At 40.9% G+C, this 65126-nt stretch overlaps 3 protein-coding genes across 18 annotated transcripts in view; 1 reads left to right on the top strand and 2 right to left on the bottom strand.

Moving 5' to 3' along the window:
- Window positions 1–5967: 5967 nt before the first annotated feature.
- Window positions 5968–43391, bottom strand: slmapa (sarcolemma associated protein a). Of its 14 annotated transcripts, none has more exons than XM_028447947.1 (26): window positions 41935–43389; window positions 35251–35398; window positions 31895–31967; window positions 28936–28972; window positions 27932–27994; window positions 27756–27851; window positions 26339–26410; window positions 26128–26268; window positions 24613–24750; window positions 24213–24381; window positions 22883–22933; window positions 20625–20774; window positions 18139–18204; window positions 16137–16196; window positions 14809–14883; window positions 14628–14708; window positions 14502–14561; window positions 13590–13712; window positions 13303–13377; window positions 12974–13074; window positions 12585–12789; window positions 12301–12418; window positions 11928–12099; window positions 11696–11830; window positions 10220–10307; window positions 5968–6968 (listed from the first exon to the last, which is right to left on the bottom strand). In XM_028447947.1, the coding sequence occupies exons 1-25, from the start codon at window positions 42130–42132 to the stop codon at window positions 10224–10226; spliced, it is 2691 nt and encodes an 896-aa protein (XP_028303748.1). In that variant the 5' UTR covers window positions 42133–43389; the 3' UTR covers window positions 5968–6968; window positions 10220–10223. The 14 variants fall into 14 exon arrangements, with proteins under 14 accessions (XP_028303748.1, XP_028303743.1, XP_028303747.1 ...); XM_028447942.1 differs by lacking the exon at window positions 10220–10307 and having other exon boundaries at window positions 13590–13715; window positions 41935–42330; window positions 42449–43389; XM_028447946.1 differs by having other exon boundaries at window positions 13590–13715; window positions 41935–43387.
- A 695-nt stretch (window positions 43392–44086) lies between these two features.
- Window positions 44087–54914, top strand: dennd6a (DENN/MADD domain containing 6A). 2 transcript variants are annotated; one of them, XM_028447970.1, is made up of 19 exons: window positions 44090–44678; window positions 45573–45611; window positions 45939–45981; window positions 46491–46603; window positions 46896–46976; window positions 47663–47768; window positions 47874–47953; window positions 49866–49925; window positions 50015–50070; window positions 50143–50265; window positions 51307–51402; window positions 51483–51577; window positions 51653–51718; window positions 52231–52295; window positions 52887–52976; window positions 53147–53310; window positions 53382–53484; window positions 53570–53644; window positions 53759–54914. In XM_028447970.1, exons 1-19 carry the CDS (start codon window positions 44445–44447, stop codon window positions 53888–53890), a joined length of 1821 nt encoding a protein of 606 aa, XP_028303771.1. In that variant the 5' UTR covers window positions 44090–44444; the 3' UTR covers window positions 53891–54914. The 2 variants fall into 2 exon arrangements, with proteins under 2 accessions (XP_028303770.1, XP_028303771.1); XM_028447969.1 differs by having other exon boundaries at window positions 44087–44678; window positions 47663–47953.
- A 2693-nt stretch (window positions 54915–57607) lies between these two features.
- The window catches only part of appl1 (adaptor protein, phosphotyrosine interaction, PH domain and leucine zipper containing 1), a 13973-nt gene continuing 6454 nt past the window's right edge, over window positions 57608–65126 (bottom strand). For both annotated transcript variants that reach the window (XM_028447961.1, XM_028447962.1), the window contains exons 15-22: window positions 62405–62584; window positions 62222–62274; window positions 61974–62148; window positions 60028–60064; window positions 59810–59950; window positions 59226–59276; window positions 59061–59150; window positions 57608–58989 (exon numbers count right to left, since the gene is read on the bottom strand). In XM_028447961.1, the coding sequence (XP_028303762.1) occupies window positions 58840–58989; window positions 59061–59150; window positions 59226–59276; window positions 59810–59950; window positions 60028–60064; window positions 61974–62148; window positions 62222–62274; window positions 62405–62584 (877 nt within the window). In that variant the 3' untranslated portion in view covers window positions 57608–58839. The remainder of the gene's footprint in view (window positions 58990–59060; window positions 59151–59225; window positions 59277–59809; window positions 59951–60027; window positions 60065–61973; window positions 62149–62221; window positions 62275–62404; window positions 62585–65126) is intronic.

Raw genomic sequence — 65126 nt, 5'->3', positions numbered from 1 at the left:
TCATTACAGTTGTAAACTTAAATAGTCTTGTAATCACCACGACAACGTAACAAAATTCTGCCAAACAGAATTAAAAACTAAAGTGCAGGAAAAATAAGAACAAATATGTGTTTAAACAAATCACACATTTTTTAGGTCAAACCAAGTCCCAATAAACACAAAATAAACAAGTTTTTGTTCTTATTAAACCTTGAGAAGGAAACCAAACTTTTTGAACACGAATAAAAACATATTATATTCAGTCAATAACTGCAACACAATAAACTTATTGATCACATCACAGTGAAATGATTTCCCCTGTATTTCATGTGGGTGGTCTGGGAAGCACATTTGGGGAGGAGGTCATCCTAATCAGGACCAGTCAGAGTCCAGAAGCTTCATTAGAAGATAGCACCAGACACATCAACCTATCAGAAGCCTCGGCACACAGTAAACAGCTGGTTTCCTAGGAAACTCAAAGTGTGGTGTTATCAGTTTATTCTCTTCTTCCTCAGCCAGTAAGGTAGATATTAGGGCTGCACATCTCCCTGTGATCAACGATTCAATATACATCTAGATACACACGCTACGATTTGATTCAATCACGAAATCATTTTATTACTGACCAATTCTATACAAAATGATTCCATACAGTGTAGGAACTATAAAATGTGTTTCTACGGTAAATATTTGTTATAGATATTTTATAAAATAAAGAAGCCAATTCTAAAGTGACAGAAAATCCACGTCAATGTATTTATTTTTAGACATGGACAAAAAAAAGAAGCAACATTTCAATGTAAACTAGTTACACACCTATAAACAAACCATATAACAATAACTGTACAATGATCACCCCTAGTGGTCATTATCTTAACATCTTAACAATGCTCAACACAAAGTGACACAAACATTTTTTTAGAGAAAATGATTACATTACATATTTATATGTATAAAATAAATTAAACTGCTGTTTTTTGACCTGGGAAAAGTGAATCTGGTCCAAAGTACAAAGTCGACTGCCCTACATTTATATTCTCACATTACAGTTAAATTAACAATCATTATAGTTTTTACCTCACACACATTAATGTGGTTCACTTACAGTTTTAGATTATTTATTTAGAAGGGGGGGGGGGGGGGGGGGGGGTCTCCTTTGGTAAAAGATGCATCAGCGTTTCCTAGGCTAAAGGAGGGAACAGAGGATAGGAAAGGAGATAGGAGGGATCAGAGGATAGGAAAGGAGATAGGAGGGATCAGAGGATAGGAAAGGAGATAGGAGGGATCAGAGGATAGGAAAGGAGATAGGAGGGATCAGAGGATAGGAAAGGAGATAGGAGGGATCAGAGGATAGGAAAGGAGATAGGAGGGATCAGAGGATAGGAAAGGAGATAGGAGGGAACAGTGGATAGGAAAGGAGATAGGAGGGAACAGTGGATAGGAAAGGAGATAGGAGGGAACAGTGGATAGGAAAGGAGATAGGAGAGACTATTTGGATGCAGCTTCAGCGTTCGAGTTGTTTTTATAGTAAGTGGAGCTTAGAGACACTAACGTGTGTGATGCCGCCGACCGATTCCAAGTCTCGCGATACCAATCAATGCCTCTACAACCAAATAATCTAAGTATTTATGGCTAATTCCTATTGATTGAGGAGGTTGCTATCGATGCTGTCGTATCTCTCACTTGTTGAACCAGATATCCGGTTGTATCGGTTTATCGTTCATAACCTTAGTGGATAGCATGCATCAGGAAGTGGTTGAGCCATAGTTGTAAAATACGGGGGGATTGGGGGGTTACAGCCACCCCCCATTCTCAAACCTAGTTAATTTAACTCCTCCAATATTTTTAACATAAATTCCAAAACCTTTCATTTAAAATGTCCTACCTTGATGTGATATATTTTACAAAAAGACTTTGACATCTACAAGTGCCAGCTGGTCGCTACCAGGGACCCCGGCACCCCCTCAGAGCTGAAGGTCAATCTGGCCGATGTGCTGGCAGGATGTGACTGGAGACCCTCAGAGGTGGAGAGGCTGAGACTGGACCACCTCATTGTCCGGGAGCATTCACAGGCAGGACAGTGGGGGGGGGGGGGGGGGGGCAGTTAAAAAGTCAGCTCCTCAGGGTGGGGGTACCAGGTGAACATGATGCTTAGTAACCTGTTGGCCAAATGGTTCCCCAGCCTGCACCAGGGCAGTGGGATGTACGCCCCTGGGCAATTTGAAGGGGGGTGCCATCCCCGTGCCACTACATGACAGCACGAGTGACGGACCCCCCCCTCACTCTCTGCTCCACCAGTTAAGGTGTGGCCAGACCACAGGCCCCAGGGACGTGCCTGGGCGGTTGCTGGTGCCACGCCCCCAGCCACAGACCGACAACCAATTGCACTCATGCACCCCAACGATGACCTCATTTCTCTCCATGACCTCATCACGTTACAAGATCAGAGCCTTGATGTAATTAACATACTTCATTCAAGATCAAAGTACGTAAGTGACAACACCGCATTCTGAAAAGAACAACAACAACAACAACAACAAGTTCATTAAACTGGACAGACTTTAGGGAATGGATGAGAAAACAGGAAAAGAGTTTGTAGAGTGGGAGAAAGAAGACGTAAGTGATGATGATGATGATGATGATGATGATGATGATGATGATGAAGGTGATGAAGGTGAATGGCAGTTAGTCCAGAGGAAGAAACGTGTAAAGAAAGTAAATAAAAGAGGGAACGTTGCAGGGGAACGTAGAGGAGAATTAAAGGTATTTATTAAATATGAGGAACAAGGAGTTCCGTTCAGCGACTGTAATCCCACAATGCTCAACAACTTCATCAGTCGACACATAGGAGAGGTAAAAACCATCAAGATACTCAGGAATGGATCGTTACTGATTGTTTGTAAGGATAGAACGCAACAAGATAAAGCAATCGAGATCCATAAAATTGATGGAAGGAAAGTCCAATGTTCCCCGGTTGGAAATCTGCTCAAAGGAGTTATTACTGGGATCCCAGTGGGAATGTCTGATGACGATGTGAAGGACAATATAAGAAATTCAAATGTGAGTACGGTCAGACGTCTGACGGAAAGAAGGAATGGGATTACAAGCGATAGTCTCTCTGTGTTGGTTCTCTTTGATGTTGAAATACTCCCAGAGATGATTTCCATTGGCCCCACTTGCTATGAGGTCATACTTTACATCCCCCCGCCCTTCAGATGTTTCAACTGTCAGAGGTTTGGACACGTGGCAGATGTGTGCAAGGACAAACAAAGGTGTGCCAGATGTGGTGGAGAACATAACTATGGAGAATGTGACAAGGGGAGCAAACCCAAGTGTTGTAACTGTGGAGGAGGACATAGTGCAGCGTACGCTGGATGTGAGGTCAGACAGAAAGCAGCAGAAGTTCAGAGAGTACGGGTCACTCACAGACTGAGCTATGAAGATGCTCTCATTCAGGTTTCAAGAAACAACCCAGAACAATCAAAAAGACCAATGCTGCAGAACGAGAAGAAGAAGAAGGAAGAACATAAAAGCTGAAATGAAAGCTTCAAAATATTTGTAAAAGAGTGGATCTGGGAAACGTCTGTGGTCCTTCTACCAGTCTGTGGTCCATCTACCAGTCTGTGGTCCATCTACCAGTCTGTGGTCCATCTACCAGTCTGTGGTCCTTCTACCAGTCTGTGGTCCATCTACCAGTCTGTGGTCCATCTACCAGTCTGTGGTCCTTCTACCAGTCTGTGGTCCTTCTACCAGTCTGTGGTCCTTCTACTAGTCTGTGGTCCATCTACCAGTCTGTGGTCCTTCTACCAGTCTGTGGTCCTTCTACTAGTCTGTGGTCCTTCTACCAGTCTGTGGTCCATCTACCAGTCTGTGGTCCTTCTACCAGTCTGTGGTCCTTCTACCAGTCTGTGGTCCTTCTACCAGTCTGTGGTCCATCTACCAGTCTGTGGTCCTTCTACCAGTCTGTGGTCCTTCTACCAGTCTGTGGTCCTTCTACCAGTCTGTGGTCCTTCTACCAGTCTGTGGTCCTTCTACCAGTCTGTGGTCCATCTACCAGTCTGTGGTCCTTCTACCAGTCTGTGGTCCTTCTACCAGTCTGTGGTCCATCTACCAGTCTGTGGTCCATCTACCAGTCTGTGGTCCTTCTACCAGTCTGTGGTCCATCTACCAGTCTGTGGTCCATCTACCAGTCTGTGGTCCTTCTACCAGTCTGTGGTCCTTCTACCAGTCTGTGGTCCTTCTACCAGTCTGTGGTCCTTCTACCAGTCTGTGGTCCATCTACCAGTCTGTGGTCCATCTACAGTCTGAATGTTTTGTTGTGGAAAAATCACACATTCTATTCTTTTTTGTTTGATCTAATTAGAGAAATGTTGAGGACATTTCTACTCAGAAATAGAAACTTTACATCCAAACTGTTCAGTTGATCCCAGTGTTTATTAAAATGGAAGCACATGGAGTGAGTTAAACATACAAAAGAGGAAATATGAAAACATGAAAATGACATTAATGATGTCGTGGTGAATAACGTGGGATTTAGTGATAAAGTAGATCAGGGTTCTCTCCGGGAACTCCGGCTTTGTCCTGTATTCCCAAACAAGACTCAACTATAGAACTCACTCACACATGCTGTCCCCCTTTTTATGAGAAAAAGACTAAAGTATCACATATTGTGCATCTGTTTGTTAATAAATGAGCCTGTGTGGCATTTTGCATCACCACATGTTTGTCAGAGTTGTCTTTTTGGTCAGATTTAATTTGAATTAACATGATATATTTACAGCATACATCAGCATTTTGAGAAAAAACATAGTTTTGGTCCATATCGTCCAGCCCTGAGCTCAACCATAATTAACTACCACATTATCCACTTTGGATCTGCTCATATGTCCAAACCATGTAGTCTGAGATCATCCTCCTCAACCTTCATCTCTGACCCATTAATGGAGACGCCGCATCGTTACTCATTAATTATTCATGCTAACATCATTAACCATTGTTAAAATAAATAAGTTTGACTTATTTATACTTTTAAACTGGAAATTAAAATATCTATAAACCAATGGTTAGAATTACTCACAGACTGAAATCTGGAGAAATTAACTCCATAAAGAAGAATATTCCATTATTTAAGAAAAGCTGGTCTTTTTAATAAACCTCTGACAATGATTCCTATAAAGATGCAACAACCAATCTATGAAAATCAATTATTAAAAGCATTGGCAAACAATTTCATGATCGATTTGTTGAGTCGTGATTTATGTTGTCGTTTGATTCACCTACAGATTAGTGTGAACACGAGACACTTTCAGGTTAATCAGGGTTTAAATGTGCTTTATAGATAAACTACAGTATGTTTATGATTCACCCATTATTTTATTGACTGATTATGAAAATAATGGATTGTTGCTGCTCTATATTTCTACACTTACTAAAGGTGAATATGAACTGAAACGTGTTTTATGTCTTTTCATATATAAATGTAATATCCTTTTTGTACAGGTTGACTTTCACTCCCGTTTCTCATCAAGCATTTTGGTCTTTTTTAAATTTGCCAACAAACTATTTTTCTCACTATTTGCAGAATTTACTTTGAGATACAAACCATGTGTGTTGTCCTGTTTGTTTAGTCCTTTAATTATTGTTTGTGAAATAAATTAAAATAACCAATGAGTCAGCACTTATTCATCACTGTGAAGATTTCCAACGCTCGTGTGTGTGTGTGTGTCACTGTACACACCTTAGAAAAATGATAGTGACAAAAAGAAATCAAACAAAAGGAGCATTTAAATAAAACACACAACTATGACAGAATACACAAAGTCACAACAGAAAACACACTAAACAACAAAATACACAAAAACTAAAGGACACAAAACGGCAACAAATTGAGCCAAAAAACCTAAAAATAACAAAAATAAACACGTTGACACACACGTGGTTGTGTTGGCGTGTTTTGTCGCACACTTTGTAACAAATACTCTGACAACGTTGGACTAACAACAGTTTTTAATCCCACACACGTTTCAACACATTCTCAACTCTGAACCAAAATAAGATGATCACACATTTACAGTCTGTAGTGTCTTTACATGGCTGTGTGTCACACACACACACACACAAACACACATTTATCACAGGATGAACATGTGACGTTCCTTAAATGGATGTTTCAAGCCGTCGTCCCAAAGCCACAGACGGAGTCTGTGCGTGTATAAGTGTGTGTGTGTGTGTGTGTGCGTGTATAAGTGTGTGTGTGTGTGTGTGCGTGTATAAGTGTGTGTGTGCGCGCGTACAGACAGTGGTGTGTGTTGGTTTTTATGTGCCCCTCAAACCAAAAAAAAAGGTGAATAAAAACTAGTTTTCTTGTGTTTTTCACCCTCACAGAAGGAAAACATCTCAACAGAAACTGAGCCACACCGGGTCAGTCCTGATTGGTCGGTTTCCGACCAATCAGGAGGAGGACAGTTAAAGTGGTGTAACTTGTTAAACTGGTTTAACTAGTTACACCGGTTTAACTTGCAAACCAGATTTAACTTGTTAAACATGTTTAACTTGTAAAACAGGTGTAGCTCGCTAAAGCGGTGTAACTGGTTAAACTGGTTTATCTAGTTACACTGGTTGAACAGATGTTTAACCAGTTACACATGTAACTAATTAAACTGGTGTTAATAGTTAAACTAGTTAAACACTGGTGTGGCTCCCCTAGAAAAGAAAAACCAAACCCGTCAGAGACAAAAAACCCAAAGAATGAAGAACAGAGTGTGAGAACCAACAGAACCAGCAGAACCAGCAGAACCAGCAGAACCAGAGCCACCTGAGCTCCTTATAATCCCTCTACAGTTATATACACACTATGTACAACAGAGCAGTGTGTGTGTGTGTGTGTGTGTGTGTCAGGCTGAGCTGCTCTTGGAGAAGTTTGGATAAAGCACGACGGCCGTCACGGCAACCATCACAGCTACCAGAGGCATCCACGGACTCCACCCACCCTGTAAACACACACACACACACACACACGCACAGGTTAAACGTATAAACCTGCAGGAAACAGTTTTAAGAAGTGAGAACATGCAAACCTCCAACGTCTGAACACACCTGAAATCATCATCACTCTTTATCATCCGTTTTATTTATCTACTAATTTAATTCATTTACCATTTTTATTAATGTAAAGATATTACAAACAAATATAAGATATCACAACAACTTTATTTTGAAAAAGATTTATATTAAACTGAATTTAGGAACAAAAGGAGGAAAGATTCAAAGGAAAGTAAAGAAACCACTCATTTAACTTTTACTAATATATATATATATATATATGTTTTCACTGGCAGTTTTATGTAAAACTAAAGTCAAATCAAATGATTTTTCAGTGATTCTGAAGATGTAAAGGTGATGTTTTAAGAAGCAAACAGAGAAAAACCGACAGACAGTGAAGGCACCACGGGGTGGAGAACACGCAGAGACCAAACAACAACAAACACACGTCAGGAGAACCTCATCAGTTCCTTTCAAACTAAAACTAACAAACCAAAATAAAACATTAAATATGAAATGAGTTTGAAACATCAAATACTAAAGGAGCAACATTTACCATCTTTAAAACATCATAAATATATAAATGTATACACAGCTGTTTATTTGATATATTTCAGGTTTTATTTATTTGTCTTCATGTCTTGGTTCAAGTTTAAACGTTTCATGATTTGATTTAAATTTACATTTAAATTTTTATTCCTGATAAAAATCAAGAACTGTTTTCATTTGAAAACTGAATGTATAGATCTATTTCTATAGAATGTGATATTTCTATTCTTGCTTTAATTTTAAAACATTAACAGACATTTTAGTTTCATTTAGTTTAAGTTTCTTTACATCAAATGTTCTGTAAATAAAATAATAATGTATTATTTCCAGTATATGTCTATAGAGCAGTGGTTCTAGGACTGTTTAAAGGTTCTCTGTCTTTAGAGGGTATAGTGTGATGAACTAAGAACGAGGTTCTTCACACAATGAATAAAAGATGGAGGAAAAAGCAGAACAAAGAACACGAGCAGTGACAGGAACTCAGGTGAAGAACCAGACCCTGGAGATGAAACCCAGCGTTCAGACCCACAAAGCTGACCTCAGTTTGTTCTCAACAGTGATTGGTCAGAAATCTGGGGTGGGTGTGGCCAATCAGCATCCTGTGTGTGTGTGTGTGTGTTGTATTCTGTCCAATCACAGCAATGATCTGACTCAGAGTGTAACACTACAGTCACTACCACTCTATGGACAGGTGTAGTGACACAGACTGTAACCAGACTAAATGGTGGTCTGTTATACACGCTGCACACGTGTACACGCTGCACGCGTAAGTGCCTAATATTTTATTTCTAAGTGTTTACATGTCACGTAGACGGTGCTACATAGTGAAGGTCACCTGATCACTATAGGTTCACTCACTACACAGATGTGTCTACGTGTGACTGATATATTTATGTTTGTTAGATGTACATCCAGGTGTGGTGTAGGTGTGTATACACTTTGTGTATATACATTAAAGTGTGTGCAGACATTTTAACACATCTACAAACACACATGCAGACATGACTTGTGCATTGTGCCCGTCTATCTATTCTAAGTCTATAGGAAATGTAGATCAGACGTACAGATGTGCAGGGTACGTGTTCGTTTACGCGTTTGATTGACACAAATGCGTGTGTATGTGTGTGTTTATGTGTTGTGCGTGTGTGTATGTGTGTGTGTACGGTGTTGTCCTGACGCACTGATGAAGCAGCTGCTGATGTTACGGTTCTACTGGTGATCATGTTATCCTGTGACTGATTCTGTTGTAACAACCGTTTTCATCTCAAGTGAGTCTGTTGTGATGTCTACACAACATCAAAGCAGGGGTTCTCAACCTTAAGGTCAAGACTCTATTTAGGGTCACGAGACACTGGGAGGGGTCACCAGATGCCTTCAAGAAACTAAGAATATTTTATGGACTATTTATACCATTTTTCTGCATCTGCACCAAACTCACCATATTTGAATCACTTTTTCTTGCCGTATTTTTGCTCCTTTTAATGTATTTTTGCTACATTTCTCCTATTTCTGACACTTCTACATCACATTTTAATGACTTTTCTACACATTTTGTCCACTTTCCAGACATGTTCAGCACTTATTAACACTTTCTACCACTTTTACACCTATTGTCACATGTATTGACCCATTGTCACTTTTAACCACATTTCATGATTATTTTTGCCAATTTAACCACATTCAAAATTTTTAAATTATATCATCCCCCCGCCCCCGCAATATTGACACTTTAAACTAGGGATGTAACGATTATTCATAAGGCAGTTAAAAATCGATTCATAGGTATCATGGGTCACATCGACACTCTGAAAATTGAATCAGTACTTTTTTTAAATAAATATATTTATCCTTCTCTTGTCCAGAAGTGTTGGAGGCGGGCGGAATCTGCTACTACTTTCTTTGTGGCTGCCTTCTACTCTTAAACATGTTAATAAATGATTCCTTACCTCTTTAGCAAGAAAAGAATATCTGTAATATTACGTGAATATATGTAAAAGTCACGTTTTTCTATTAGCTCTGTCTGCTAGCATAGCATCTCTTCTTCACTGCAAGATATCTGCATGTCAACCGACCCCTGGATTACCAGCGCCCTCTGCTGGTCCAAACAAATATCTGACATAAATACAGTGCAATGACTGTTTTTTTAGTCCAATTGTTAAGGCACAAAATACATTTTCAGTTGCACTTTTAAAAATGACTATTATGTAGTTTTGCATTGTTTACTATAGAACCAGAATTTAAATTAATAGGCTTCTTCTTAATTTGTATTATTCCTTTATTTATTTCATTCAAGATTTATTTTTAGTTAAATTGCATTGTTTTGAATAGTTTATCAAGGGATTCTTTTGACAATTAAAAATAAAAGGAAAAATACAGTATTTTCATTTGTCAGCAGTCCTATTTTGTAAAATAAACCGTGAGAGAATCGTATCGTGAACCCAGTATCGTGAATCGTATCGGTAGTTGAGTGAATCGTTACATCCCTAGTTTGAACCCTTTTTACCACTTTTTCTCTATATTTTTGGCCACTCTAATTTGCAACTTTTATCACGTCTATATGTCCGTCAATGTGTCTGTCGTGTGTTTGTGTTTGTGCTGAGGTCAGATTTGCGTCCCTGAACATGGGGGAGGGGGAGGGGGTGGTCAGTACCTTTCTACCACAGCTGGCCCAAACACCAGCAGAGCAGAGCCAGGAGGAGGCCCGTGAATAAGGCTGGGACGGGCTGCAGGATGGACGGCTAGAGGGAGGGGGAGGTGTTGGGGAGGGGGGGACAATCAAAGAAAAATAATCAGCAGCAAATCAAAGGATGGAGCAGCTAACATACACACACACACACAAAATACACACAGGACGACAACTACAACACAAACACAAACATCAGGGACAGGCACTGGAATAAAGCTCCTTCAAAATAAAAGCATCATAACAAAGACTGAACTTTAAAGTCTGTAGCAGTGAGGCTGGAAGGTCACATGACCAGAGAGTGTCTGTGTGTGTATATTTGTAACTGTGTGTGTGTGTCTCTTCATGTGTGTATCTGTATATCTGACAGTGTGTGTGTGTGTGTATATATCTGACAGTGTGTGTGTATCTGTATATCTGACAGTGTGTGTGTATATATCTGACAGTGTGTGTGTGTATATCTGACAGTGTGTGTGTGTATCTGTATATGTGTGTGTGTATCTGTATATCTGACAGTGTGTGTGTATCTGTATGTGTGTATATATCTGACAGTGTGTGTGTATCTGTATGTGTGTATATATCTGACAGTGTGTATGTATCTGTATATGTGTGTGTGTGTGTGTGTGTATATATCTGACAGTGTGTGTGTATCTGTATATGTGTGTGTGTGTGTATATATCTGACAGTGTGTGTGTATCTGTATATGTGTGTGTGTATATATCTGACAGTGTGTGTGTATCTGTATATGTGTGTGTGTGTGTATATATCTGACAGTGTGTGTGTATCTGTATATATGTGTGTGTGTATATATCTGACAGTGTGTGTGTATCTGTATATGTGTGTGTGTGTGTATATATCTGACAGTGTGTATGTATCTGTATATGTGTGTGTGTATATATCTGACAGTGTGTGTGTATCTGTATATGTGTGTGTGTGTGTATATATCTGACAGTGTGTATGTATCTGTATATGTGTGTGTGTATATATCTGACAGTGTGTGTGTATCTGTATATGTGTGTGTGTGTGTATATATCTGACAGTGTGTATGTATCTGTATATGTGTGTGTGTATATATCTGACAGTGTGTATATATCTGACAGTGTGTGTGTATCTGTATATGTGTGTGTGTGTGTATATATCTGACAGTGTGTGTGTATCTGTATATGTGTGTGTGTGTGTATATATCTGACAGTGTGTATGTATCTGTATATGTGTGTGTGTGTGTATATATCTGACAGTGTGTGTGTATCTGTATATGTGTGTGTGTATATATCTGACAGTGTGTATGTATCTGTATATGTGTATGTGTGTGTATATATCTGACAGTGTGTATGTATCTGTATATGTGTGTGTGTGTGTATATCTGACAGTGTGTGTGTATCTGTATATGTGTGTGTATATATCTGACAGTGTGTGTGTATCTGTATATGTGTGTGTCCTCACAGAGCTGCTCTTGTCCTGCAGCAGCTCTAAGTTACTCCTGCACTGCTCCAGCTCTTTGTGGATGTTCATCTTCTCCTTTTCCGTCCTCTCATAGCGCTGACGGAGGTCTGACAGCTGACACTGTGTGTCTTCATACTATACACACACACACACACACACACACACACATGCAAAGAGGTCAAACACTCGCTATCACAGTAACACTTCTTGTGCAGGCAGTGTGTGTGTGTACCTCGCTTTGCAGTGTGTGTGTGTGTTCCTGGGCCTGGTCCAGCTGCTTCTTCATCCTGTTCTCGTCCTGCATGTGCCTGTTCTCCAGAGAACCCAGTTTGTCTTGCAGAACCTCCTCCCTTTTCTCTAGAGACTGGAGAGTACTGCTGAGGACCAGGGACTGTTCCTGGGAGCTACACACACACACACAAAGACACAGAAACACACACACACATCAGGTCCAGGTTGTGTTGGTAATGTATCCACTGTATAAGAGCACGTTTATCACTTCCTGTTCCTTTCACAATCAAACAGCGTCTGATCACATGACCTACAGCTTCAGTGTGCACCAATCAGAGTGCAGTGTGTGTGTGTGTGTGTGTGTGTGTGTGTACCTAGTGAGTTCGCTCTCCAGACGCTGCAGTTTTTCACTCAGAGTTTTGCGTTCATCTCTCAGAGCGTCACAGTCCTGCTGCAAACACACACACCTCTGCTGCAGAGCCACACACTCAGCTGTGACACACACACACACGCACACACACACGCACACAGAGTTAGGATATAATATCACAGTATACACTACATCCACACTTACACAATCATACGAGCTGTAAAGAACCACTCAACGAAGACACTCAGAAAACACACAAACAAAATACACACGCACACACACACTGACCCTGCAGCTGATTGGTGGAGCTCTGCTGCAGCTGCTGCTCAGTGAAAGCTCTCTGCAGGTTGCTGATCTCCTCCTGGTATTTGGAGGCGGAGCTTCTCCAGTGATCCAGCTCACTACGCACTGTGCTCAGGTCTACCTGCAGGGCGGTGATCTCACGCTCACGCTCTGCAGCCGCCGTCTCCATAGCATGACGGAGGACAAGGACCTGATGGAGAACATGTAAATACATTATTGACCTTTAGAGGAGGAGCAGAAGTCACTTCTAATGAGTCTATATATGTTGGATGATGGACTGTTGAATGCTGAAGTACTGTTGGATCCTGAGGTAAGGTTGGGAAATGTTGGATGCTGAGGTTATGTTGGATGTTAACTGTTGGATGCTGTGGTACCTCCTCCTGGGCAGAGTAAAGCTCTTCTCTGGTGCTACAGATGTTTCTCTCTCTCTGCTCCCTCAGAGCCTCCATGTCAGCCTGAAGCTTCATCAGCTGAGCTACACACACACACACACACACACACACACACACACACACACACACACACACACACACACACACACACACACACACACACACACACACACACACACACACACACACACACACACACACACACACACACACACACACACACACACACACACACACACACACACACACACACAGAGAGAGAGAGTGATGTACACGTCACACAGATGTGAGCAGGTGTGTGTGTGTCTCACTCTGCAGGTAGTGGATCTGATTGGTAGACTCCTCAGTCAGACGTGAGTTGTTGGTTCTCTCCTCCTCCAGCAGAGCTACACACACATGAACATTTAGATTAAAACACAACAACAACACGTGAGCTCTGATTCTCCCTCACCTGAAGAGACGTTATCAACACCAAACAACAAAACTCAAAATGGTTCATAAGTAGATAAATCAAGGTTGAATTACATATATATACGTATATATATATATATATTGCTAAATGATGGATGTATGGTTGGATGCAGGCGTCCATCCTCACCTTGTAGCTCCAGACATCTCTGTTTGCTGGTGTTTGCTAGTTCCTGAGCCTCCAGCAGCTCTCTGTGGAGGTGATGGATCACCTGCTCTGTGTCTGTAGGATGTAGACCTGCCTCATGGAGCTCTGCTACGCGCACACACAGACACAGACACACACACACACACACACACACACACACAAATGATGAACACATCCTGAGTCAGCTCACACTACAAAAGAAGCTCTCTACCTGTTGGTGTATGAGTTCAACCGGTGGCCGTTTTAACAGGTGGTCGTTATAACAGGTGATCAGAAAACCTGATCACCAGCTGAACCATGACACCATGACAACGGCCGTTTTAACAGGTGGTCGTTATAACAGGTGGTCGTTATAAAAGGTGGTCGTTATAACAGGTGGTCGTTATAACCGGTGGTCGTTATAAAAGGTGGTCAGAAAACCTGATCACCAGCTGAACCATGACACCATGACAACGGCCGTTTTAACCGGCGGCCGTTATAACCGGCGGTCGTTATAACAGGCGGTCGTTATAACAGGTGGTCGTTATAAAAGGTGGTCGTTATAACAGGTGGTCGTTATAACCGGTGGTCGTTATAACAGGTGGTCGTTATAACAGACGGTCGTTATAACAGGCGGTCGTTATAAAAGGTGGTCAGAAAACCTGATCACCAGCTGAACCATGACACCACATGTTCTCAACACTCGGTGTGAGTTAGTGTGAGCACTTCCTGTTTCACACGATAGGAACATTGCTCCATCCATGAATGAATGCCCTCCAAAATAAGAGTTTGTTTGAGTCACGTGTTCACCACGTGTTTCAGGTTAAAATCATTACAGCTGAGATTCAAAGTACACAATGTGAAAATGTGCAGGACTGTGGCCCTCCAGGCCCTCCAGGACCTCAGCTTTGGTACCTTTGAGCAGAACCGTTCTGTTCTGGGGCTCGTTCAGCTCCTGGTCGTCCATGTTTCCGTCTGAAACAAACAGAACTCAGTCAGACGACACCAGAACACTCCCAGACTCCCCGTAGCTCGTCTCACCCGATGTGTCGTCGCTGCTGCGATCCTTACTAGGACTCAGCGTGTCCGACATGTCCGACTCTTTGGCGTCCATGGGGTTGCCTGAGGACAAACGCACACAGGGGTCAAAGGTCAGCTCTACGTGCTTGTGTAGAACAGGAAAGTGAGTCTGAGTGTGTGTGTGTGTGTGTGTGTGTGTTACCTTTGAGTCGATCAGGGCTGGTCAGGATGTCGTCCTGAGCTGATTGGTTGTTCTGAAGGTGGGCGTCCATCACTTCTACACACACACACACACACACACACTTTGTATTAAGGACATAAATACGAGAGCTGGGCAATATTTTAAACTAAATAAAATCTGACCAGAAACACAATTCTGGGTTAAATTTACTGATGCAAATTTACAAACAGCTGCACAATATGTTCCACTTTTGGCTTTTTCTCTTCTAAACCAGTGGTTCTCAACCTTTATCAGGCCTCGAGCCCCAACATAAAGGTCTCAGAGAGCAGAGACCCCCACTGTAGCTGAACATGAACATTGAAGAACAGTCATGTGGAGACAGGACCATCTATAAGGGGGAATAAAGGGGAGAGATTTTTGGGGTCCATCCATAAAGTCAGTAAAATGATGGTCTATTGTTCTATGAATCTGTGATAACCACATTTATTTATTCATCTGAATAATATCCACTGTTATCCAGGAACGTTTATTGTTATTATTATAGTCATCTTAAAGATGGAAATCCTGGTTTTAATCACTAATAAAATTATTCAAAGTGACCAAAAATGGTGGAAAAGGAGGAGAAATGGGATTTTAAAAACCATAGAAATTGGTTAAAAGTTGTAAATTATTGTGGACAAAGACAGACAGGACCTTTTTCACCATTTTTTCTAAGTGTCAATATTGGCACAGTTAGTTTAAACTGGCAAATGGTGAATGTGGCTAAAAAAAGTGACAGTAATGGATCAATTAATGTGACATTAGGTGTAAAAGTGGTAGAAAGGGATTATAAGTAATGAACATGTCTGAAAAGTGGAAAAAATGTGTAGAAAAGTCATTGAAATGTGACGGAGAAGTGTGATGAAAGCTAAAATACATTAAAAGGAGCAAAAATATGTCAAGAAAAAGTGATGAAAATAGAATAAAATATAGTGAGTTTGGTGAAGTTGCAAAAAAATGATAAAAATAAGAAAAAATTCACTTAAATTATTCAAAAAATATTCTTAGTTTCTTGAAGGCATCTGGTGACCCCCGCCTAGTGTCTCACAACCACAAATGCGGCCCTGACCCCAAGGTTGAGAACCACTGCTCTAAAGGACAGCACGTGTGAGTGAGTTAAACAAGCATTTTAATACAAAACAAGCCATAAAATAAAAATATATCGATATAGGCGATATTGTAATTTTCTATATCACCAAAATAGAAAACTTGATACATCCTAAATCTGGATCTATTGCCCAGGCCTAATAATCAGAAGTACTATGTATTATACTGTATATATATATATACTGATAGAACTGTGTTCTCACCATCAAAGTTGGCCAGCTTGTGAATGGAGGAGCTGACCGAGTCCTTCAGCTGTTTGACGGCTGCATGGGACACAAAATACAGGGTGGAAACGGGATTGGAACCAGCAACCATCACACAAACAAACATGAACACAGTTTGTTCACTGAAACAAACAGTCAAACAAATGAAAATTCAATATTATTAACATTAGATGTTTCATCTTATTTTGAAATCTCGTCTTCCTTTCCTTCCCAGTCCTTATGAGTCAGCGGAAAGTTTCAGTTCCTAGAAAGTCCGACTCACTTGTGTGACAAAAATGTTCTGAGCTCAGAACAAACCAAGGACCGCCCACAGCGTGAAACTAGAACCAATAACCTCTACTCCTGACCAGCAGCAAACCAACCCTAACCCACCACTTCATAATATCTGTGACATCAGGAACATCTGGGCTCAGAGACCCTCAAACATCTGGACTCGTTACTGTCAGGATGTCCCAGGAACTCATCCAAAGTACTAACAGGTGTGAGATCACCTGTTTTTAACCCCTTACATCAGGTATGGACGACTATCCCAGTGAGGGCCACAACAATGTGATTGTATCTGATCTGAGGGCCACATTATCAACATTAATGTTAGCATTTAGAATAAGGACTGAGCATTAACACAGGAGGGGGGGGGTATGTCTTTTTGTTGTTTTGTCAGTTTTTAGTCATTATGTGTATTTGTATTATCTTTTGTCTTATTGTTGTAATTTTGTGTTTATACGTCTGTCAGTTTCTACATTTATGTTGTTGATTTGTGCATTTTGGGGTCACTTTCTGGGGTTTTGTTGTTGTTTTCTGTATTTTTCTGTCATTTCATGTCATTTTGTTGACAGTCTGTGTCTTTGGAGATATAGAGGGTTTTCACAGCGCGTCATCAAACAGGAAGCGGCCATATTGGAGGCACTCAGTAGGTAAACAAAGCAGATCCTGAGCGTGGAACAAGAGGAAATGGTGAATTATTGCCGTGTTTTTGGCTGTACCAATCAGTCAGACCGTGAAAAACAACTGGTCAGGACAGTGAGTTGTTGATAGCAGAGGCTCTGAACTCATTTTATAGTGTGATGATGATATAATTAATATCAAGCTACTGCATGTGGCATAATTGACTTAATATAATCACATTTAATATCCTGCTACAGTAGCAACACAGTAGTTAAAATGTAGAGCTTAAATGTAGAGTTGTATTTCTCATTGTATTCCACATCAAAAGTCAGACCTTTATCTAAAGGATGACCCAGAATGGATGAGGGTTAAAACCAGGGAGTTGATCATATCAGGATACGTAATAAACAGAAGACTCTCTGGGTCGTTATTGATCTGCACCACCAATAAACCTGAACATTTCACAGTCCTTCTCTGTGTACCTTTACATCTAGAACCTATTTTGAGGAGCTTTTCTGTGGTTTCGGACATTTATCCATCACAGTGTTGACCTCTGAGTGCCTCCAACATGGCTGTGCATCCGGGTTACTGCCCAGAACGTGACGTAGGTGAAAACCCTCTATTCTGTTTAATGAGTCATTGTGTGTTTAATGAGTCATTTTCTGTTTAATGAGTCATTTTGTGTATTCTTGGAATTAGTTGTGTTTTTGTGTACTTGGTGCATTTTGCTGTCAATTTGTGTGTTTTGTGTGTTAGTTTGTGTATTATGTTGAGTTTTATATTCCCTCCAAATACAATTTGATTTAGGGGCCACAAAATTAGACTGAGGGCCACATTATCAGGACCAGCTCTCTGTCTAACAGGTAAGAGTCTATATGACCCTATAACTCTAATGGGATGTTGTCCATCCCCCTCCACACATTTCTGTACTCAGAGCGACGGCCTTGGCCCTGGTCAGACGTTCTGGTGGCGTTGCTTTACAGGAAGCCTCCCTCCGTGGGCAAAGTAACGGAATTATTATTGTTTTTAACTTCCATGAGCATTTATAGCGTGGGAACCGACGCGGTGGGTTAAAGGTGTGTCAGTGTGTACTCACGCGCACACTCTATAAACTGTTGGAGTCGCGTGGAGTCTCCTCCGCTGCTGTTAATGTGACAGTTGTCTGACGGACACACAGAGAGTTTGGATCAACTTATTTACACTCGTCTGGTTAAAATGTACTTCATGCATGAGGTGGAACATCTACAATGGCAGCAGAAACAGACACAGAGAGGACAGATGATGGATGGATGGATGATGGTCGGATGATAGAGAGCATCAGAGAGAAGAAGACATCAGGCAGGACGTGGACAGACGCACTGAACATCAGACGCTCAAAGTCAACGCTGGGCAGAAACCCCAGAGATCAGCGGTCACCAACATGGTGCCCGTGGGCCCCAAGTAGCCCACATGGACCATGTGAGGGGCCCTCAGGAGCTCTAGTCACTAATGAGCTCCATCTAAAATCTGATTTACTTTGTGAGATTCAAACTCACAAAGATAAATACATGTGACAGATGTAGTTAATACGAGGTAGAGTTAATTACTGATACAGTTTGAATGTTTATTTTCATGGAAACATTGTGACAAATGTCTTTATTTGGTGTATGGGTTGTGGATTGTTATATATAATAATATGATATAAATAAAATGTATTTTTTTTAAAAACAAGGTGGATTTTACACATTTTAAGATGAGTTAAAAGTTATTTGTAGCTTGTAAAAAAGCAACGTGGGGATTTTCTATGAAATGTAGAAAATGAAATAATTGAATAAATTAAGAGAAATTGTTTGATGTTGAAACATTTCTGACCTTTTTTAAATACTTTATTATTATTTTAGCCTCTAATTAAAGTGAAACCATGAAAATGTGGTATTTAAGAACCTTTTCTAACTGGTCCTGTCAGACTATACAGTACATAACGTGGATGGCTGTTCATCATAGGAATGGGATCCACACAAGGTTCCTGCTGCTTAACAGAAGGTTTTCCTTGCCGCCATGATGAATTCATGTTGGGTGTGGGATACATATGTATGTGTATATACGTATATATGCATATGTGTGTATCCATAAAATGAAGAGTCCGTCCTTAAGACTGCTCTACTGTAAAGTGCCTTGAGATACCATTGGTTATGATTTGGCGCTATACAAATAAAGATTGATTGATTGATTGATTGATTGATACATATGAAGAAGCCAGGGTTGGGGTCAATTACATTTTTCAGTTACAATTATGTTTTCAATTACTCATGTTCAAGTACAATTTAATTACAATTACAGTCAACAGCATTGTTTTCCAATCACAATTAAATTACAATTATTTTTGTATCCCCAGAAAGTCAATTATGTTCTCAATTACTAAAGTTCAATTACAATTACTGAGTCTGAAATAAAAAAAAACATAATTAAAGTTAACCTTCCTCTTGTGTTAGCTTTCTGTTAGCATCTCTAATGCTAACGGGTCTTAAATCAGCTGTAAAATACACTAAGAACAAATATCATTTAATTTATTTCCTATCTATTGATTACCGAGGTATAGTTTTAATATTTATGGTGTGTGTGTCTGAGTCTTTTTTGTGTCAGTGGATTTACATTTATTTTAAATGATAAAATGTGGGAAAGCTTGATATGAAACATGTTTTAATAATCATTAACTACATATGTGTAGAACTGTAACATGGTTCCATAGTTTTGCGTTAAATTATAACTGACAATTTTCATACAAGTTTCTCTGCATTTACAATCACAAAGTCAATTATCTGAACTCAATTACAATTTAATTACAAATACAACAGCAACAGATTTTTAAAATTACTATTACGCCATCATTCTAATTAATGATCAATTACACAATTACAATTATAACTGACCCCAACCCTGGGAGTTGCCAGTTTCATAAAGGTTGGTGACCCCTGCCTTAGACCACATGGCCACGCCCACAGGGGGCACTAAACCTCTGACCAGAGACTAAACATGTTCAGTTTCAAAATGTATAATTCATTCCTTAAACTGATCATTTATTAGTTGGTTTTTTTAAACAAAATCGAGGAGAAAATATAATCTGATACTGAATGAAGCTTTAGAAATATGTCACATACTCTACCGTACGTAAACAGAAGGACAGAGAGGCTCTTCTTCACCTTCTGAAATATTTCTGTGACTAAACGCTCACCCACACGTTTAAGGACAATATCACAGACTTACATCTTTTTCATTGCTTAAAACGGTGGGATTAACAAACACACACGTCAAATCTCAAGCTAGTTAAGTGCATATATTCTATAAACTAAAGAGGTTTACATCCACATCTGTAACTTTTCCTGCTTTTTTAGATCAACCAAAACCAGCACAAATTGTTATTGTGACTGAAAAATGTTTACAGGCAGTGGTGGTGTATTACCTGTACATATATGACGAAAAGGCTTGATTATTATTATTACTATTTGTGACATCATCAATCACAGAGGCTGTTAAACTGTAAAGTAGTTCCATTTGTAAAATTAATATTTAAATAATAATGTGTTTTGTTAGACATCAAACTACCATCTTCCTCTCCGTCTGCACCGACCGCACCGTCGTCAGTGTCCGTATCCTCCTCATCCTCCTCTTCCTCCTCAGACGTCCTCAGGCTGAGTTTGTCCTTCTGAGCCTCCTCTTCCTCCTCCTCTCCAAGGGACACCAAGTCCTCCTCTGCTGTGCGACCACATCAGACAGACAATGGGACACGCCCACAGGACCCACAGGGGTCACAACCCCGCGTCACCACAGTGAGGAAGAGGAGGAAAGTTCCTTCATTGATTCCCATTTTCAGTGATTTCGTCCCACAGAGATCAACCAGTGAGCACCAGAAGGAGGAGGAGGGGGTGGAGCCAGACCAGAGCACACCCCCTAATGGGTTACACCCACAGACCAACACCGAGAGTAGAGACGGACCGTTAGAGAGAAGCATCTCCAGCAAAAATAACAACCTAATCTCCATCCTATTATTATTGTTGTCATTGTTGTTGTGACATGTTTATTGTTATTTTCACGTTGTTTTTGTGGTGTCGTTATTATTGTAGTAATTATCCTCCTCATTGTTGTTATGGTAATTTTTGTCGCAGTTTTAGGCCCCGTTTACAAAACAACGTTTTCTAGTGAAAACGCTAAAGTTTTGTAGCGTTTTGTCTGTCCGTTTCCACGGCAACACGTTTTCAGTGCTTGAAAATGGAACATTTGTGTAAGTTTTTGAAAAGGCTTCCCTCTACGTCTCCATGGTACCAGGAAACACTGACATGGTCACTGATAGGCTACAGAACCTCAGAGTGAGAAACACTGTTGGTGTGAATTTAACTGAACCATTTGTGTGAAAACATGTATCCATCTCTCTTATTTAATTTATTAAAAATACATTTAGTCCATTTAATTGATCATTTCCACTGATTAAATCAAATTGAGATTTTTTAACACTCAGTTTTTAGACTCTTCTTTTTTAATTTTTCATAAACATGTATTGATTTACTTGATTTTTATCCTCAACACAAAGTGTGAAGGAGGTTATAGGTTTGAGCTCCGTCCATGCGTCTGACTTAAAGGGAACACATTTTCTCAGGAACTGTTTATGATCCGATAACCAAATTCGGCGTGTGGCTTCAGGGTATCAATACCTTCATGAGTTTGAAAATGAGAAGTGCGCAAATATTTTTTATATATATTTTTGAGTTATTGCCCTTGTTCCTATTTTTTTTTTTTTACTCTGTTGGAGGTATCTTCAGCTTTTCTTAGAAAGTGTTTAAGATAGTTAGTAATTTTATGATGTGATAATATGTTCTTATGTATACATTTAAGTTCTTAGATTTAAGACATTTAGGAAAAGGCTGTGAGTTAGAATGAGAAACAATCTGGTGGAGGATATTGATGACTATGTCTTTTTGTTTATCATATGATTATATATTCTTTTATTGAATGAATCACTTAAATATTATCGTGTTTATGAAATTTAACACATTTTCTGTAAATCATATATTCACTATAATTGATCTAAAATGATTGTTAATGATTATTAAGTTACAAATTATTAGTTTTAACACAGACCAGCTCTTCTTATGAGTTCAACTTTATTCTAGTTCAGGTCTAACTTAGTAAATCTGATTAAAGCTCTAATCTGACTTGTGTGTCTGACTTTTACACCTCCATCTATTGGCCTGGCATGGTAACTACATGTTTACTACGCATTTACTACGCGGTTACTACGCGTTTACTACGCGGTTGCTACGTAGTTACTACATGTTTACTATGTGTTTACTACGCGTTTACTACGCGTTTACTATGCGGTTGCTACGTAGTTACTGCATGTTTACTACATGGTTACTACATGTTATTATGTGTTTACTATGTGTTTACTACGTGTTTACTACGTGTTTACCACATGTTTACCACGTGGTTACCACGCGTTTACTAGATAGTTATTACGTGTTTACTACGTGGTGACGACGTGTTTACCACGCATTTACTACGTGTTCACTATGTGTTTACCACGTGGTTACTACGTGTTTACCACGTGGTTACTACGTGGTTACTGCGTGGTTGTTGTTCTCGGAAATGTATTTTTATTTGGAGGATAAGCCCCTTGAGATGAATCATCTCATTTTCGAAAGGGTCCTCAAAAGTTCTAAATAAATATTGTTGTTTAAAAGAAAGTAGATAAACACACACACACACACACACACACACACAGAGTGTGTAACAGCAGGTGGAGATGCAGCATGCAGGGAGCGATGGTGCACGGCGGTGGTGAATGAGAGCAGAATCATGTGACTCACCCAGACTGTTGTTCTCCTTAGTGCTTTTCTCCTGCAGCTGCTCTAACCGCACTGTAAACCACAACAACAACAATAACAACAGAGACAAGGCAGTGACTGACTGAATCGTCCAATCAGCTGCCTCCGCACAGTGCTAGCATAGCGGCTAAGATAAGATAAGCAGGTGCACGAGTGAAGCATCAGAGAGCAAACATCCAAAGGCTGCAGACAGCATGTCAAACACAAGGCTCAGGGGCCAAACCAGGCCCGTTGGGGCATCACACGTGGTCCGCAAGTGGAAGTAAAAAAAATCACAAATGATTGTGTAAATTATTCAATAAATCTCAAATCAAAACCTGATGAGACTCCGCAGCATTTGCAGGTGCTCACAGTTTTCCCACGCCTACATCACACGACTGCAGTCACCTCAACTTTACCAAAATCCTGCATTTCCTTCCAAACATTCCCACACTATTCTTCTGATTTACACAAAATCACTGAGTTTTGAGCTGAACTTCTTACACGCGCCAACATTGAAAACCTCTAAAATCTGTGGCTCACTTCAGATCAAACTTTTGGTATTTTTCTTTATTCCACGGAGCATCGCAGTGGCTAATATCAAGACATCCTATAGCCTAGGATTCAAAAGTGGGGTACGGGTACCCCTAGGAGTACACAAATTGTCACATGAATAGAAATGAAAAACAGCTTGACAACATTTTAAACTAGAATATTAATGGTCCAGCAGTCAGGAGCCTCCATGCATCTGTTAGACTGCCCTCTAGTGGTGACACAGAAACATCAAAAAAGCACAAATATGATGAAAGCTACGTTGCGTTGCCATCATGTATGTGTTCATTCTCTCATTAACGTTGTAGAGAGTTGTATTTCACAGTTTCAGGGTAATCAATATGTTGTATATGTTGTACTGGTATATGTTTAATCAACAAATGATTGGTAGATTTATTTTTCTCCTAAAAAAAACAAAATGTCAGGAAACTAATTAATGAAATAAATCAAGTGATAATTCTGAGATGTTTCCTTGTTATAGATAATTACAGAAAATTCTTCTAAACAGATTTTCTTTAATTATATATTATTCCTCAACAGGATAGGTCAAATACGGAGATACATTTCACTGTAGGGCTACATTGAATATGACATTGTATTATGATGTTTTTAAAGTGTGCAGGATTAGGGGGTACATGGGTTCAGGTTAAATGTCTGAAGGGGTTCGGGACTGTGGAGAGTTTGGGAACCACTGATCTATGGGAGGCAGCAATGAAGGGGATGACAACAACACGGATACGATCCTGTGGGACTGATCATAGAAATAGATCTATAGACATACCTTGCAGTGCTGCTAGTCTCTCAGTAGAGAAGTCGTTGTCAGCCTGCAGAGCTTCTATCCGAGCCTGAAGGACCTGCTCCTTCTCCTCCATCTCCTCCATCTTCAGCTGCAGCTCCCTCTTCTCTGTGGCTCCACGCTGAGTCAGCTCCTCCTGCCGGCCCTCAGCCGCCTGAGGAGGAAGAGGAAGAGGAAGAGGAGGAGGAAGAGGAGAAAGAGGAGGAGGAAGAGGAAGAGGAGGAGGAGGAAGAGGAAGAGGAGGAGGAGAAAGAGGAGGAGGAAGAGGAGGAAGAGGAGGAAGAGGAGGAGGAAAAGGAAGAGGAAGAGGAGGAGGAAGAGGAGGAGGGAAGAGTCAGAGAGGACTAAGAGGAAGCAGAGGGAATGCTGTGCCGTGCGTAGGAACCTTAATCTTGTCTGAGAGCTCCTTGATCTCGTTGACAGCTGCGTTGTATTTGTTAGAAAGTTCCCTCAGTTCGTCCTGACCGCGCTCTGACATCTCCTTCAGGTGGGTGCACTCGTCCTCCGTGTTACTGAGAGAGCGCTGACGCACACACAAGTAAAAACACAGGTAAAAAAAAAAAAATGTTTTTCTGCAAGAAAATTAAAAAATTTCACTATTCTTCAAATCTCATAAAAATACCATAATATTTGCAATCACAAATTTTAGAACAATAACAAAGTTTTTTATTAATAAAGTGCAAAGAAAATAAACTTTTTCTATTTTTGATGCCTCACGGTTCAACAACGCCATCCCAGGGGTGCGCCCCGCAGTTTGGGAACAACTGCTCTACATCCATCGACACATAAATAAATTATTTTCAGTTGTGAAAGCAATTCTTTACATAAAAAACTGCATATTTTACCTTTAATTGTCATGAAAAGGGGAAAAAACTGTTGTTTTTTCAAACTTGTAACTTATTTTATGTTTTTTTTTTTAACCTTAATTAATGTGCACTTTAACACCAGATTTGTCATATTATCTTTAACAGAATCAGAAATATGAGCCACTCATGGTTATTTCTAACAGACGTGTGTATTTTAGAAACAAAAGTGATGGTAAATGTATTTCTATTATCCTGAGGGGCTTTTAAACCAAAGTGGACGTTTGCATCATGAGTTAAAGTGTAAAGTCACTATTATTCGTGTCGGGACTGGAGAACTCTGGTGCCCCCTAGAGGAGGCGTGCCCCACATTTTGAAAACCCCTGGTTTAGATCATTGATCATACTCACTATTCATTATATTTTCATAAAATGTATTCTCTTTGTAATTATTATTATATCTAAAATGCTCCTTTATCCATTATATTTATGTATTTATTACAAATATTTGTGTCATTAATTGAAAGACTTAATAACAATAATGGCTTGGATTTATTTAGCGCTTTTTTTGAAAAGACTCAAAGCGTGTGACAGAAACCATTATTGATTCACACCTGTCACTCACATCAGTCATACCGGTGGTGGTAAGCTGCAATGTAGCCACAGCTACCCTGGAGCAGACTGACAAAAGCATGGCTGCCCTTTGGCACCTACGGCAATGTGGGTGAAGTGCCTTTCCCAAGGACATAACCACAATGACTCTAAGAGAACGGGATTCGAACCCCCAACAACCCACTCTACCACTGATCCACAGTCTATAGCTCTGGTATCCAGATGTTTTTTATTTATTTAACACTAACATTTGTCAGTACTTGAGTCATAAAAACTAATATTTTTATTTAACTTTTTTAATTTTGTTTTATCTTTTATGAAAATGTATTGGTTTATTTGATTATTTATAATCCCATCATATGATTATAAGATTTTATTTAATATTATTGTGTTTAATTTAATATATTTATTATAATTGATCTAAAATGATTAATATTCATTGGGGTCTCAGTGACCCCCCCCCCCCCGGGGTGACGGAGGTCCTACCTCCACCTCAGAGAGCTTCCTGACCACCTCGATCTTCTCCTGCAGAACTCTTCTCAGAGACTCTTTGGCCGTGGTCTCATAGTTATGTTTGTCCTCCTGCAGAGCCAGGAGCTCCTTCCTGATGCCCTCCTCTGTCTGAGACTGAACACACACACACACACACACACACTCAATCATCACCATCACCATCACCAGGCGGTGTGAGGGGTACCTTAGAGTAGGCCTGGAGCTGACTGCCCATCACCTCCAGTCTGGACAGCAGACGGTCCTCATCAATCAGAGCCTGATGGACACACTTATTATTTATAATGTTCCACAGTTCATCTCACCTTAGAATCAGTCACACGTTAACACCATCACTGCTCCAACCATAACACCAACTAGTATGAGTACTAGTCACACAATTACACCATCGTGTATCAAGCTGTGACACCAGTACAACAGCAAGTGCTTTAATCTGATAGAAACCAGTCACAACATAACACGATTACCAGTCCACCTATAACACCAACTGGTAATGTCACAAGATGACGAGTCAAACCAATACACCAGGAGGAGTAAGGGGCTATGGTGACAGTAATCAGTCACAAGGTGACATGACAACTGGTGTGGTACTGGGTAGGAATGTACCAATACAACCTTTTCACTTCCGATACGATGCCGATATTGCAGCCTTGAGTATTGGCCGATATCAATATTGATCCGATACGCTATCAGAACGAATCATACACACTTTTATGACTTATTTTGTAGTGTGGAATGTTAGAAAAGGTTTGATCATGTGATGTTAGAAAACAATAGTCAGCAGCAGTAGGGATGAGAAAAAATGACTATTATTAACTGATTGATTACAAACATTTTAACCTTTAACATAATATCTACAGTATTCTACAATTGAACAAATATAACATAACATATATCAGATTTTAGATGCAGTCCGATAAAATCCGATATTTGTTTTCTGGCTGATAACTGACCGATATCAATATTGGATCGGGACACCAGTAGTACTGGGCTCTATGTGTGAGAATCAATCAGATCTGTTGATCAGTAGATGATCAGTAGATGATCAGTAGATGATCCAGGGTTCTCACACTTCACTCACAATGATTTTTTAAAACTTTCCAAATTTCCATGACTTAGTTCTGAAACGATCTATTCTACCAAACAACTGAGTGAGCCTTTCCAGTGTAAACTAGTGTAACTGGTGTCTGTGAGCGAGTCAGTTAGCAGCAAAAATGTGGCTCAGGAAATGCAAGTTGTGTCCATCGTTTATCATATAGCGTCGTACAGTGGCTTTGACCCATTTTACAATATTTAATAAATAACGATGAATCAGCTATTGAATGTAACATTAAACAACAACAAACTAAGTGCAACAATGTTTAATTATAACAATTAGCAGATACTTTTGTTCAAAGTGACGTAGAACAATGTGTATTAGCAAAGGTTGGATTTTAAACATTGAAATAAAATTCCAAAACTTTTCTAAAACAGGAAAATCATTCCATGACTTTTTAAGACTGGAAAATCATTTTTTTTCAAATTCCATAACTTTTCAGGACTTTCATGACCGTGTGGACCCTTATGATCAGTAGACGATCAATGAGCGTGAGAGCGCCCCCTACCTGCCAGCTGCTCTCTGACGCGTCCTGTGTGGACGTGAGGAGTCTCTGCAGAGTGGCTAACTTCTGCTCTAACATCTGCTCTCTGTGTAGAGCCTCCTTTGAAATAAAAACACAGATGTTACAGATGTTCTCAGGGTGTAGTTACAGCACGTGGCCAGCAGGTGTCAGTGTGTTACCTGTAGGTACTGGGAGAGCTGGAACAGTTCCTGAGAGTACATACTGGGAGTGTTGGCTGCAACCTGGAAACAATACAATCATTCATTCAATAATTATTAAAAATGTTTACTAATACTTTTTATAAACAGATTAATCGAACCAACAAATGAGAAAAACAAGAAAAATAGAAAAAACAATGAGCAACAAAACAAACTCCAAACAGACCACACAAAACTAAAATATAACAACTAAGCAATCAGGTAAAAAAAACATAAAAACAAACATAACAAACAGCAAAAACAAAAGAAAACTAATCAAGACAAATAAATAATAGAAATAAACACAAAATCAATTTAACTGAAATCATAAAAACAAAACAAACCACTTTACATATTAAAAATAAAAATAAATAAAGGAAGGGCTGCCAAAACAAAAAGTACAGTACGCAAAAACAACATTTTACTAGAAAACATAAAAACAAAACACTATAAAATATTAAATATATACAAATAAAAACCAAAAACTGCCAAAACAAAGAGAACACACAAACAAAACAATTAACTAAAAACTAACAAACAAAAACAACATTAAAACAGAAACAATAAACCAGTGGTTGATGGGACACTGACAACAGCATTAAAGCCGTGTGTGTGTGGGTGGTTGTGTGGGTGGGTGTGTGTGTGGGTGTGCGTGCGTGCGCGTAGCGATGCATTCAGTTGCGCTGACTCGGGAGAAAAAAAAAAAAATGCTACTTCATAATAAGCCTGTTTTTAGTTTGTGTGGTTGTGTATTAACCCAAGATAAAACACACACACCATTTTGTCTACAGGTAAACACACACACACACACACACATAGCCGCGCGCAAACACACACACAGATGCGCGCAGTCACGTACACAAACACACACACACACACACACACACACAGACACGTACACAAACACACGCACACACGCGCGCACACACACACACACACACACACACACACACACACAGACAGACAGACAGACAGACACATCCTACCTTATCCACAGGTAGCGGTAAAGGAGTCTCGATGACGCTGCAGGAAAAACAGAGAAAACAGTTGGTTGCCATGGAAACAGCAGCAGGCACGGGTAACCACAGCGACAGAGGAAAGGTCAGCTGACTAGATGATGTTCACCTCCTCACATGAAGCTCTGCTGTCCTTCATCATCATCATAGATTCATTTTATTAATCAGAGCAGCCTTTTTTTCCTTTTTAGGGTCATTTTAACTTTTATTTTGAAAAACAGACGGTATTTTTGCAAGTCATTTACTTCAACAACTGTCTTTAAATCGACCTCACGTTGTCTCCTGTTTCTTATATAATTTATATTTTGTCTCGTCTTATCCATCCTTTCATTAACTATGTCACATTTCCAACATATTTCTATCAAACAGGAGAACTTTTAATAAGTTATCTCAAATCTCCAGTTATGTAATGTCATGTGATTTCAGCTTAACGTTCCCATAGCTCAACTGAAACGTAGAAACATAAAACTAATAATAATAGTTGACTCAGTTAACCATATTTAACATGTTTGTTTGATGAAGTTTAATAATAATCAGTGATGACGTGATTAAAGCTGATGAAGTAAAATTAAAAACAAATTCTACTGTGTGCATATTTAAAATGATGTTAATGGTTTTATTGTTGTATTTTATTGTACTTTAATGTGTATTGTGCTTTTGAATGATAAGTATCTGTGAAACCTGAGAAAGTTAACGCTAAAATCAGAGCTCAGCACTAAGAGAATGAACAGAAAGACTAAAGTTTAAAGTAAAAACTATAAATAAAACACTTTAAAGCTAGTGTTGATCTTTGTCGTGGATAAAATGGTTTCTAAGTTCTTAGTGGTTAACCTTTGCCCTGACAACAGAAATACAACGTGCTAACAGTTAATGATCAACCAGAACAAATGCTGACACAAGCGTGAGAACAGGAGACTCGATCCACTTTGAAGCTCCGCCCCCTCATTGCCAAACAAGCAGTTGGTACGTACACTTTAAAGAAATCCTCCACTGTTTTTACAAGTGTGGCTTAAAACCTTCTAAATGTACTTACTATTAGATATATGTCTAACTAAACACATTATTATGGTCCATAACTGTTTAATTTCATATAAAAATAGAACTACTTTACAGTTTCAGACTTTAATGGAGGTCGTAGTAACACGCCAAAAATAAATAAACACAAAGAAGCATCCTACACCATCATACACACACTACCGTGGGAACAGAATTGTTCACTAGTCTTTTCCCGCTTACACCCGCCCTTTCCCCAGCCTCCCAGCCAATCAACACTCAGAACACATGTAAACAAAGACACACATTGGCAGAGAAAGCTGCAGTAACCATGATGCCTTCATGGCCGTGGGAAATCTCAGCATCAGTTAACCACTGAATACACACAGTGGAACATAACCAGAACATAGAACCGTTACAGTATGTAGACCAGACCAGGTGGTCCGTGTGTGGAACACAGACCTGACTGAAGAACCAATCATATTTGTTCTCTGAGCAAAATCAGCAAATAATCATCAGTGAATGTGAACAACTAAACACAACACAGTTAATATCCTGTCACACTACTAACAGAAACACTTTAGAAATGATACCATAACAATATAGAAGTGTTTTTGTGTTTATTAAATAAAAAAAATAAAAAGAAGAAGAAGAAAAAAATATAATCTTGAAGCTCGACCCAAACTCGACTCTAATGCGTGACATCTCGACCCAACCCAAATTTCAGGTCGGGGTTGGGTCTAAAATCTAACTTCTAATTCCCACCTAAAAGGACTTCTATTTCATGATTACTGTCATTGTTCTGTTTCTGTAAACCAAAGAGGTTCACATCTTAAACTTTTCCTGATTATTTAGAGCAACTAAAAGCAGCACAAGTTGTTATTTTGACTAAAAAGCTCCTCAATGATCTAAAAATCAGGCTGAACGTTTCACTCCAATAGAAAACAATGGGATGTTTACAGGAAGTGGGGCCGTGTGACATCATCATCACGTGATTTCAAGAAGATAATAAGGACATTTCCAACATTTTAGATCACATTTGAAAAAACAGTGAAGGATCCCTTTAACAAACAGTCACTGACTCACTGACGACACACCTCACTGCTGTCTGTCAGACACACACGCCCAGTGACGCTGACACACGTCTTTACAATGTGGTTGAGTGTCACTCAGTCACAGGTTAAACCACTGGATCACACACAGAATTGAACCAATCACGGCTCTCACCTGGACTCAAACTAGAGACCTGTCACCTGGACTCAAACTACAGACCTGTCACCTGGACTCAAACCACAGACCTGTCACCTGGACTCAAACCACAGACCTGTCACCTGGACTCAAACTACAGACCTGTCACCTGGACTCAAACCACAGACCTGTCACCTGGACTCAAACTACAGACCTGTCACCTGGACTCAAACCACAGACCTGTCACCTGGACTCAAACTACAGACCTGTCACCTGGACTCAAACCACAGACCTGTCACCTGGACTCAAACCACAGACGTGTCACCTGGACTCAAACTACAGACGTGTCACCTGGACTCAAACTACAGACGTGTCACCTGGACTCAAACTACAGACGTGTCACCTGTTGGGAGCACCTCGTTCAAAGTTCATCAGTCAGAAACTTTACTCCGTCTGCGTTTGTTCTTCTTCTCTTCCTCTAACCAACGTTTGTTTCTCCTTTAACAAGTAACCGTGGCCCCGCCCCCTCTGCCCCTGAGTCAGTCACAGACCACTAATCCCAGCACTGTGTGTGTGTGTGTGTGTGTGTGTGTGTGTGTGTGCATAAATCACAGAGTGATTACACAGAACAACATCCATGCGATCATCAGTAAATGAACAGCCCACTCTCTTCTTCTTCTTCTGTGGTGGTTGTGAGCATTGTTAACGTTTAAACAGTAAACACGGTCACATGATCACGTGTTCTTACTCGCTTCGTCGCCGTGCCTCCATCCCGTCAGGCAGGAAGAGTTTGATGGTGGACACGATGCAGCCATGAGTGACTGTAGAGGAAAGAGAAAGGGGGAGGAGTCAGGGTTTAGACATTGAGCAGTGACTAGTTTACAGGAGTGGACAGACTAACAAGCAGTGGTGTAGTGAACCAGCTGGTGATCGTGTTGACTGCTGCTAACGTTGCATTTTAACTCCATTCATAAACCAGAGGTGGCAAAAGTACTAGTACTCAAGTAAAAGTATAGATACTTGAATAAAAAATGACTCTGGTAAAAGTAAAGGTATTGAAGTTGCTCCCTTACTTGAGTAAAAATGTAAAAGTAAAGAAGTAGTAAATCAAATGTTTCTTCAATAATAAGACAGGGTTTTAAAGCGGTAAATTACATATATTTTATTTTTTTAAGAACTTGTAGAAAACTGGTACATGGAAATAAATTAAATCTGTTACCTTTGAACACCTGGAGAATTTAGCTCTCATTATACAGAAAATGTTTAAAGAAAATAAAATGCAAATGCTCAAATAAACCTAGAGCAGCTTTGATTTTAACAGGAATCTGCTTAATAGAAAATCTTTTTACATTTAAAATAAGAGGGGTAGGAAGTACATATATTTGTTTTAAAAAGTAAAAATAAAAGCAAAAAGTCGGCAAAATAATAAGTACTCAAGTAAAGAGATACCATAAAAACTCTACTTAAGTACAGTACCAAAGTGTTTGTATTTCGTTACTCGTCTCCTCCGTCATAAACACTGTCAGTTCCTGCTTCACTTTCACTTCACATTCATTCATAAAGACGACAAGCTGGTTTCACTCATTAATCATGTTAATGAATGAACGCTGAGTTATGAATTTGTGAATGTGACTGGGATTAAAACAGGACGATAGGAGGAAGTAAAGTGAGAATATCTGAGTTTAAATGATTATGATCTGTGAACAATGATGTGGAGGAAGTCTATAAATCACTTATTGTTCGGCACAAACACAGAGGTTATAAAATGCAGCTTAACCACAGAACTCACATTATTTTCAAACTGCAATGTATTGTGGGATTTGGAGTCCCATAGAAAAAATGTTTTTAATGTAAATACTTGAGTACTTTCACTCATGTAATATTTTGACTTTGAAACTTTAATTTGTATTGAGTAGATTTTGACGAGGAGTATTTGTATTTTCATTAAAAGGTGACTACTTGTCCACCTCTGCAGGTGATTGAGGTAAATCCGCCATTGAAACTGCTGCGGCAATAAACGGCAGTTACCCATGATGCTTTGGTGCAATTTAGGATGGTGGATCCCAGTCCCATGCGTTTGGTTAGCTTAGCACGTAGCCACCAGTCCCCTACATGTTTGGTTAGCTTAGCACGTAGCCACCAGTCCCCTACATGTTTGGTTAGCTTAGCATGTAGCCACCAGTCCTTTACATGTTTGGTTAGCTTAGCATGTAGCCACCAGTCCTTTACATGTTTGGTTAGCATAGCATGTAGCCACCAGTCCCCTACATGTTTGGTTAGCTTAGCATGTAGCCATCAGTCCCCTACATGTTTGGTTAGCTTAGCATGTAGCCACCAGTCCTTTACATGTTTGGTTAGCTTACCACGTAGCCATTAGTCCCCTACATGTTTGGTTAGCTTAGCATGTAGCCACCAGTCCCCTATATGTTTGGTTAGCTTAGCATGTAGCCACCAGTCCCCTATATGATTGGTTAGCTTAGCATGTAGCCACCAGTCCCCTACTTGTTTGGTTAGCTTACCATGTAGCCATTAGTCCCCTACATGTTTGGTTATCTTACCATGTAGCCATTAGTCCCCTACATGTTTGGTTAGCTTACCATGTAGCCATTAGTCCCCTACATGTTTTGTTAGCTTACCATGTAGCCATTAGTCCCCTACATGTTTGGTTAGCTTACCATGTAGCCATTAGTCCCCTACATGTTTTGTTAGCTTACCATGTAGCCATTAGTCCCCTACATGTTTGGGTTTGCTAAAACCAGTCTGCGTACACTGGTTCATACTAGTGGAGGGCTCTATAAAATCCACGTTAACAGAATCGCGGACGGAATCGTCCAATGGAAATGGAATCCACTGCTGAACGTGGAAATGGACAGAATCAGCATTAAACGCTCACCCTGAGGCAAGGAAGGTTTTTTTATGGGGAAATGTTTCTGAAAGAAGCTTGATGACGTATGTGATGACAGTGTCAGAAAATTGTAGCTGTATTTGTTATTTCAGGCTGATAATAGCAATGCTCAGCTCTGCTCTGCACTTACAAGTATAAATAAAACAGGACCACATCTAGTGCGGCTTAAACAATGACGCGGCTACATTGTAAATGTTAAATGGTAAATGGACTTGATTTTATATAGAGCTTTATCACCACTGAAACAGTCTCAAAGCGCTTTACATATCAGCTCATTCACCCAATCACTCTCACATTCACACACCAGTGGGACAGGACTGCCATGCAAGGCGCTAGTCGACCACTGGGAGCAACTTAGGGTTCAGTGTCTTGCCCAAGGACACTTCGACACATAGTCAGGTACTGGGATCGAACCCCCAACCTCTCGATCAGAAGACGACCCTCTACCACCTGAGCCACGGGATTTATCCCGGTTTTATAAGCTTCATGCTGCCACAAAATTAAGCTTTGTCACATTAGACCAGGTGGAACAATGAAAATGTTAACAATAAATCGTTCTTGCTTGCACTGAATCATTCTGATCACTTATTTTGTTATGATGCACACTGCCTCACCATAGCAACGACGCAGAGAGAGAGAGAGAGAGAGCGAGCCCGCTGCAGCAGTGTGGATGCAGTAAAAGTCAGACAGTTTGTAATAATAACATAACAGCATAAAGTTACCAAATCACTACGATGGATTTGTTCAGAAGCGATCACGTCCGTATTCTGACTCAGAGTCCGACTCGCTGTGATCGCTCCGTGGTAGTTCACGGTAAGAAGAGCAGATGAAGTGGTTTATCAATCTGGTTCTAGTAAAACATGACCATAAAAAGCTGTAAATGTACTGATATGTAGACGTGGAGCAGTGAGGAGGAGACTTCATGTAGTAAAGGAAACTTATCAGATGAAACACGGACACTTCCCTGTAACCTAACTGGGGTACAGCAGCCCGCCTACCTGCCCGTTCTGATTGGCCGAGTTGTCTGAAGGGCACCCTCATCAGCCAATAGGGTGTGGCCTATGTTAGGCTGCAGCATTTGTGTGATTTTTTCTTAGATTTTTGCTAAATTACTGTACTGTGGCCAATAAAACAGTGTGATTTATAGACCGGAAACACAGTCTCCTGTTGTGTGTGTGTGCGCGTGCGTGCGTGCGTACCTTTGCGTGTGTTCTCAGTGACGTCCACTCCAAACTGGATGATGTCTCCTGACAGCAGCTCACAGGGAGGACTCTCCTCTGAGCCTCGACTCAGCCTCTGACTGTTGATGAACGTCCCATTACTGCTCTTAGTGTCCTGTAGGTAGAACTACACACACACACACAGAGAGAGAGAGAGAGAGGGGCCGTCAGAGAAACGCTGACATAGCACTCACACATATGATGAAGCAAATAATATGTAAACATGTGTATGTTTCAGGTGGTGGAGAAGGAAACTTGGAGATGAATCTTTGTGTTCCACATATTACAGACACTAAATGTTCTTCATCTGAGACTGAAGGAACTCCACACAGAGACCAGTTAGCTTAGCACGTAGCCGTCAGTCCTATATGTTTGGGTTAGCTTAGCACGTAGCCGTCAGTCCTATATGTTTGGGTTAGCTTAGCACGTAGCCGTCAGTCCTATATGTTTGGGTTAGCTTAGCACGTAGCCGTCAGTCCTATATGTTTGGGTTAGCTTAGCATGTAGCCAGCAGTCCTATATGTTTGACTAGCTTAGCACGTATTGGTACTTGCTGAGCTGGGATGAAGGGTAAAGGGGCGGGGCTTTGTTATCAGATTGAATAATGAGTTCAGATGACCTTCTCCTTTAAATGATGGAGTAGAATAACTTCTGGTTTCTAATGTTCTGGTTTATTGACCAGTGTTTGAGTCATGGGGGACTGAGAGGAACAAGTTTCACACTAGAACCAGATGTATCAGAGAACCAGTACTAATGTGGACTTAGAGGACCAGGGGCCTCATGTACAAAGACTTGTTTATAAAATGGTGTGAAATTAGTATACGTCTCAATCCAGAGACAGACGTACGCTCAAAAAAATTCAGATGTTCAAATCTCCCTGTTCACGCCCACATTTACATATGTAAATCATATGAAAATGAGACCGTCACAGGGATTAGAAAAAGCTGCTCTCACCACCAGTAACACGGGAAAGAAGTGATTTTAAAACATTTTAGACCAACAGCAACATGTGAGACGGAGATGATTCAACAGTGAAGATACTGGAATTAATATAAACATTAATATAGACGCACACAGTTCACTGAATGCTTGATTGTGTGTGTGTTAGCAAGTGGATAGCGGATTAAGGAGGACACGTAAAATGCTATACTACTGATAATAATAAATAATATAATTCACAAAATGACGTTCTGATCGCGTACATCAGGCTTAATGTGTGTGAATGTGTGTGTGTGTGTGTATTATGTGTGTGTGTGTGCGCGGCTGCTAATGATCGCTGGACTGAAAGTGTTTTAAGTCTTGCTAACAGCATTCCTCCAGGGTTTCCTCCCACTGATGGAGCTACTGGTGGGTTAACACTGGGTCTCTTCATCCTTCTGATGCTCCTCAACAAAGACCAACTACACAGCCTCTGAGCTGAGTCAGCAGGTTGTCACATGACCACGCCCACATATGTTAATAAGGACAGAGCAGTGATTGGCTGATCTTGGTCTTTAATGTATCCGTGCTTAAACATGTAGTCACCTGTTACCATGTTTAGCCCTGCCACCAGGAGGCAGTGTTAGCTTAGCTGTCGGTATGGAGACGTGTTCCACTCATTATCAGTTAAACTGCGTGTTTAGTGGAGACGGATTCAATTTTTAAAAATGTTCAAAGTAAAAAAGGTTTTTCACAGCATTGACTTCCTGAAACTGTAATGTTTGACACTATTGTAAATTATTAATAATAATAAACTATACAATATAATCTAGGCTAGCACAGCGTTTTAGGGCATTTATACGGGTCAAATATCACTAAATCTCTCACTACTCAATCCCAGGAAAACGCTCGGCCACGTTAAATCTCACCAGATTTGAGCGCAATGTTTAAACCTAGGAAACATTAAAAAAATAATTTAAAATACAACTTGTTTATTAAAAGACGTTAATGATATTTGGATTTGAATACATCAGTCCTTGTCTTTCTTGACAGAGGTATAAAGAATAGATCTGTTCCTGTCCTTTAGTACAGACATATATAGAATAGATCTGTTCCTATACACATGTTTAACTAAAGATGATAAACGTCTCCTTCCTCTGACATTCTGTGCAGCGTCTATTTCACAGTACACGTCACCTAAAAGGTAGATATAGATAAGTTATTGTTCATCACTAAGTGTTAGTGTTTATAACCCAGTGATACTTGGTGACTGAAAGGCTAACCTGGTTAGTGTGTGGTGTTAATCTGTGAATAGAGCTGTGATGTAATCGTAAACAAGCTTTCACACCTCTGCACTTCACTGGAGCGTTCATGTTGGAAGGTCGGAGGTGTGTGTGTGTGTGTGTGAGCGTGTGTGAGCGTGTGTTACTGCAGCACTGCGATGTGCACACTCAGCATCTTTCACTCATTCTAATCTCTTTACTGGCTTTTAAACTTCCAAAAATGGTGCAGAACACATTAAATGCAGTTAAAGGAGTCCAGTGGTGTAATTTACTATTTCTATTCAGCAGAAAAGCTGATCACGTGAGAGTCAACATGTTCACGTGTTGTAGGGCTGACGATACGATTCACAATTTCCACGTCATGGTACGATGCATCCCAATACTAAACATCACAATATCAATAATTACAAATTTCACTTCTGCAAGTACAAAATGGTATGAAATACAAATGATTTCTTTATTTTTCTTAACTTGTGAGAACAAGGAAATGGTAACTAACTGTAATTCAAGAACAAATATAAAAAACAAGTGGTATGTTTATCAAACTCTCAAATTACATTTTTTTAAAAACTTTTACTTTTGCTTCTACAACAGATTCTGTTAAGTCCATAAATTCTATAATAGAAAGTAAATAACCACGTACATCTATCAAAGTGTCCAGTATGTTTTATTAAAATAAACTTCCAGTTAAAAGTCATGAAGGAGTGAGGTAGTTTAATAAGGTCTGATGGATTACGTGCTACGCAGATGTTAACGCAAAAACATGATTAAAAACATTTTTTTGATTTTTTTTCCCAAAACATGTAGCAGAGGATTTAGTCTGTCACATCTAAAGAGTTGGTCTCAGTCTAGACTTTTCTGCCTCTTTTCCCACAAAATAAAGCTGACAATGTGTGTAAATGCTTTCATGAGCTGCTGAGCCTCCCAAACTCTTCATTTATATTTCATTCAGCTGATTTTAAACCAGAGAAGTGACGCGACACAAACAGCAGTTAGTTCATCTTCTTACTGGATCCTCTAGGATCTTAAGCTGGGTGTGATGGGACCATCTGGTCCTGGCTGCTGTTCATTCATCCAGCCTGTGTTTACATTTAACCCCTACCACATGAAGACCTGACTAAGTGGATCTCTCTCACACACGCACACGCACGCGCGCACGCACACGCGCGCACACACACACACACACACACACACACACACACACACACACACACACACACACACACACACACACACACACACACACACACACACACACACACACACACACACACACACACACACACACACACACACACACACACACACACACACACACACACACACACACACACACACACACACACACACACACACACACACAGGCCTCTCTAAAGTTCAGACTGTGTAGAACAGAAATATTCTCAGCCAGCGCTGCTACATGCTAAGCTAACCCACACATGTGGACTAGTCTCTGGAAAGATACACATGTTTGGAAGGAATAAAAAAGGGATGCTGCACAGAACACCAAACAAAAAGACTCCAAAAAAAACAGTTTAAAAACAGCAATATGACAAATAATCACAGCATCAAAACCCACATGAGCTACTTTTATCACAGGGGGCGGGGCCACAGACATGTGATTGTATCTGATCTGAGGGTCACATGATCAACATTAGAATAATGACCAATCGTGGTCTTATGTGGGTTTGTTTTCATTGTCAGTTTTTAAGAATCTTACTGAATTTGATCATTTGTGTATTTTTTGTTGTAATTTTGTGACTTTCTTTTGTTGTGTTTTTGAGTGCTTTATTTTTTCTATCCTCTGGTTTGGGGGTTATTTTGTGTTTTTTTAGTTGTAAAAAGTTTGATTATTTTCACACAGAGTGAACATCCAATTAGTTGTGGATCTAATGAGTCTGGGTTTAATTTATATAGATATACAAATTTAATCCACTAAAAATCTGTGAAATAATCTATGGGGAGAGATTTGTCTAAAAAATATTCACAAATATATCCTCAATTTTCAAGTGTTTTTCTGATTTTCACGTGTTTTTTAGATTTTCACATGTTTTTTAGATTTTCACATGCGTATATTTCTGAATATTTTTGAGACAAATCTCTCCCCACACACAGAGAGAAAAGTGTGTCAGTATTAATAAAACAGACACACAGACACAGACACACAGACAGAGACAGACACACACACACACACACACACACACACAGACAGAGACAGACAGAGACAGACAGAGACAGACAGAGACAGACAGAGACAGACAGAGACAGACACACACACACACACACACACACACAGACCCAGTTGAACCTGTCTCCAGTACAGATTTCATCTGTCAGCTTTAGATCTCTGACCTGGAAGATCTACGAGACCCAACAGGTTGTTCCTGCACAAACTAAAGCCATTAAATCTAATCCTGCACCACATCCTCAGAGGAAATCTGTGCGTCTGAAGACGTTTCTCCTGCACAGGGAGCGACCTCATCTTCTATATCTGATGACAAATACCTCACACACTTCACAGCACTGTGAGGTTTACGCAACACAGACCTCAACGTGAAATGCACCAATTCAGCTTCACAAAGCAAAGAAAAGAAGTGATAGAAACAAACAGAAGAGCAGATTTAAACAAACAGACACTAAGACAGATCAACACGTTCAGAAGACTAAATTAGCACTTTAGAGTAGCCATTAAAAGAAAAAAGAAAGAACATAAAAAACATCCACTCGGATGTATGAATATACAACAAAAAGGAGTAATAATAATAATAGCTTGTGCATGTGAGAGGTAGAAGCCAATAGGCTTACATATAAAAAGCTGATATAATAGGATAAGGATATAATATAATAGTGCCTGATCAAATATCTTTATCCTATTATATCCTTAATAGGATAAGGATTATTGTTTTACTTGGTTGTGTACGGATATATATATATATATATATATATAAAGGTCAATAAAGACTTTTATTGATGTATTGTATTGATGCGCAGTATCAGCCCCACCTTTTAATTTAATGAGTAAACAGTGAAGAACAATGGACTACCTGAGGGTGATTGTTTTTTAATTTAACTGTACAGTATTTAACGTGTATATTTTTGAATGTATAGTTGTTTAAAAGTTACTCTCAATTTCCAGGTAATTCCCATGAAAAGTTTATATGTTTAAATATTCCCAAAATTCCTGAGCTTGAGTTCCCGTGAAAATGTAAAAGAAATGTTCCGCCCCTTTGCAGCCCTACGCGTCACTGATCCTACTGTTACAGCTGATTTAACAAGTTTAAAGGAGAGCAGAAAGTTTTCAGAGGTGAAAGTCGATGAAAGTTAAAGTTTGTCCAACAGGTTCACACACACACACACACACACACGATCTCTCTGAGGTTGGCGCCATTAAATATAAACTATGAAAAAGTCATTTACTCATCAGAAGTGAAACCATTTGCAATGACTTTCATTTTCAAATCCTCACCGACTGTTTTTTTATGATTGAGGTGTTGAGGTGTTCTTCGTCTTCTTCCTCCTTCACGTGTGGTGCAACACTGTGTGATGTAACACTTCAGGTTTGCCTCAGAGTCAACGAGGCTAACACAGCTCTGTGTTCTGACTACATTAACATCAGTGATCAACCAAACACTGGATATTATTACCTCATGTTGTGTGTGTTTCAGGTGAAGGAAACTTAAAGATCAATCTTTGTGTTCCACATAAATGTTCTTCTTCCTCTGAAACTGGGAAAGAACTCCACACAGAGACCAGTCTCACATCATGTCTGGTTAGCTTAGCGCGTAGCAACGCTGGCTGAGCAGGCTCAAAGGGTAAAGGGGTGGGGCTATGTTATCAAATTGACTTATTGATATAAATAAATAAGGAATATGCTCTTCACATATACCGTATTATTCATTTGTGTGTGCGCCATGTGTCTTTGGGCAAGGCACTTTAAATACCTGTGTGCGCCTTTCAGTGAGTGTGTGTGTGTGTTAGGGCTGGGTGATATGGACCAAAAGTTATAACTCAATATTTTCACTCAAAATGACAATATACAATATAAATCTCGATATTTTTTAACTCGACTAAGTCTGATCATAAAGACAACTGTGGGTTAAATTTGCTGATGAAAAATGCCACACAGACACATTTATTAACAAACACGATATATGTGCTACTTTTGGCTTTTTCTCGCGTGTTTAGGGTTAAGTAATAATCTCAGTAATCCATCTAACTATGTTCTTTTCATGCTGTTCTGAGAAGCAGCGACTCTTAAAACGAGTATTTCAATACAAAATAAACTATAAAATGAAAATATATTGATACAGGCAATATCATAATTTTCTATATCGCCAAAATAGAAAACTCGATATATCTTGAATCTCAAAATATTGCCCAGGCCTGGTGTGTGTGTGTCACCAAACTCTTAAATTCTGAGGTGTAAGTCTTGGAGGTGGGTGGGTGGGGGGGCGTCTCTTACCTTGCCGGTCTTGTGGTCGAACCACACCAGGGCGTGATTCCTGGACAGCACCTTGCAGTCGAAGGTGGCGTTGTTCTGGGCCGGCCGGCACCGAGCCACCGACCGACCGATCTTGACCGGCTCGTCCAGGTAAACATGGCGCTCCTGGAATGGGTGCGAGTTGGGTCGGCAGGCGAACACGGCCAGCGCTGAAGGCATTGATTTGGGCTTGAGGGTGTTACTCCAACCAGACACGAGGGACAGGTTCTCTTGATCCAGAGTGGCAGGTTTGTGTGACGATCCTCAGAGAATAAAACTAGAATAGATCCTAGGGGTGGGCAGAAAGCTGCTGTAGTCCTTCAGGCATTAACTGATACACATAGTCCTCCTGGTCCTGGGTCCACAAACGGTTCTGAACTAGAACAACACGTATAGAAACAGAAACAGAGCAGACATTCCTCTGAGCGTGAGCTCTGCACAGCTACATGACACTTACATGTGTGTGCACAGCGAGGTGCTGAGGGTCAGGACATACATGACTCAGTATAGCTCTGACAGCCTGGCACGTCCATCAAAGTGTCCCAGCAGCACCAGGCCAGGCCCCAAACTGGACCACAATAACCCGAACCAGCAGTTGGTGAAAAAACACTCTGAGCTTCTTCTTCTAATCTGGACTGTTGGTAGAACGGATCCTCCTTTAGAACATCAGATATCTGCAGAATGGATCCATGTAAACTCCAGGTTATCTACCTGTCCGCCCCCGTACCGAGCTTCACCGCAAACACAGCCGGGTTCGTCTCCCTGAGCCCGGCTCGGCTCTGTCAAGTGTCCCGCTGGGATGAGCTGGGATTAACCAGGAATGCTAATTTTCTAGCCCGGCAGCGCTAACTCTGTTTTCTGGCGGTGGACCAACAGGCTAGGCTAGGCGAGGCTAATAGGTAATGGAATCTGTATTGGAAGGCTAGGCTAGGCTAAGCTAAGCTAACTAGCGCAGGGGTCCGTAGAAGCGTCTCGGCGGCTAATGAGTGTTAACAAAGTTATCTCCCGCTGCTATAAATGTTTTACCACCGCCTTTAATTAAATGTCCGCTAATTAACTGGACTATACACGCTATTCCGGTCCCATGGAGAAAATAAAATAAGTCACCAGGGTCCGTTCCTAGCCACGGAACTAGCCGGGTATCCCGCAAATCAGCGGAGTTTCAGTGACTGCGGATCCGCCTTACGCATCACCCTAGCCCGGCACCTGTTTCCAGCGGAGCAGCCTCCACGTCCGCAGTTTAGACAGCTCCACAGACCGGTCCTGGGTCACCGCGGCCCGATGTGTGCTACAGCCGACGCTCGGCTGTCGTTGTCGGGGAGGAATGTGTCAGAAGTTGTTCTCCTCCGCAGGTCCGAGCCGCCATAATGGAACCAGTGCAGACGGGCGAGGTGAGTTCACGGACCGCACCAACTGTGCACTGTGGTGCGTTCACTGACCAAGTTCACTTTTAAATTTCTACCATCTTTAAAAAATAATAATAATTAGTTTCGTGTACTACCCTTTCAGCCTATGAAAACATGATTGATAACCTACAGCACAAATCATAATTATAATAAATAAAAGTTATTTATTAGAAATATGTCATAAAAGTCTGTAAATCCTGGGGTTCCCAACGTCCACAAATCAATCACTAACAATAACTGTATATAGCAGCAGGTGGCCTATATATATATATATATATTCATCTTCATGTCATAAAGTAATGATAAACATAAATACCAAATACACAGTAATCCTCAGCATTGATCGGAGCTGTTTATTTAAAAACTACAGAAAGTTGTTAAATGTTGCAAATTAGAGTGGCCAAAACAGACAGAAAAAGTGGTAAAAAGGATTCAAAGTGTCAATATTGGAACAATTATATAAAATAAAAAAATTAAATTTAAATTTAAATTTAAATTTTTTTAAAATTAGTTTAAACTCTATAATTTGCCTAAACGTATGGAAGCCCATTCCTGTCAGTAAAAAACAAAACAAACCAGGAATGGTAAACCAATAGTAAAACAAAACAAATCTAACTCATAATTAGTATCTAATAGATTAAGACTTAGTATCTAATAATTATGAGATAGTGTCTCAAAATTAGGACTGAATTATTTATAATTATTAATAATAATATAATAAAAAAAGATTTACTTGCGGGAATAGGTTTCCTAATAAACTTGGGTGTTGACTTTTGATTTATATTCATTTTTGTTTGACTTTTTTTTTTAAAAATTACTATTTCAGTGTACCTTATAAATATAATTTTCTATTTAAATTAAAATATTTTTATTTGTCCCCAAGAGCATTTATTATTATTATTATTTTAAACATGCGTGATGACGTCTTGCGTAACGCTGCGTGCCTACGTCATGCTAATGGCTAGCCGTGCTAGCCGCTGTGAGTTGTTTATAGAGGAGAACTCTGACTTTAAAACTAACAAAACCGTTTAAAAACACACTTTAAAACCTCCCGGAGCTTCTGAGAGTCCGCAGCGGGCCGAAGCCATGGCTCTGCGGGGCCTGGAGGAGCTGAGTGAGCCGCTGGAGGAGCCGGAGGAGCTGGAGGACCAGGACGGGAGCAGCAGCATCTCTCCGGCCGAGGACATGGCGCTGCTGTCCGGGTCCGCGGCCGATGACGAGCCGCCGGAAACCTTCCTGCTGCCCTGGGACCGCTTCTCTTCATGGCTCCACTGTATCTGTGTGGTGGGCTTCGACCTGGAGCTGGGCCAGGCCGTGGAGGTGAGATGTGAATCCGTTTGTAGTCTGCACTTTATTACTGACTTTAGCTTTAGAGAAAGTAAATTATGAGGAAGGAAATAAGAATTATTAAACCCAGTCAGGATTAGGAGATATAAAGGCAGCATTATGAAATATTAAATCACAATTATGAAATGTAGTGGCTGGATTAGGAGATATAAAGTCAGTATATTTAGATATAAAGTGAGAAACCTGAGGAAAAAGTTGGATTAACGAGCCATTAATTCAGAATTTTGAGATACTGGGTTGTATTATGAGATATAAATATAGGATTATGAAATAATACCAGAGTAATTTAAATAAATCAGAATGAAATGGCATTCTTATTTCTGTATTTTCATTCGATTAATTTCCACAACACATGGACTATAATAATATGTAGATATTCTGATTATCTTTAAATGTTTAAACATTAGATGATTAATAAAAAATAATAATAACCGTTTTAAGGATTATTATTGTATTATTACAAGGTTTCCAACAAACATCGGAACTCTAAGGAACTTTTCTAATTCTCTTTGGAATTCTTGGATCTAAAGTCAGAAAATCCACATACAGAGGTCAAAGATATTAAATCAAATGAAATCAAATATAATTCATTTCCATACCATCTGGACTGTAATATGATTTCAATATTCTAATAGTTTTCACATTTTTTACATTTAAAATGTTGAATAAATGTTCAATAAAGCAAATAGTTTTATAGAAAAATATAATTATTACTTTTGTAAAAGTTTGAGGAAACAGAAATCCAAATAATGAGCTAAAAGTGTGCCATTATGAACAGATTCCTAAAAGAGTTGTTGAATTATTTGGTGATGGTACGTTCCGGTTTGTTGTTCCTGTTTGATGTGAACGTGTGACGTTTGTTTGCAGGTGATTTATCCTCATCACTCCAAACTGTCAGAGAAAGAGGTGAGTCATGTTTACACCAACTTTAATTTACAAAAATAAAATAAAAACATTGGGCCTTGACTCAGGGGTCGGGACCAAAAAGTGGTCCACATGCTTTTACTTTGAAGGGGATATATTAGTGGCAACAATAATTGTATTTTTTTTATTAAAATACCAAATTAGCTGCATTTTTTATTGTGATGTAACTTGGATATTTTTTTAACTTGAATTTTTTTTTTATTGGAGGGGGATTTTTCAGGAAAACTTTTTTACAAACAACAACCTGATATAAAGTATTACTGTGTGTAAATAAAAAGGTTGTTTCTTTTTCTCTGTGTTTACTCACAGAAAACCAGCATCTGCTACCTTTCCTTCCCTGACTCTAACTCAGGTGAGTCATATCTGCCCGAGTTTTTCACAATAAAAGCAAGTAAAAGTCAAGCCAGAATTCTGAGAATACATTTAGAATTTTCGTTTAAATTACCGTTTAAATACATAACAATAAGTGCAGCTGTACTTTTGGTTAATATGTTCTTTTTTACAGAATAATTATTTGTTTTATGTCTGAAGTTCAAAAGGAGCACTGTAGATATTCTCAAATGTTGTAATAATAATAATAATTCATCAATTTTATATAGTGCTTGTGTATATATTATTATCCAGTGAAAGCAATCTATACCTGCTGGATTAAAATAGAGCTGATATTCCTGCAGGAAATGAAAGAGACAAAGATAATATAATAAAGAGTTAAAGCAAAACAAATCACTTTGTATTATTTAATTCCCTCACCCAATGAGAATTGATTAGAGAATCAATAATGGAATCAGAATCTCTGAATTCTTATCAATTCCCATCCCTAGTTGTTGTGTATTTCGTGTTGTGTTGTGTTGTGTATTTCAGGTTGCCTTGGTGACACTCAGTTCTGCTTCCGGTTCCGTCAGGGATCAAACAGGAAGTCGTCGCTCGGCTGCTTCCTGCAAAACACCGACAGAGACGCTCCACCGTGTCTGAAGGTGACACACAATAATCAAAAACACACACACACATAAATTAGACTAAAAGAAAATCCAAAGTTAGTCTGAAACTAATGTACAATTTTAGACCGAAGTTATCAGGACTCACAGGTATGTGTATATGAGGCATGAGGCGTCTATGATGTTAACTGTGTGTGTGTGTGTGTGTGTGTGTGTGTGTGTGTGTGTGTGTGTGTGTGTGTGTGTGTGTGTGTGTGTGTGTGTGTGTGTGTGTGTGTGTGTGTGTGTGTGTGTGTGTGTGTGTGTGTGTGTGTGTGTGTGTGTGTTACAGAGGGAGCATGGTCATTACTTTGGTTACGTTTACTTCCGTCAGGTACGAGACAAATCCCTGAAGCGAGGATACTTCCAGAAGGTCAGTGACACTCAGGCCTCCTCCACCTGACGCTGCCGTTAGCATTAGCATTCATTAGCTACACTAGCACCGTCTCCCTCACAAACATTCCGATGATTACATCATTCTGCCTAAAGTGACCGCTGTCATTGTAGCATAAGGGTTTATCAAAGCCTTTTTTTTTTTTAGCTCCAGAGGTTTCCAACTGTCGGCTCTGGAGCCACATGTTGCTTTTTAGCTCCTGTCACAGTGCCACTCCTGCCGTTGAGTATTGACTAGTTTTGTCAGCATAAAACAGTGGACAAAGTAACACTGGGTCTCATTCTGAGACACACTCTGTGTGATGTCGCAGTGAAAAACCTGAAAGACACAAAATAAGAACAGAAAGATACAAAATAAACACAAAAAATAACAGCAAAAACACATAAAATAACAAAAAGACACAAAATAACAGAAAGACACAAAATAACAACAAAACCACACAAAGTAACAACATAAAAACATACATCCAGGCCAAAATAAGAACAAAAACAGCGAGAGCCGTGGCCAACTGTTGAGTATTGACAAGTTGACAGTATAAGGACTTCTTCTGTTCCACATTTCTGTAGAACTGTTTTAAATCAACTGGTGATTATGTTATGTGGTGTTTTCTGTGTTGTCCTGTGAAGCTGAGAGGCGTGCTAACGTGCTAACGTTTCCTCCCACAGTCTCTGGTCCTGATCAGTAAGCTGCCCTACGTCACCTTCTTCCACTCGCTGCTGAAGATTTTGGCTCCAGAGTATTTTGAGAAGCAGGAGCCATGTCTGGAGGCCGGTCTGTCTGTCTGTCTGTCTGTCTGTCTGTCTGTCTGTCTGTCTGTCTGTCTGTCTGTCTGTCTGTCTGTCTGTCTGTCTCTAATGTTAACTCTGTGTTTCTCAGCTTGTAATGACATCGACCGCTGGCCCACGCCTCACCCAGGACGCATCCTCACACTGCCCGTTATGGGCGTAGTCATCAAGGTACACACACACACACACACACACACACACACACACACACACCTGTTTTAAACCACACATTGACTCACTCAGGACAGTTGGTGTGGTATATTTGGTGACACCCAACAAGCACACATGGGAAAACCTTTAGATGCTTCCAAACATTCAAACATGGATCTCATCATCAGATGCTCAACATTTCACCGGTAATTCATAATGTGTACGAGAATCGTCATAGTTTGGGTGAAAACGGTCAGAATTAAAAAATAAATGTAAGAATTGAGGGGGGGGTCCAAATTAAGAGAAAAGAAATCATTGGGATGAAGTCAACCTGTGAGGAAGGAAAGAAAAATGTAGGTGATGAAAAATAACTAGGAAAATGGAGGTAAAATGAAGTCAAAGTGTCAATTGAAAGGAATATTATGGGTGGGAGGGGCTAAGTCTGGGAGAAAATGTTAAATTAGTAAAAGAAAATGTAACTACAATATTTACATTTCCTGAAGAAAATGCAAGTGAGGATGCAGGTGCTGGCCCGCGTCGTATTGCATTAGCTTAGCATTAACCTAGCGTTAACGTTAGCATTAACCTAGCGTTAACGTTAGCATTAGCCTAGCGTTGACGTTAGCATTAGCCTAGCGTTGACGTTAGCATTAGCCTAGCGTTAACGTTAGCATCAGCCTAGCATTAATGCTAGCATTAGCCTAGCGTTACTGTTAGCATTAGCCTAACGTTAGCATTAGCCTAGCGTTAGCATTAGCCGAGCGTTACTGCTAACATTAGCCTAGCTTTAGCATTAATCTAACATTATCCAAACATTAACTTAACATTAGCATTAACCTAACATTAGCCTAGCTTTAACTTTAACCTAACATTAGTCTAGTGTTAACAATATCCTAATGTTAGCATTAGCCTAGCATTAACATTAGCCTAGCGTTAATGTCAGAGCCCAATCCTTTCACGGGCCTGATCTTTTCAGATCCTTTCAACGCGTCTCCATCCGATCGTCTATTTTACAGCAGTTCCTGTACTATTTAAAAGGTTGAAATCCTGCTATTTAAAAATAATTTGAAACTTATGTTTTGAGTGAATTCCGATTTATTTTGGTTTTTATCTTATTTTCTGTTTGGTTTTTGATTGTCAATGTTGTGTATTGTGTTTTTATTCGGGTTTTTTTATTTATTTAATTAACAATTAAAAACACCACAAAACAGTGACATATTTAAATGTGTACTATTAAAATATTTAACAAACGTATGGTTGGTTTACATTCAAATAGCAGCTCTGTCGTAAGGATTGTGAGTGAAGGAAGTGACATTGTTTGTTTGTTTATTTTTCACTCAGTCATTAAAACAAAAGCTTTACATCGAATAGAAAAAAGCATTAAGAATATCTATAAATAGTGACTGACGCGCATACGTTGAAAGGATCTGAAAGGATTCAGCCCGTGAAATAGCCTGGCAATAGCATTAGCCTAGCATTAGTAATAGCCTAGCATTGGTATGACCCTACTATTAGCTAAGCATCAGCTGAACATTTGCATTAAGCATAAAAAAGGTTGAAAAAAGTGTAAAAAGTTGACGCCCCTGCATCCTCACTAATGATTGGGGTTAGAAATTAGGACCTAAGGTAAAACTGGAGGGAAATCATAATAGGGAATGAAAATCAAACAAAGTTGGGGGGGGGGGTGGGGTGGGGGGGGGGGGGGGGGGTGGGGGGGGTTGGGGGGGATAATGCTATGTTTGTGGGAGGAGTCAAAATAATGAAAAAGCAAGTTAGAAATCATAAGGAGCACAAACAGTGTGATACGTGAGGTCAAACAGATGTTCTACTCTGTAAACACATCTGGGCCCTGGGGGTGGGGCTTAAATATGTTTGAACGTGTCACGACAAGTTTGTTTTTAATCTTGAATAAACTGAGATCAATGCCCTGCAGGTTCGAATCCCGACATGTTACGACAAACCAGGAACCTCCCCATTGGTACAGTCTGCTCAGGTGATCTCACACACACACACACACACACACACACAGTGTGTAGTCATCGTGTGACGCCAACACTGTGTGTGTGTGTGTGTGTGTTTCAGGGGGACAGCCTGGTCTCCATCATGCTTCCAACCATCCATGAGGTGGATCTGTTCAGGTGAGCTTTAGTGCAGGTCACATGACCCTCTGTGGACCAAGAACCATTAAAGAACCTCCTCTTTCCTTCCAGATGTTTCCACCCAGTCTTCTTTCACATCCAGATGTTGTGGGAGTTGGTTTTACTTGGAGAAGCTCTGGTTGTTATGGCTCCATCTCCTGCTGAGTCATCTGATACTGTGTTGGCTCTGGTTAGGTGAGTCAGTGACTCATCGACCACTGACTCATGAACCACTGACTCAACTATTGCTGACTCATGAACCACTGACTCATCAACCACTGACTCAACTATTGCTGACTCATGAACCACTGACTCAACTATTGCTGACTCATGAACCACTGAGTCAACTATTGCTGACTCATGAACCACTGAGTCAACTATTGCTGACTCATGAACCACTGAGTCAACTATTGCTGACTCATGAACCACTGAGTCATGAACCACTGACTCATCAACCACTGACTCATCAACCACTGACTCATCAACCACTGACTCATCAACCACTGACTCATCAACCACTGACTCAACTATTGCTGACTCATCGACCACTGACTCATGAACCACTGACTCAACTATTGCTGACTCATGAACCACTGACTCATCAACCACTGACTCAACTATTGCTGACTCATCAACCACTGACTCAACTATTGCTGACTCATGAACCACTGACTCAACTATTGCTGACTCATGAACCACTGACTCAACTATTGCTGACTCATGAACCACTGACTCAACTATTGCTGACTCATGAACCACTGACTCAACTATTGCTGACTCATGAACCACTGAGTCAACTATTGCTGAGTCATGAACCACTGAGTCATGAACCACTGACTCATCAACCACTGACTCATGAACCACTGACTCAACTATTGCTGACTCATCAACCACTGACTCATGAACCACTGACTCATCAACCACTGACTCAACTATTGCTGACTCATGAACCACTGACTCATCAACCACTGACTCAACTATTGCTGACTCATGAACCACTGACTCATCAACCACTGACTCATCAACCACTGACTCATCAACCACTGACTCATCAACCACTGACTCAACTATTGCTGACTCATGAACCACTGACTCATCGACCACTGACTCTTGGAGTCATATTGTGTTATTGTGGGTTCTTCCTGTGTTTTTCAGTGTTCTTGGGGTCTTGTTGTGTACCTCCTATAATAACTCCCACACTAACACTAACAGTGGTGTTTCTCGTCTCTCCTGCAGCTGTGTGGCTCCTCTGCGTTACTGCAGTGACTTCCGTCCGTATTTCACCATCCACGACAGCGAGTTTAAGGAGTACACCACCAGGACTCAGGCTCCGTACGTACACAGGCTCTTTCACATTAAGAGCCGTCCTTTCACAATAAAAGCCCCTTCCTCTGATGGTGTTTTCTGTGCAGGCCGTCGGTCATCCTGGGAGTGACAAACCCGTTCTTCGCCAAGACTCTGCAGCATTGGCCTCACATCATCCGCATCGGAGACATGAAGCAAGCAGGTGCGTGTGTGTGTGTGTGTGTGTGTGTGTGTGTGTGCGTGTGTGTGTGTGTGACCGTTCTTCTGCTGGTTTCAGGAGAAATGGCGAAACAGATGAAGATCAAGAAACTGAAGAACCTCAAAACTCTGGACTCCAAACCTGGTAACGAGCAAGAAACAGAACATTTAGAAACCAGGATATAATAATACGTAGAAAGATAAAGATTAAAGAGTTAAAACAAAAGGATAGAAATAAATATAAAGATAAAAGATTATTTTAAAATATGAAAAATATAAAGATTATGAAAGATGTTAAAATAAAATATAAAAAATTATATAATACACAAATCCATTATAAATAAAAAGATATGAAGAGATAAAAAGAGAATATAGATAAAATATCAAGATAGAATATAAAGTTGAGAAAATATTTTTAAAATATATATATTTAAATGGTTTGAAAATGTCACATTAAAATTAACGTAAAAAAATAAAGATGAAAGATATACAAAAATAAATTTAAATTTAAAAAAAATATGCAGAAAATATATATGATTAAAAAAAAGTCTAAAGACAAATGTGAAGTCAGGGTAATATAAGGTTGTAAAATGCACTAAATATAAACATTAAAGCTCCTCTCACTGCTTGTCTTTGTGTTCAAACTGTGGTTTGCAGGCGTGTACACGGCCTATAAACCGTACCTGAACAAGGACGAAGAGATCATCAAACAGCTGCAGAAGGTAGGGAGGGGGGGGGGTGAATTCACTAAGATTGCAGCAATGATTAGTGCACGTGCAGAACTGGTGCAGACCGCCCTTATTTAAGTGTTTGTACGTGTTGTGTTGAACATGATCGTGTGGAAGTGAAAATAAAAATGTGAAGCAGCAGAATTGGAGGTGTTTGCACCTCCTTTCCAGTCGTACTATTTTCCGTACTAAATGTCACCGCAAACAGTTCCAGATTTCATGAATCGCATTGCTCCCCCTGCATAAATTTATTTGCATTTCCTCCTCCCATATTTTTACTCCCCCTGGGAGATCCGCCTACTATACATATTCATCAGAGGGAAACGCACTAAATGGAATGAGGGCGCATTGGGAAGTCCAGCGGTGGCACACTGCTGATTCCCTGGGCTTTGTACTCCTTATTAGTGCGTGCACACGTTTTAATACCACTAAACCTTTAGTGACTCCGCCCCTCAGTGACATGTCACCAGCTTTAATGGGAACCAGTTGAACCGATACACCATCAGGTGACCCGCGCTGTGTGGGTTCAGTGTTATTCATGGTTTATGTGTTATGTTCTGCTAATGTTTGTGTGTGTGTTCTCAGGGCGTCCAACAAAAGAGGCCGTCAGCGGCCCAGAATGCAATTCTTCGTCGTTACTTCTTAGAGCTGACGCAGAGCTTCATCATTCCTCTGGTGGGCTTTTATTTTGAAATAGTAATAATAATATATAGATTCATATGAGTTTATTCATGATAAACTATCACTGTGTGTGTGTGTGTGTGTGTGTGTGTGTGTGTGTGTGTGTGTGTGTGTGTGTGTGTGTGTGTGTGTGTGTGTGTGTGTGTGTGTGTGTGTGTGTGTAGGAGCGCTACGTGGCCAGTCTTATGCCCCTGCAGAAGTCCATCAGTCCGTGGAAGAACCCTCCTCAGCTGCGTGCGTTTGTGCAGCAGGACTTCATGAAGACGTTGGAGAAAGCTGGACCTCAGCTCACCTCCAGACTCAAAGGAGACTGGATCGGCCTCTACAGGTGCTCTGTGAATGGTGTTGAGGAAACGCTGGTTACCCCGACCATCCTGTGACCTCCTCTGTTCTCTAAAGGCATTTCCTGAAGTCTCCAAACTTTGACGGCTGGTTCCGCGGCAGGAGGCGAGAGATGACGCAGAAGCTGGCGGCGCTTCACCTGGAGGCGCTGTGTGAGGAGGTAGGAGCCGTTAGCTTAGCATGTAGCCACGTTGGAGGAGAAAGGGGCGGGGCTATGTCAGACTTGTCACTTCCTCCGTCTGCAGGACCTGCAGCAGAGGATCCAGAAGCACTCAGAGGTGGAGGCAGTCGACCTTGTTCTCAAACTCAAGGACAAACTGGTCAGTATCAGCCATCACCGATCAATAATAATCAGCATTCACTCTGATCAATAATTAATATCAATAACAATCAGCCAATAATCATAACGCTGTTAACTGATGATGTCACCACAGAGCCAGGCAGAGCGTGAGCAGCTCCCGGTGCGTCCTGGTACTCTCTCTAAGCTGAGGGAACACATCCAGGCTGTGATCCTGGTCTTACCAGAGGACCTCCAGGGAATCCTGCACCAGCCCCTCCCACCCTGAGGAACACCACAGACCATGTGACCTTAGACCCCCCCCCCCCCCCCAACCCTGAGGAACACCACGGACCATGTGTGTGACCTTAGAGCTGATGGTCGTGGACTCTTCAGAGACTCTGATGGAGCTCCTGGTGACCCTTTGACCTTTTAACCACTGAACCTGTTTTACATTTTTAACATTCACACTAACGTCTCCACCATCATGTGCACCAGCAATTTTGGAACCCATCACAGCCCTGTATTCAGGTCACATGACACTGAGGTGGTCCTAATGTAGTGGCTCATCAGTGTAGGATTACCAACGTTCACGTGATTGTGATGTCACAGAAACCTGGAGGAGCTTCACTTCATACCAGGCTGGTGCCTTAAAGGAAGGTTCCTCTGGAGAACAAAGGTTCCTCTCGTTTCTCTTTGGAAATATTTCTGTGTATTCTTTAGAAGTGTTCTTCAGAGGGATGGAACCTCTGGTTGAATGTCCTTTAGAGAACCCTGTGAAACAGCTGCTCACATCTGGACCTGATTTTCTTTGGTTTTTGTCAGTATTTTTAGAGAATATTTGATGTTCCTGATGGAGACAGATGTTCTCCTGATGGAGACAGTTCCTGGTCATGTTCTCAGCCCATTGAATGTGTCAGCAGATGTTTGTGAATGTTTATATTTGTAAAAAGACTATTTTTCAGATTTTAATCCTCTGATGGTAGAAGATGGAAATGAAAAAGGATGAATGTGAAGCGTTTGATTTACTGACACTAACACACACACACACACAGTGTGATCATCTGTTGACCTTTAACCTCAGGTTTAATCAATATTAAATTATTGGAGCCAAAGTGTAAAACATGAGCTGACCACTGGATGGCGCCACCTGCGGACCAATCAGAGCAGGTCACAGAATAAAAACACTTTGTTCTCCATCATTTTAAAAAGTAGAAAATCGTTCAAGTTTGATTTATGAATAAAAACCCAGATTTGATCAGTAAAAAAAAAAAACATCCTATTATTAAAGAAATAACCACAAAAAATAAAAACATCACAAATACCTCAAAAATATGGAGAAAAAACTCCATAAATTGACAAAATAATCCTTAAACACACACACACACACACACACACTTCTGTTCTAACTCGTTTATTTTTACTTTTCTTCAAACAACAAAGTCTCATCAATGACAGATGATTAAATGCTGACACGTGTAAAAATAAACAGTAAAATCATAGATCACAAACCTGTGTCACATGTTGTTGGACACACTGCTTGTGTTGGCCCCCCATGGCCCCCCCATAGTGACGGGGCTGGATCAGTCTTGGTCCCACATCAGGACCATAATTTATAAAACTATAAAAATGTAGTTATTCAGGAGGCATTAAATACTATTTAATTGACTTATGTATAAAAACATGTTTTAAATGTGTGTTAATTCTATTATTATGATCATAGATGTTTATTTACTGTATATATAAAATGTAGTCATAAGGAGGGATTTGGATTTAAAAGTTCTAAAAACACTGATTCAACTTAATTAAAAACACAAACCAACATAAAAAAACTTACCGTAAGTTTTCTGTTCAAACATTAAGTGGATATTAATGTTTTTTTAATCCGTTAAGTTTCTTTTCAGTCCGTAGTTTGAGGCTTTGTCCAATCATCACACCTGTACCTGCACGTGTGAATAATTCATAATAATAGTGATTATTAAAACCTGTTTGTGTTAATAATCACTGTTTATTCACAGTCAGCAGCAAAACATTAAAGACAGTGGATTTTACAACTTAAAGTAAATAAATTCAGACTAAAATCATGTTGGTGTTGTTTAGCTGTGGTTTGCTGCCCCCTGGTGGACACTTTCAAAACCTGGAGGTTGTTGGTTCTAAACTCAAGGCTTCATTAGGTTTTAGTTTCTGTTTCTGAGCCTGAAAAAAAAATCACACATTTTATCATTTTAAAAATTAATTTAATCTCAGCAGGTTTGACTGTTTCTTTTTATTTTCTACATCAGCCAAAACATTATGACCACTTAGACCACACGTGTCAAACTCGAGGCCCCGGGGCCAAATCTGGCCCTTTAGAGCATCTAATTCGGCCCCCAGCAGAAAACAAAAAAGAATGAATTATTGTGTAAATTATGTAAAATAATACACAACTTAAATGAAACTCCACAATATCGGCAGCGCTCACGTCACATGATGGAAGTCATTTTTAAAAAAATCTCAAATTGTGAAATGAACTCTAAGTTTTTCCCAAATCCTGCAATTTTCTTCAAATTATTTCACAAAATTTCCCCAAATTTCATAAAAATGGGTCCAAAAATCAAATTACATGAAAGTGAAGCTTCTGCAGAGACTGAAATCTGCTTTAATATTATTAGTGTCGTAAATGTTTTATCATTATTAATAGATGGAAATGTAAACTAGAGAATAATAATGATTAAACTACTACTACTGTGGCCCCACTTTTGATAAACTGCTCCATATTTGGCCCCTGAACTAAAATAATTTAACATCTGTTTTAGAAAAAAAACCCACAGAAAACTATTGAGATAGAAAACTGACAAACTCAAAATAAAAGAAGAAAGAAGAATGATACGTTTTAATATATATTTTATATTCCCTATTTTAATAAAAATACTCAAAGTACAGGCGGTGACAAAGATCTTTCAAAATAAAAGCACAAGCACTTCTTCACCTTGAGAACAGGTTACTGGAAGTCCATGCATGTACGGTATGGACAAATGGTGGTCTGAGGACCACAAGCGGTCCTCAGTCTAATTTTGTGCAGCCGCCAAAAGTGAACGCAACAACAAAAAAAACGACTCTAATAACAGAAAAACACACAACATGACCCCAATAACACACAAAAACACACACAATGAGAAGAAAATATAGTAAATCACACCAATAACACACAAACAACAAAAAAAACACTAAATAACACAAATAAGCACACAAACAACAAAAAAATGTATAAAATGACACCAAAACACACCAAATTGAAACAAAACATGGGAAAAATGATAATAAATAACAGTAGAAACACAGGATAATTATAAAAACATCAAATAAAAAAACAGAGTAAATGACAGCAGAAATGCATAAATATGACTGTATTAATGCTCTGATTGGTCGTTATTCTAAATGCTGACGTTAATATTGATCATGTGACCCTCAGATTGGATACATTTTTGACCCCGCCCACTCTTGTTGCAACTACACCAAACTTGACATATTTTGATGTATTTTTTACATTTATTTTTCATTGAAGAGACAAATATTTAGATTTTCTTTCAACTAAGTCATGTGACTTTGCTCTTCCATTTTTATATTATGAATCTTAGAACAAAACAAAAATAAAGGACAAACAATAGAGCGCTTTTTTGGTTTACATAGCATTAACAGTAGCAGTTATCAGTATTTATATTTCAACATGACATGAAATCAGATGTTGTCGACTTAATAAGTCGTGTACAATGTTGAGCCAAACCTCGTTGATTGATTTTTTAGGCTTGAGCCGTTTTCTGGTGACGGCTTTTTGCTCTTTTTAATGTATTTCTCCCATTTCTGACACTTTTTTCACTTTCATGACATGTTCAGCTCTTATAAACCCTTATTTCATGCATGAGCAGAAACACGAAGGTGTTTCTAATGTTGTGGCTGATCGTGTCAAAGTGCATACTTTGTCAAAGGTGACGTTTAGTGTTCACACATTTCAGAGTAAAACAGGAAGTTGTGTTAGAGCTTTATTGAGCCATTTGTTCGTCTTCACCACAGAAACAGATCTACAGCCAACAGGTTCCCTTTAGAGTGGAAAAACATTTCAAAATAAGACACCATGACACGCGCCCTGTGTGTACAACATTAAAAACATCTGGAGAAGCTCACAGATGTTTATGAAAGTTTAAAGATTAAATGTGTAAAAGCTTAAAATTCATGAGTAATGATGCTCAGATTCTCATTTAAAAAGGGAAAGTGCGCCCCCCTGTGGACAAACATTCGTGAATCTCTGATCTCATTTTTTTCCACTTTCTTGTGTTTGGAAAATCAGAAACAAAAATCTGAATCTCACAAAGTTTAAATCAGTAACGTTCATTATTTCACTCCACGTTCCTGGAAAACGGTGAAATTCTTCACGACTTCGCTCAATATTTGTCAGACGACGCTTAAAAGATAAATAAACTGTGACGTAGACTTGTTTTAACAAGATCTAATAATTCAGAACATATCGTTATGAAGCTGAAATCTTTAGCGTCATAAATGTTTCAAATTTGACTGAAATCCTCAAACTTGTTTTTTTTTTGATAAAAAATGTAACGTAATGCTTCTCCGTGTCACTAGGTGGCAGAATAAGGCTTAAAAACGGTTTTAAAAGTAGTGAACGACTCCTCAGTAACAAATCGTAAGTTTTACATTAGAAATAAAAAATAACGTAAGAAATAATAAACGTGAAGTGAAGCCGTCGCATTAAAACTCAACTCTTCAAGATCACGTTCTTCTCGCGACTCACAACTGTGAAGTATCCCTGGTTCCCCTCGTGTAACATCACAACACTTCCCCCAACCATCAATAAAACCACGGAGGGAATAAGGTTCAAAGGTCAGAGCAGGGGGAGGGGGGGGGGGGGGTTGTCGTTACAGTGAAGATTGGAAACATTTTGAAATCTGGGATTATTTTATGTTTAGATTTGAATGATTTTAAAGTTAATTTTAGTAACAGAATAATTTCCTTTGGTTCCGTCTTTCCCTCCCTGAATCACTTCCTCCCCCTTCCTTCTCTCCCTGTGACCAAAACATCTTCCTCCGTTAGTTCCATCTATTAAAGTCACGTGACCCGTCCACATCTCGTTCTCCTGCTCGTCTAAAGTCCAAAGTGCAGCTTTCAGGTTCTCCTCCTGTGACGCAGCAGGAGACACGCTTCCACTTCCTGTTGTTCACCTAGAAGATAAAAGTCGTAAAGGCGTCACTACGCCTCGGACTCGCCCTTCTTCTTCCCCTCCTCCCCGCCCGTGTCGCTCTCCTCTGATTGGCTGTTGCTGAGCACCAGGAACTGTCCGTCGGAGGCGTTGGCTGGACGAGTGGAAGCAGCGATCAGACGGCTCTGCTCCTCCAGGTCCTTCACACGGAGGTCAGAGGTCAGTGTGTGTGTGTGTGTGTGTGTGACTGAGGTCAGAGGTCAAAGGTCACCTTCTCTATCTGTCTCTGCTTGCTGAGCTCCTCCTGTTGTTTCTCTTTGGCTTTGTCCTGCTCCTTCTTCTTCTCCACAGCTTTACGGTCCTAAAAAAAACAAACAACAATAATCAATGTAACGCAATGCTCAGAGACCACGCCCCCTCAGGTTCTCCTCCTCACCATCTCTGAGTGGAAGGCGATCTGCTTGGCCAATCCCACGCTGTCACAGATCTGAAACCACAGGGGGAGGAGTCACAGACATTTATTTGTTTATCTATAGTTTCACATTCTGTAAATAAGATCTGAGACATTAATACATCATTCATTCAAAACTCATTTTCCTGATTTCACACGACTCATTTTAATAAACTAGGTCAGTGTCCGTAGGAAGTATGTGTTACTATAGAAAAGTGGGAGGGGCCAGTAGCTTTTTCATGGATGGTTAAACGAGGTTGTGTTTAAAGGTGGAACGTCAGGAACATTTAAGTTTGTTGTGTAATGTGTACAGTGATAATTATTGTGTTTTCATATATTTTGGCTTTTAGCAAGAACACTGTAGGGAATTGAACCTCATCTATTCTGAGTCCACTTTGTTGTCCTCATGGATTCAGATCTCCTTAGACCAACAAACTCTGTTCAGACTGGTTTAGTGTCATTAATAATAAATAAGAACATGACGTGGTATTAAAAGTGTGAGACCTTCTGTTTGTTGTCGTTGGACTAATATAATAAATAATAATAATAATATTTAAAGGCGTGAGAACCTTTTCTCCGTCATCGTTGGACTCAAAGATGTAGCAGAGCGCTCTGCTGTCACCACGTTCTCCAGGAACCTGGAGGATGAAACCAAACAGACGCTTGTTGTCCTGGTGAGACGAGCTCTGCATCACTGAGGAGAGAGGGAACTAGAGAGGGAGGAGAGGACGAGATACAGGAGGATTAATAAAACATATACACAGAGAGAGAGAGAGAGAGGACGTACCATGAGACGAGTGACCTGTGTCTGAGGATCAATGAGTCTGTAACACAAACAACAACAAAGAGTCAGTGAACACAAACCGTTCAGTTCCTCTCATCCATCAGCTGAAAAACACACAAAACAACAACAAACACAAGGGGGTATGCTACGAAGCTAGATTAGCTCTTATTGCGCTAACTTCCAGGATTTGCGTATTTTTGGCTCTGACCAGTTTAACTGTTCACAGGTGGGATTTTCTTCTTTACTGCCGACACACGCAGGCAGGGCTAATGCTTAGCTTTAGGCCACACCAGGTCAGAAGGTAAGGTTTACCAGCTCTTATCTCGCTCTGTCCTTTGTTGCTGCAAAGAGTGAAGCTACAAGCTCCAGCTCCGGGTGTCTGCGCTGACGCTCAGAGGCCTCTCACTACGGTGACAGCTACACTGCTAGCTCTGTGGAATCCCCCACATGGTAGCACGCTGTCCTGCATCCCTGCTAATTCCTGTGCTAGCCCCCACATGGTAGCACAAGCTAAACCACTCTCCTGCCTGCATCACTCAACCATGGAAGACGAGGCTCCTCTGATCAAGAAAACGAGATGTGTCATAGCTCGTCTTTGTCCATGCGGTAGAAAAATATCCAGCAAAGACAGAGACGAGACCTGCTCCGGGTGCCTGGACGTCGAGCACACATGAATGGCGATCAAATCCCCGGCCTACTGCAAGTACTGTGCCGCGTTCAGCGCCTCCACAGGAGACTGGCACGGCTTCTGAGGCCCGAGCAAGGCCCCTCTTCCTCCACACACGACACGGTCGCAGTGGATCGCTCAGTTTTCCCAGGTGATGCGAGGATCATTCTGAGACCCAACCTGGCCTTTGTGCCAAAGGTGGTGGGCTCATATTCTCAAATTGACCTGTTGGCCTTTTCTGCCTCACAGAGTGAGCAGCGGGCCTCAGGAGGAGAGATCAGCTGTTCGTCTCCTGGGTCAACCCCCGTAAGGGGAGGCCTGTATCTAAGCAACGCCTGTCACACTGGGTGGTGGAACCTATTGCTTTGGCTTACTCATGTAAGGGTCTGCAGCCACCTATGGGTCTGCGCGCACCTTCGACTCTGGGACTTGCCACATCCTGGGCCGTGTTCAGGGGAGGGTCTGTCTAGGACATCTGTGCGGCGGAGAGCTAGTCCTCGCCCCTCACGTTTGTCCGCTTTCACATGCTAGACGTATCCGCCCCGTGTGTGGCACAGGCAATCTTACTGTCCTGTAAACAGGCTCCTGCCCCCTGGGCTGTTGCTGCTCGGTAAGCATGTCTGCACTACGGGAGTTCCCCTATCCCATAGTGAGACATCTCACAAAATAGCACTATAGGTAATATGAGTGAGATGTCTCACCAGACTGTCCTTCTTTCTCGAACAAGGAGAAGAGGTTTGCTTACTAAGAATGCCGCGCACCTGTTCGTCCCCTACTCTTATAAGAGGTGGGAGGTTCTCCCATCGAACCGATGCATTTCACCGGCCAATCAGGATTGGCAAAGTGAAATAGATATTCTGAGGAATGTAGCAGAGGTGACATCCCATAGTGAGACATCACACTCATATTACTCAGAACCGGGGTTACAAAAGTAACCTATGGATTTAAATTCATGATATTTGTTTAAGATCATAAGCTGTTCCTCCAGTGAAGATAGTCGCTCTGCGGAGCACGCAAGTACCAAGGCTGAAAACACTTGGCTTAAATTAGCGTGTTGTTATCGACTTCCTAGGACAGTTTCTCTCTGACAGGGAATGTTTTGTTAGTTGAAACTCGCTAATGGAGGTTAATCCAGAATATAATTATCTAGATTTGGAGCATAGAGCCTAGATAACAACAATATACACACAAAACACACACACAACACTTTCCAAGTGTTCCAAAGGGAACGTTCAGCTACACACACAGACAGTGTGTTGGTGTGTGGGTGGGCGTGGCCTACTTCAGAGAGTCACATGTGACCAGTAGGTGAGACTCTGTCATCCTGAAGATGTTGTGAATGGCTCTAGCAGCGAGAATCTGCCTCATGGTCTCAGGGATCAGGTCCACAGAGTCCACACAACGGACCTCCATAGAGCCCAGGAACCGCACTATGAAGAGCTGGTGGAGGATGGAGTCTGAGGGACACACACACACACACTGAGATATACACACGCACACTGAGATATACACACACACACACTGAGGTACCTTCACTGTCCTCTGATTGGACGACTCCAGACTCTCCAAAGGGATTACTCCTCCTGTTCTCACACACACACACACAATGTTAACAAAAACACACACACACACAATGTTAACAAAAACGCGCGCACGCACACACGCACACACGCACACACGCACACACACACACACACACACACACACACACACCTCCCAGTCTGAGAGGACGTCCTGCTCTGCCCTAAGCTCTCTTCACTAACTGGTGAAATGATGTCAAATTGGATGGGCGTTTCCGGGGCAACGAGGGCGTCCAATGAGAGCACAGAGAGAGCTGGAGATGGTTCTGATCCAACAGAGGTGATGCTGCCAGTACGAGCCACTCGTCCCTTACTGGGAGGGGGAGAGAGAGAGAGAGAGAGAGAGAGAGAGAGAGAGTGAGATGCTCCAGCGTCTCCTCTGTTCGGCAAAAAACACAACATTTATCAGTATGAGGATTGAGTCGTGCCACGTCTGTAGGTGGCTACAGCCCCATGTACCAAGTACCACCCTCCACTGAAGATCCGCAGTGCGTTTCTCAATGAGGGCCTTGTGCAGGGACCTCCAGCTGCCTCTGGGAGAAGACTCTGGTGCCAGCGTCCCAAACCACTTGGACTCTTGAACACCATTCAGCAAGGAAAAATGTAGGACCTTTACAGAGAATGAGTACAGAGCTTTCTTCTCCACTTTGCAGAAATCAATAGACTTTGGTGTTGCAAATGAAAGAAATCTGTTTTTCGTCTCCACTTCTCCAACTGCAGCTTTGATGGACAGCAGTGGAAATGGAACAGTTTGTGGTTGAAGATCTTGGTTCTCTTTCCCCATAGCTTCATGCCGCCTCTGTAGCCTCCAAGGAGGAACTGGAGTTCTCCGTGCCCGTCTACTATCCTCCCAGCCTGGACACCTTAGAAGTGTGTAAACGCACTGTGGCTTAGCTGGCCATTCCGTGGCCCACCGTAGTGACTGAAGCCACCAGGTCCCGCTACGAAGGGAAGAAGCTCCCCTTTTCGAAGGGCACTGCGAGACAAATCCTTCCCATCTTTCCTGAGCTGCTCGTGGAAGCCGCTCGTCTGTGGAAGGACCGTCCGTTCACCGGGAAAACCCTTGTGTCAGGTGCCTCATCCCTTGACTGTGAGGCGATGGAGAGCCTCGGACTGCTTCGTATGTCGCCGGTGGTAACCAGTGTAACCATCCAGAGCCGACCGTCTCCAGTCGGACCTGTCCAATAAGATGTATGGGGCCGCTGCCCTCTCTTTCCTCACTGCCTAGTAGGCTGAACTCTGTGAGAATTTTGCATTGTCTCGGGACCCTGTGACGATGAAGGAAATATCCACGGTTACCGACGTGTGTCTCCGCACCCATGCTCCATGCAGGCTATGGGAAACTACCCAGGAAGCCCCCGCTCACGTCTCCACCAGCGCAACAAAGGGCTTTTCCTCAGACTCCTTCTCAGAGTCCACAGTTTAAGGCGGCGAGACCTTCCGATCCTTGGCGGGCCTCACTGCAGCCTTGACAAGGCCCGCCTACCTGGCCCGGTATCCCTGCTGCTCCAGCGCAGATGAGGAGGAAGAAAAAGACTGCCTGACAGCTTTCTTCTCCTCTGATGACAAAACTGATGTTCCCTCGTTTTCTAGCCTCGTCCCCTTTGCTTTCACCCGTGCATTCTCGGGCTGTTAATGCCCCGTACTCCCCTCTGCCAAGACTCGGCCCTCTGCTGTTTCGGAGAAAAAGACTGGTTCCGCAGGACATTCTGCATGTCCACAAGCACGCACTCACACATGTTCAAAATAGAGTGATGTGTTCATCGATCGCACCCCTAGGCCAAAGGCACATCATGTGAAAGCAATGTTTGCCATTATAAGCAGAGTGATGACGGGGCTCCAGCCCCCTCCTGGTCAGGAATAGCGGTTTCCTCGTCGTCACCCTGTCCCACTGGCAGGGGGCTCCTCCGCTGTGTGGGAAATCCCTCCGTTGTTGGTCGGGCGGCCACCGGCAGAGGGCTCCACCGCGCTCCAGACGGGCCCCCACCGTTGTACGGTTGGGTCACCTTGGGCTGCGTGGACGGCCTCCGAAAGGGGCGCTGACACGCCACTTTTGAGCTCCCCGGTCGCTTACGGTGTGCCTCCGGGAAAGGCCGCCATCGCTCTCTGTATGGCTCCTCGTTCAGTGGGTACACTAGAGCACTTTACCTCTCTCTCCCTGAGGATAAAAGATGGAGATCGCTCGCGGCAAAGGATTACGGGCTGCAGTTTGCATCTGTCCCTCCCCGTTTTACCGCCATGAATCACTCTTGGGCCCACAGAGAGTCGGTCCGTGTGTTACAGGAGGAGATCACGTCCCTGCTGCTCAGGGGAGCCATCTCAGTGGTCCATCCAGCCTAGCTATGTACCTGGACGATTGGCTGCATTTGGCACAATCCGAGGCGGAGGCCAGGGCGTACATGCGCATTCTGCTGGATCACTTGTCAAATCTGGGATTTGTGATGACTGCGGAAAACACCATGTACTGTAACTTTCATGGGTCTGTCCCTGCGCTCAGTGCCGTTCATCGCGCGTCTTTCACCGAAGCTGGTGGACCTGTCACACTGGGTGGTGGAGGTTATTGCTTTGGCTTACTCGTGTCAGGGTATGCAGCCACCTACGGGTCTGCGAGCACACTCGACCAGGGGTCTTGCCACATCCTGGACTTTTTTCAGGGGAGTGTCTGTTCAGGACATCTGTGCAGCGGTGCATCTGTGCAGCCACGTTTGTCTGCTTTTAAATGATACGAACCCCGTGTTTGATGGACGGAGGCGGCTCAACAGGGAGGGATGTCATGAGTCCTCCAACCAAACTACTAAAAAAAACAACTTTATTTTCACTCTTTTGATAAATTAAACTTCCCTTACGTTTTTCAT

This window comes from Gouania willdenowi, chromosome 5, assembly GCF_900634775.1.
Source record: "Gouania willdenowi chromosome 5, fGouWil2.1, whole genome shotgun sequence".
NCBI classification, from domain to species: Eukaryota; Metazoa; Chordata; class Actinopteri; order Blenniiformes; family Gobiesocidae; genus Gouania; species Gouania willdenowi.
This window is presented reverse-complemented; position numbering and strand designations above follow the sequence as displayed.

Excerpts from the sequence above, each read along its gene's own strand:
- slmapa (XM_028447941.1), bottom strand. The coding sequence starts at position 42,132 with ATGCCTTCAGCGCTGGCCGTGTTCGCCTGCCGACCCAACTCGCACCCA. Across the intron at positions 13,716-14,501 it reads CAGAACGGTTCTGCTCAAAG|CAGAGCTCCATGAGGCAGGT; the intron begins GTACCAAAGCTG and ends GTGTGCGCGTAG. Across the intron at positions 12,790-12,973 it reads TTTACTCTGCCCAGGAGGAG|GTCCTTGTCCTCCGTCATGC; the intron begins GTACCACAGCAT and ends GTTCTCCATCAG.
- dennd6a (XM_028447969.1), top strand. The coding sequence starts at position 44,445 with ATGGCTCTGCGGGGCCTGGAGGAGCTGAGTGAGCCGCTGGAGGAGCCG. Across the intron at positions 45,982-46,490 it reads CTTCCCTGACTCTAACTCAG|GTTGCCTTGGTGACACTCAG; the intron begins GTGAGTCATATC and ends TGTGTATTTCAG. Across the intron at positions 50,071-50,142 it reads CATGAGGTGGATCTGTTCAG|ATGTTTCCACCCAGTCTTCT; the intron begins GTGAGCTTTAGT and ends CTTTCCTTCCAG.